Source organism: Diadema setosum, chromosome 16 (assembly GCF_964275005.1).
Source record: "Diadema setosum chromosome 16, eeDiaSeto1, whole genome shotgun sequence".
Classification (NCBI taxonomy): Eukaryota; Metazoa; Echinodermata; class Echinoidea; order Diadematoida; family Diadematidae; genus Diadema; species Diadema setosum.
Genome location: NC_092700.1, coordinates 4,291,921 through 4,364,009, shown reverse-complemented (window position 1 = coordinate 4,364,009; position 72,089 = coordinate 4,291,921). Strand labels below are relative to the sequence as shown.

The 72,089-nt window shown below is 36.8% G+C and overlaps 1 protein-coding gene and 1 long non-coding RNA gene across 2 annotated transcripts in view; both read right to left on the bottom strand.

Moving 5' to 3' along the window:
• LOC140240213 (scavenger receptor cysteine-rich domain-containing protein DMBT1-like) overlaps positions 1–8,582 on the bottom strand; it is a 21,251-nt gene extending 12,669 nt beyond the window's left edge. Inside the window, exons 1-4 of the mRNA XM_072320006.1 lie at positions 8,417–8,582; positions 6,328–6,636; positions 4,283–4,594; positions 2,673–2,981 (exon numbers count right to left, since the gene is read on the bottom strand). Coding sequence (XP_072176107.1) covers positions 2,673–2,981; positions 4,283–4,594; positions 6,328–6,636; positions 8,417–8,582 — 1,096 coding nt within the window. The remainder of the gene's footprint in view (positions 1–2,672; positions 2,982–4,282; positions 4,595–6,327; positions 6,637–8,416) is intronic.
• A 40,583-nt stretch (positions 8,583–49,165) lies between these two features.
• Positions 49,166–51,056, bottom strand: LOC140239971 (uncharacterized). The gene is made up of 3 exons (XR_011902007.1): positions 50,958–51,056; positions 50,104–50,223; positions 49,166–49,256 (listed from the first exon to the last, which is right to left on the bottom strand). It is a non-coding gene; the product is annotated as an uncharacterized lncRNA (long non-coding RNA).
• Positions 51,057–72,089: the final 21,033 nt, after the last annotated feature.

The window sequence follows — 72,089 nt, the reverse complement described above, 5'->3', positions numbered from 1 at the left end:
TTCTACCATAATTACATACACAGTTATCGAACAATCCACTATTATATGAATATTTAAAAAGTCGCCAGACATGATTTTTTTTTGTGTGTGTGTGTGTGTGTGTGCAGGGCAGATTCTGAAAGAACAGACTCTAATCGTTAAATGATTTGTAACTCAATTCAAATGGACTGTCCTAACCTATCAAAATACTGGAAATAAAGCACACACTCTGGAAACGTGTGAACTGAGAAAAGAGGCTCAGAAGTATATAAGCTGTGCGATGAATGGGACAAAACACATGATGTAAACCACCGGAGCAAGAACGATGAAGGGATTATCAAATTCAATTGAAATTGAGAATGTTCTGTCCATGATTACTATTAACTACAAAGTAATACCATTATCTCTTTCAAAAAATAGTAAAAATTTCAGATAGACTAGGTTGATTCACTTCACCTATATATTTTGAGTTTGTAAAATCAAGAAGTGCGACTATTTGTTTTGTGATGCACGGTCACATAATAGATTATGTACACGGCTTGACGTAAAGCAGTATAATAACCCGAGACCACCTGAAATGGATGTTATTTTTTTTTTCAAAGAAAAGAGACCATCACAAATGTGCGAGTGTGTACATTGTCCCTGTGTGTTTTTTATTTAGATTAAAAAAGTGGGAAAAGAAAAAAGCAAGAGGGGATCAGTGCTCATATATGCATGCACTTTTGTAATTACCGTGACCAGGGTTTTCACGACCAAATTCAGTCAAAGTTTTGTTTTTCTCCATTCTTCGTCAAATGTTATTTTTTCTTATTAAACCCTTTCTGTGACAATTTGTCAGATGTGCACAAATTAATGTCACACAAAAGTGCATGGGCAGGAAACTAAAGTGGCATGCAGAGGGTTAATGAAGTATTCATTCTTTATCTTTTACTAAAAATCATACAGAAATTAGGTGGATTCAGTTTACTCCCCAGGTTTTGATAATTTAGCTTGAAATTAGGCGCACGTGACTGTCATAGCACAAAGATGTGCAAACTTAATCCTGTGTTATTATCAAATAATGTGTCGTAATGGTGAAGGCATATTTTGTTTGAAATTTCTACAAGTATATTACGGATAAGGTTAACTCCTTTAGTTTTTGAGCATTCGGTTTTGAAATTTGGCACATGTGCTCGCTATAGTACTAAGATGTGCAAACTGTATTTGTCGCCATTGATGAACATTGTGTAGCCATGTCTGAATGAAAATGATACACAATTTTTGGTTTAACTCACTCTCTCAACTTTTTGCACACACCTTTTTTTTTTTTCCTCACGCAATGTTTGTTCCTGGGCCGCGGCCAGTGTGAAAGCTGTATCTTTACGCAATTCACCGTATAGAACGCCCGTCGCGCCCAAATTATTATGTCATACGTCGCAAAAATCCAGTGAAATGTGAAAATGACTGCATTTACAGAAATTGGCGTAGAATAAAAAGTATTGAACCAAATATAATGATTTTGACATGAAACTCTTCTGCGGAAAATATTTTCTTTTTTTTATAATGATGTCAAAAATATATCATTTTTCGAACTTAAGGTACTAAAAATCCACCGTTTCGCTTTTTTGGGGACACCATGTATAGTTGTGCAAACTGTTTTTTTTTTCTTCTGTTAACGCCAAACATTGGTTTGCTATGTGACAGCACACAAACTAAGTGTTGGCTGAGTTGGCTCCCTCAGCGTTTGATGGGGGTGTTGATTGCATTGACTAAAAGTTTAGGTTTTATTTGTATGCATGTGCTATATTTTGTATTCTTATTTGGCTACTGATGATGATTGTTATTTATGAGGTCAAAAGTTTAGGGCTAGGGGTCGAAAGGTAATCAAGGAATCTCTTGGATTTATGCTGAAGTTGTATTCCTTTTTTTAAGTTTTTGAAATAATTTCATGTAAAAACATAATACTTAATGTATTATTGTTCATTATATTTTACAAGTCGTCTATGTTTGGATGATTATATTGGAATTCTATCTTGTTTTTCATGTTTGAAGTTTGATGTGGGCAATGACGTTAAGGGTTGGGAAACATGGGTTGAGTGACATGCCTACGGGCAATTCCACTATAGTAAATTTTTTTACTTCTGCATGCCCTGATCCTAATGTGGTTTCCAAATAATTATTTCATTTTCATTTGTGTAACGTGTACGGTAATGTGTATTCCTTTGTTAAATTCTACTGTTTTTTTTTTTTTTTGTTTGTTTCATGTTTGTCATGTTTATGGTTCTATATTGTGTTTTTACCAGGTCGGATAAATACTAATAACAACGATATTGTACATTTCGACTAAAATATATGGTGTCATGGAAAATCGCATTTATACCTCACGTCAATGTCGAACATTACGACTTTATTACCATCCCTAGCGAACTCACTCACTGTGCATATACAATGCTTCCCAGTTTTTTATGTGTATAATCATAAAGGTTTTAAATTATTGTAACCTTTGTTTGAAATTAGATAATTGAAATAAATGTTTGCCCTATTTTTTCAGCCATCGAGAGAACCAGCAAGACAATTTTTAATTTACATGGAGAAAACCGTGCAAACACAGTGAATGCAAACTATTCGAGACATCGTAGTAACATGTCCGACGTTTGATATTGAAATGGAATAAGTCATGATTCATTACGAAGTAAAATTCAATCTGCACATACCACATCGAACGCCTGCATCTTTGGAGTGCGAACAGCCGTGGTTGTACCACCCTCTGTGACAGTGAGCTACATTCGACTCCGAGCCTTGGCAATGAACGTTGTTAAGGAGAATCAATCCCGATCCTCCTCCATAAGTTCCTCCAGCCAGGGCTTTCGAATTCATCACCGAATATCCGAGTTGCCTGCAGACGACCCGAGCATCTAAGTCATCCCAGCCGTTATCACACACCGTGCCCCAGGCTCCACCGTAATAAACCTCAACCCGACCCTCGTTCAATGAGATTCCTCCAACAAGGCGAATGTTGATCTCTGCAGCATTGCAATGCATGAATCCCAGAAAATAATACATATTATAAGTTACGAATACGTTTTGGTAATTCCATTCGATTACAAAAAAAAAAACAGAAAAAAAAAGCAGAAAATAAGCCTTTGAAATGGAAGTTCCATCTATAGAGTTCTTATGGAAATTTTCTCATTGTCTTGTACTTCGCAAAAGGTTCGACTAACATTGCCGTCTGAACGAGGTTACCACAGTCCCGTCTAGCAGTGCACATGCCAACTTTGCGAAAAGTCCAGGGTTATGTTTCACAAAGCTGCTCGTTAAGTTACTTAGGAATTTACGAGTGATTATGGTAAGCCAAGTTGGCTTCGTATCATTGTTAATTTCAGTAGCTTAAATTGAAAGTTGACGGTAATAACGTTTATTCTTACATTATACCACATGAGTTAGTTGAAAGAGTATTTTTTTTGCCCCAATGTGAGTGGAAATTTGGAATGCAGTATACTTTGTTAAGGCGTAAGGTTAAAAAAAAAAGAAACAAACTGAAAAAAGGAGCACAAAATATTGGCACTTCTTGATTAGAGTCGTTTTTAAAGTCAGGCGTAACTTTACGAGCAGCTTTATAAAACAGGGCCCTGCAATGTGATGTCCATTATTTCAAAGCAATGATGATAATTACATCTCAGCATGTTAACGACAAATATTCATAGAACTATCCTTCCTTCTCTTTTGTATTACGAAATTTATAAAAGGATTTTCATTTCCTGTTGATGGGAGTGGAGGGAGTTGCAGCTGATCTATCGGAGGGGCTAATAAATGTGAAAATGGAAACGGATGAGGACTATTAGTAAAACATTTGTTTGGTGATTCACACGGAATAAAATACACATACACATGCCTCGCTTCTCAGCAAAGTCCAGCAGTGGAATTTAAATAAGCTTTAATCAAGAACGATCCTTATGTGAGCACAATGAAGGAAGGTTAACTGGAAGTCTTTGTGAAAAAAGAAAATTTCCACATTAGAGATAATAATAATAATAATAATAATATTATTATTATTATTATCATTGTTATTATTATTATTATTATTATTATTATTATTATTATTATTAATAAAATGCAGGTTGTGAAACACTACCGTTCCTTCAAATCAAATATTACAAAAGCTGCTGAAAACATGTGGAAATACGAAGGGATATATTTTCATATTATGAAGAAGGTATTTATTCTTAATCCAAACCAGCATATATGTTGATTTTTTTTTTCGAGACATACATCTCTGCGGCTTCAACAAGAAATTCTTAAATAATAATACCCTCCCAAGTCTTACCACATCGCACACCAGCAACTTTATAATACCCGCAGGTATGGTTGTTCCACCCGATGAAAGAACAGTTAGTAAGACTCGGCTCCCAGCCATTGCAGCCAACGTTGCCAAGAAGAATGGGTCCCCGCCCTTGTCCATAAGACTCTCTAGACATAGTCTCCGCATTGGTGGTGGGATATCCGAGTTGCCTGCAAACGACCTGTGCATCGTTGGCATCCCAGCCATCATAGCACACCGTGCCCCAGGTCCCACCGTAATAAACCTTAACCCGACCCTCGTACAACGAGCTCCCTCCGACAAGCCGAATTTTAATTTCTGGCAAGGCAACGGCAGTGACAGTGACAATTCACACGATATGAAATAAATGGACAGAAACGCTCCGGAAACGAAAAGGATTAAGTGAATTCATCTAACATTTAACTCATATATAGGAAATGATTTCAATCAGAAGAAGGGGTGTTTTTTAAAACCAAACAAAAAATGTATTTTTCCAAGACAATCTGAATTAAATAGTCAACAATGATTTGTTCGCTTGTCAAATATGTACCACCATATAACATACAAAGGTATTGAACAATACACTATAATCATTTAGACATGACTTGACATAAAGCGGTATTATCACCCGAGACCACTTGAAAGAGATGTTGGACACACCGTTGCAGTTGTTGTTGTAGGATTTTTTCAAAGAAAAGAGACATCAAAAATTGCGGGTGTGTACATTGTTTCTGTGTCTTTTCCAATTCCAAGAAACACAATTAGAAGCTCAGTGCTCATAAATACAAGCACTACTGTTATAACCGTAACCAGGGTTTGCACGACCAAATTCAGTCAAACCCTTTTGTTTTCTCTATCCTTCCTCATATTTTATTTTACTTAACTCTTTTTGTGCAAATTTGTCAAATGTGCACGAATTATTGTCATACACAAATGTATGGGCAGGAAACTTTAGTGGCATGCAGAGGTTAAAAAAGATATATTATATTTGATTTGATTTGATTTGATTTATTGGTTTCTGTATCATCATTGTACATATACACATTCATGTACAAACATAAATATGATAAAATATATAAATATTTTCTTGTTCATTGCCTGTGTACAATGTACAGCAAAAGTACAACAAAACATACTACAATGAATAATACAGAGGGGCTACAGCATAAGCGTAGCTTGATTTGCGTGCAGCCCCGTAGCATAACATAGTATTATAATGTACATCGGAAGGAGAATAGGAGGGAGGGATGACTTATATATATATATATTGATTGAAATTATTTAATTCATATTATAATATAGTGTCACGGAAAATCGCATACTTTATTCTTCAATAATGTCGAACATTCTGAATTTAAGATCATACCTTTTGAACTCCCTTACTGTTTTACCTGCCAGTTATTACATGTATAATTATGAAGGTTTTAAGAGACTCTAACCTTTGCTTGAAATAATATTATTCAAATTAAGTTTCCCCTATTTTCTCAGCCATCAAGTCAACCGGTGAGAAAGATTTGAATCTACATGGAGAACTCCGTGCAAACACAGTGACTGCAAACTGATCGAAACATCATAACATGTTTGACGTTTGGAATTGCTATATAAATATATTAATGATTACATATGTAACCGTGCACCTCAAACGAACATAAAGTCGCACACACTGATTTTGCGTGAGGACTGAAAATAAGTGAACATGGGTCAACCTATGTTAATTTGATATTCCCTTCATTGTTGTTACTCTGGTGGTTTAATTCCTGTTTTTTGTCCCATTCATCGCACAGCCAGCACGGTTTGGTAAAGATTAAGCGCTTGAATAGACACTACTTCAGAGCCTCTTTTCTCAGTTCACACTTTTCCTGAGTTTGTGCTTTCTTTCCAATATTTAGATAGGTTAGGAGAGTCCATTTGATTTGAGTTATACATCATTCTAAAGCTTAAAGTCTGCTCTTTCAGAATATGATATTAACTAAAAATTCATATCTGGCGACTTTTTGTTTGTTTTGAGGTGCACATAAATTATCATGAAGTAAAATCCAATCTTCACATACCGCATCGGACGCCTGCATCTTTGAAGTGCGTACAGTTATGGTTATACCACCCTCTGTGAGAACAGAAAGCTATATTCCACTCCGAGCCTTTGCAGTTAACGTTGTCAAGGAGAATCGGTCCCGGTTGTCCTCCATAATTTCCTCCAGTCAGGGCCTCCGCATTGGTGTACGAATATCCGAGTTGCCTGCAGACGATCTGTGCATCTAAGTCATCCCAGCCATTATCGCACACCGTGCCCCAGACTCCACCGTAATAAACCTCAACCCGACCCTCATTCAATGAGCTTCCTCCAACAAGGCGAATGTGAACTATTAGAAAGGGAATAACGTTTGAAAGAGTGTACACGGAAGAAAAACAAAGAAAATAATCATCTGAAACAGAGTACATTATCTGTAAATATCAAACAGAGCTAATGACATTACGTTCAAAGAAAAATGTTGTGTTGCAGGTAACTAATTATATGCACGGTGCAAACCAACTGTACCCAACATTATTCTGAAACAGCAATGTAGTCCTGGTTTGAGAAAACAGTCTACTTTTTTAATCTATGCACTTTTATAGATTTTTTTTTTTGTTACACTTGATATGTATATGCTAAGCTCTCCTGTCATGAAAGTATAAATATGTTTCAAATCTTTGATTTTTTTAAACAAATGACCTTAGTAGGTTGATTATTTTAGAGGCACGACTTTTGCACACAAAACAGCGTCAGGAATGTATGAGTTTTAATACTCCCAAATTCAGTAGGAAACACAACTTGATAGTCAATTACCATATAAAAAGCAAGCTGCATGAGATAGGAATGGAATCGCGAGAAGTGCCTTCATTGCGCACTTGCATTTGGTGATTTGATTTTAAGTGGGTTTGTGCGGTTTGGGCTGAATATTCGAATTGACACGCCATTCGGCGTGCGAACGTGACACTTTTTTTAGTAAGGGGAGGAAAATAAGTCGAATATGTAACTTTCGCGATTGTTCATACATACACGTGCAATGTTTATAATTTTAAGAGATAAACACTGCGGTGAGATTTTTCCGGTTTCTTAATGAAGAATGGTTGTTGGGTGGTACGTGGTAGAAGGTTTGAACGGTGCACTACTTGTTCATTCTTGGGAATTCATATGTGTCCCTCGAAAGGGGTCTGCCTGCGGGTAGAGTCCGTACTAATACGTTGTGCAACGGCCTTCTACCACCCACTTTTATGAGGGGACTTGAAAGAGAAACAGATACTGCGAAACACCATGTCAACACAAAAAAGGGGGAGAAGGCTAAAAAGACAAACAAACAAAGAATGTCTGCTATTTTCTGATACGATTTTCAAAATTACCTAGTTTGATCTCATTTTTATAACATCATCGGCTGCAGACAAGCAAAGATAAACTCGAACCCTGTCTCCCCCCCCCCCCCGGAAAAAAAAAAAAAAAAAAGGAGGAGAGCATGGAGGGAATGCTAAAGTAGATGTATTTTGATGTGGTTCTCTCAATTTATGTTGGGCTTAAAGGGGTAGTACAGTGTTGGAGGAGATGAGAATTGGGCTTTCAACTTTTTTTTGCGAGATACCAAGGAAACATTTTACGATAATACATACCATTTCAAAAGGGAATACAAAGTTTATTTTATGAAAATCAGGTTTGAAATGATTAAAACATCTAAAAACAAAGTAAGACAAAGCGATCGTAATACAGTGTGAATCACTCTTTTTTTAGATATATCTATATATATGTTTATCATATAAATGATGATCCTCATAGAATTACATGCTTTTTCATATTTCATAAGAGGTTTCTCATTATGTCACCGGAAAATGTTACAAACCTGAAATTAGGTCTCAACGAAAACTATATTGTCCCTTTAAATTGTGATTCTGTTTACAAAGGTGGAGGAAATGATTGATTGAATGCAATCTTTTTTTGTGATGTATGGAATTGATTATTTCTTTTTGATGTAATTTGGATATTTATATACGAATACTAGTATATGAATTCAGAATGATAAATAGGAAATAAATTTCCTCAGAGAACTATATTTAAGTCTGCTGAGACAAAGACGCCATTTTGACGCCAGCTTCGCTTTCTATTTTCTCACGTACCCGTCTCGGTAATCGGTTTTTGAACCGTTGGCATCCCATTCGTCGTCGATCCGGAGTGAGTATGTGACTGGCTCTCTTCGAGGGTGCTGTCAGGCACCGCTCTCGTAGTTGACAAGCCATTAAGTTGCTCTGTTGCAGGATTTTGTGTTGAAGATGAGTTTCTCATCCTATCTATGACTCTAAGTGATCCAACGCTCGTAGAGTCTTTCAATTTGTTTGACGGTTTACCTACACATGCACAGACATTATTAACATAACTATACAGTATTTCCCTCCAAAAAAATTACAGCCGGACCCCCCGCAATGATATCTTTAAACATAGTGAATCAATCTGAATACAAATTCAGGGTATGAAACTATAACTCATTGCCCACATCTCACAGAAAACCCCATTCGATTTGCTTCAGTGGTCAAAGAAAAATGAGGAATTTTGCAGAGGATGTCGGGAATCCTTTTGTCCAAGTTCTGTCTATTATTCACGCACTAGAGCATTGAATTGCTAAAATTTGAAAAATTAGACTCATGACGTGCTTTACAACAATCTACATTTCTCTTACAGCTTAACCAAATTGAATGAGGTTTTCTCCAAAATAGAGCTAAGGTGTTAGATTTTAAGGCCCCGAAGTAGCACTTAGACAGGTCTATCATTTTGGATGTTATCAATTCGAAAATTTAATCAGATTTTCGCATTGATAACATTCAATATGATTATTTTTTTTTTCAATGCTACTTCAGGGTGTTAAACTATAGCATCTTAGCTCTATTTTGCAGAAATCCCCATTCGATTTGGTTGAGCGGTCACAGAGAAATGGGGATTGTAGTAAAGCATGTCATGAGTCTGATTCTTCCAAGTTTAGCACTTCGATGATTTTGTGTGTGAACAATATACAGAACTTGGAGGGAAGAGATTCCCGACATCCTCTACAAAATTCCTCATTACTCTTTGATCACTGAATCAAATGGAATTGGGTTTTCTGTAAGATGTGGGCAATGAGTTATAGATTCATACCCTGAATTTGTATTAAGATTGATGCAATATGTACAAAGATATAATTGCGTAGGGCCCCGTTGTAATTTTTGTAGGGACATAATATGTAATATATATATATATATATATATATATATATATATATATATATATATAATAGTTCTCATTCGTCATTATCTGTCGCTGTAAACTATTCAAATACTGCTTTATTTTCTCTTGTGAATTTGTTATAGGATTTTTATTAAAGTAGAGATTCCCATTCTTGCCTTAATTACTGAAAAAAAGAATCGGGGATTGGGCTCAATCCTAGAAATTAAAAAGACATCTAAATATAGAAAATATTCAAATTTCCGTGATAACAATTGAACTGCAGTTTTTCTCTAATTTCGTTTTGGCATATTTGCCAAAATTAAAAAGAAACAACGGCAAGAAGAGATAGATTTACACGCAATACTGACGTTACTGTAAACCATTTAATTGAGTGTTAGACCCCCCCCCCAAAAAAAAAAGGAAACGCAGAAAGAAGACAAAATAATAATAAGATAAGGGAGTCATCGAAACACATCTATGGCACTTAGCCCATCACATTATTTTACTCTTATCCTGTAAATACTGTTATGTTTCGGACTTAACTTCTGTGTAGGTCATTTTCCAGCCCATTGAAAATACAAGGAGTTGTGTGAATATGTGACCCGCAGCAGAAAAAAAAAATGCAAACATGTATATTAAACAGTGCACATTATCACCAATCAGAGTATTATCGAACCTACCTGAATAATGGAAAGAAGCACAAATTTTTGAAAATGATGTACTGAGTAAAGAGACCTTAAAGTATGGGGTCTATTCGAATGCTCAGATATGACCTGAAAACGTACGTAAGAATTTGAAATACGTGAAACAAGTCGACCTATATATTACTTTTTTTAACGTGTAGTTATACAATACAGTGAGGGTAAATCCCCTCCCCATCCGCGGTCTTTTTAACTTCTGAGGAGACTGTCTTCAATCTATTCAAACTGAATCTATTCAAACTGAATTGAACTTGGGATACGTTTCCTATCGAGAAGTAAAATGAGATGAAAAGATAGACAAAATACAATACAAAGGCGATCACTAGTTCAAGAAGGAAAGCGGGAGTTTCGTTTATTCTTACCAAATTCACAGACGTCCCCTGTAAACCCTTCAGTACAATGGCACTTGAAACCAGTCTTGGTTTCCTCACATATTCCATTTCTGCAAGGCTCTTCAAAGCAATCTTTTAGATGAAATAGCTTAGTTTGCCACATATCAACACAAAGTAAATGTATTCCTTCATACAATTATAGTAGAGCAGATAAGCCGAAGAATTGTGCAAAATTTGACTAAAGCATGAAACTTTCACCATTGTTAGTACATGCTATAAGATTAATTTTAAGATCGGGAGGTAAGTCTGAATTGACCTCTGATGACCTCTAGAGGTCAATGACCTCAAAATCTAAGAAAATTGATATTTTGCGTCATTGGTTAATGATAAACACAGTAATGATGTACTAAAACTTAATATTTGTCACAGTGAAATTGTCTTTATGTTCCACAGAGCCCTGACAGGTTTCTACCTTTGACCTCTGATGACCTCCCGAGGTCAATGACCTCAAAATGTCAGAAAATTGATATTTTGCATCATTGGTTAATGATAAAACACAGTAATGATGTACTAAAACTTAATTTTTGTCACTGTGAAATTGTCTTTATATTCCACAGAGCCCTGACAGGTTTCTATCTTTGACCTCTGATGACCTTCAGAGGTCAATGACCTTAAAATGTCAGAAAATTGATATTTTAATGCGTCACTCATAACTGAAACACGATAATTATGTACTAAAAACTAATTTTTGTAAGAGGAATTGCCTCAATGTTCCACTGAGCCTTTCGAGTCAGATTTCTACCTTTGACCTCTGATGATCTCAAATGACCTATGATGAGGCCAATGACCTCAAAATGTCAGAACATTGATATTTGGTGCAATTGGTTGATGACAAACATGATTTAGATGTTATATTCATTTGTATTATAATTGAATTGTTTTCCTATTCCACAGAGCAAGAGAAATTACTCACGTGTCTCTACCTTTGACCTCTGAGGAAGGTGACAGGTCAATGATCTCAAAATATCAGAATATTGATATTCTATGTATAGTCAATGGTCAACTTTGTAATACCCGATGTACAATCATTTATGCTATAATAGAAGAATCTTGTCATTCCATGGAACATTGGTCATTAGCCTGTGCATTATATCCAACTTTGACCTCTCAGGACAATGAGAGGTCACTGAGGTCACATGTGTAGGCTTACCTGTATTGATGTTTGGCTTCATTGGTGTAATCGTAAATGCTTAGTCATGTACAAATCACGCATTGATGTTTTGATCAAAGTATGTATGCATATTCCACAGAGCATTGGTTTATAGTAACAGGTCTCTGAAATGTGAGAGGTCAATTGCTTCAGAAATAAAGCTTAAGTTTCTTGAGTGATTCCAGTGACCTCAAATACAACTGTTATGTTTGGGTTAGTTATGTAGACTAGCAAATATGGCCATTATCTCGACACTCGAGGAAAACAAGGCCCACGAGACTGATATACAGAGTGTTTAATCTATTCAGTGTAAGTCTCATAGATCTTTTCCCGCATTTGTCGGACTCATTATGGGACTGGTTTGCCTAAGTGTCAAGCTCATGGGCAATATCTGCATAGTTTCCAGCTGGTGGGCCTGTATTGGCCAGTGTAAAGCTGGTGGGTTGTTACAGTATGACTGCGATGAATGACTCATGGTCCTGGAGTATACAGTCCACAGCTGCGACATCATGGACCATCTTGAAAACTTCGACATACTGTGAGGCCCAACATGCATTCCACATGAAGCAATCCTGTGTATTGCAACTAGCTATTGCCATCCGAGACCTACCCAGGGAATAGATAAGCATTCATGGCAAACCATGGAGAAAGCGGATTGTGCAAAATATTTTGGAGTTCCAATAGGAGGCTCAGCTGGAATCAAATCGCCACAGCAGCTTAAAAAGGTTATACTTCAACCAAAGACTCTCTCCAGACGAAGATACGAGTATCATAAAGTTCAGGTGTTTTGCTACTCCATGCCGCTCAGGACTGTCCTGGAATATGCATGCATCATCTGGGATCCATTCACCCAGGTGAAACATCATGAAGTTTGGAATGATCCAGAGAAGATATGCACTCTTTAGCTGCAATGACCATCATATGCAAAACAAGCAGTGTTACAGCCACACTTGAAAAACAAAACAAAGCAAAACAAAACAAAACTACAATGGCAATCCCTGTAAGAAAGTACAGCTCAGGCAAATTCAGCGATGATGTTCTGCATCAAGAACCCCACAATATCCACTCCGCAGGAAGTTGTGGCTCTATTGCTGCATTCTTCAAAAAGGGCAAATGACCAAAAATGTCAGGCATCATTTGCAAGAACACAAAGTAGGCCTACTCCCAAAAAAGTGGCGGCTACTCTCGGCCACTGTCTCTTGTATCTCTTTGAAACACTTCAGGAGAGAGATACTCAATATTCAGCTCTGTTATTAAAGATACATATGTCTCTCTTTTTGTTTTGCATTTGTTGGTTGTTTTTTGCTTCATATAGCTCTTTGGATACCTTCTTTAACCAATTAAGAAAAGGTTCCATGGCAGAATATTACAAGATTACACAGTATAATGAAGAAGAAGAAGAAGAAGAAGAAGAAGAAGAAGGAGAATAGGAAACGAGATCTGCTGTCAATGATGCAGAGCCAATACCAATCAGTTCCATGGCAGATCTTAGTCGGCACTGCAAAGGTTTGGATGTCTCTCTCTGTTGACAAAGGATATTCTAAAGCTCCAAGTAAGTCCATGGGGTGGTTTACATTGTCTGGGCATATAGGTTGGGTTGGGTATATGAGGATATGATGCTTTGTTATAACAATTAGGTCTGAGATATCTATTTTTTATGTTTGTTTTGACCATCCCGCATGGATCTCCAACGAAAAGGAATGATAATGTGTTAGACCCAGCCCCCACCGTGTTTTTTCAATAGATTTTGATATTACAGTGTAGTTGAGAAAAAAGTAACCGCTCATTGTCCTAGATGGAAGTCAAAATTGAACTGTGTGTGGAATACTCTGCATACAATTTTGGACACACACACACACACGCACACACACACACAAAATGCATTTTTTTTTAATATAATTATTATTTCATGAGCAGCAGGCCATTACAAACCAATGAGACCAGACATCAATATTCTTACATTTTGATGCATATCTTTCAATATCCTCCAGAGGTCAGAGGATCATCGCTAATGTTCATGTGAAATGAGTACACGCCTTTTGAATTGCTCACTTTTATTGCTATAGAAATACACAATATGTGCATCATGTCAATCATTAAATATTGTATCAGTTTCATTTTCAGTCTTGGATTATTTTTTCTATGTACAAATAAAATCGTGGCAAAGTAAACAACTTTCACATCAAAATATAAACGAGAATACTAAAAAAGATATAGATGTAATAACGTGCAAGGCAAATACCAGGCCTACATCATCTTAAGGTATACAGGTGAAGGAAATCACCTTATTGATAAACAATTTACTTGACTGGGATAGTGACCACTGAACAATATTGTTTCTTAAAACTCTCTCTTCTTTTCAACAAGTGGAATAAAACACATGCACATACCGGGGCATTAGTTTGGAGGAGGGGTGGTGGCAGGGATAGTTGACCCCCACCCCATTAAATTCTGAGATGTGGACTATGTTTTGTTGTTGTTAGTTTTTGTTGTTGTTTTTTGTTTTTTGCTTTTTAGACAGAAAACTGCCCAAGTTTTTCATTCTAAGTGTGCATCGGATTGTTAAAATTTAATTCTGAAATGCAAAATCTCCCTTCTGTGAGAGGGGATATCTCCTTTCGATAGACTCCTTCCCCCTGCTTGGTTCCTTCCACAGATATAACATACTTTGGGGAATGATAATTTCCCTTATTCTATGAAAAATGTTTTTAAGAGATATTTTTATTTGAATTCCAAAGATGAAAAGGCTTTCCTATATATGCACGATTGTTCATTTTGGAAGGCAAGAGGCATTTGCCCCGCCTCCCGAGAAAATATGGGAGGGGGAATGGTGGGGACATAAAACTTTGCCTCCAAGTATTTCCTGAGATTGAGATTTTTTTTCTTCACTTTTTTGACAGAAAATGAATTGTCACTGAACATTTTAGCTATAGTATGCACCAGATTAAAAGGCAGAATCTCCTTTGCATACTCCCTCCCCCACACTATCTTTCGTTATGTCCCCTTCCATATACGCTCAGTGCTTTTGTCCCATTTTTGTTCTATCATCACAAAGTATGTACTAGATCTTTAATTTCAGTTCCGACATATTAAAGAAAATCCCTCTTGTTGGAGGGGGTAGTGTATCTTTCAATTAACAATCCCTCCTCGGTTTCTACCCTTAGATTTGGTACACTCCTTTTACTGATAATTTCCCAAATATTCCATCATAAATGTGTATACTAGATTTTTTTTTTTTTTTTTACATTTCTATTCTTACTGCAAAGGCTCCCTCGCATGGGAAGGATTGGGGGACAGCCCCTTTCATACCCTCCTCTCGCTGTATCAACCTCTCCTCCATGCATTGATTATGGCTACACATTTGGGTATGGATTTTTTTTTCTTCAAAATGGTAGTTCAACCAAGAGTGGCACGAGATCATTGAATTGCAAACAAAAGAATGCAATTAAAGCTCCATAATGTGGGAGGGGGATACCTCCACCCACATCCTTCTGTCGATTGGTCTTCCTCCATAGATGGCTGACTTACTACACCTTTTTGATACAAATTTCGAGGTATTCCTTCAAAAGTGCCTGTGTGCCAGGTCGTTGAATCTCATTTCTCAAAATACAAGAGCTCTGTCGAATGGGAGTGGAATACCCTACCCTCGCCAACGCTACGCTTCCTGGGTTCCCATCCATATAGACTTGGTACACCTTGGTGATCCATAATTTTCCAAATATTCCCCAAAACGTATGCATCAGATTCTTAAAAACAAAACAAACAAACTTCGTCTTTGGGAGGAGGGTAGGTGAGATGCGCCCACACCCCATCAACTTCCGTATGATGACGCACACATTAAACAAGAGCTACACTGAATCACTGATTTCAGGTCTAAACCTGCAAAAATCCAATCCCCCACCCACATCCTCCCCCTCCCCCTCCGCTTCATTCCTTTGCACCATGAACTTATGCTTTTACATATTTTCCAAGTTCCCCCCCCCACGTGAAAACAGATCGACACCCCTTGCTCTGTGCACATACCCGACTTAGATAATTACCTGAAAAGTTCTGCGGAATGAGTAGCCACTTTTTTGGTAACAGAAATGCATGGTTTGTAAGCCCTGCATTATAAACAATTATTAACTATTAACTATCGCCATATCAATATTAATATCCTCACATTTCATTCGAGGTATTTGACCTTGTGTGATTTTCATAGGTGAACGGTAATGGCTCGTTAATAAACAGGGCCTACGAGTGCTCTCTAAAACATCATCATGTTTACCATTGATGATGCCAAACTATTCTGATACTTTGAGGTCATTGACCTCTCGAGATCATCAGAGGTCAAAGGCAGAAACTCGTCTGTGTGCCTTGAAATATGGAGACGATGTCATTGTACACAGATATGCTTGTTTTGTACATCCTTACCATGTTTGACCTTTCACCAATGATGTCATACTTCAATATTCTGATATTCTGAGGTCATTGACCTCTCAAGGTCATCAGAGGTCAAAGGTAGAAACCTGTTTGCTCTTTAGAATATGAAGACAATTTCATTGTTAGACAGATATGCTTGTTTTGTACATCTTAACAATGGTTACCATTAACCAATGACATCACAGATCAATATAATATTTTGAGGTCATTGACCTCCAAAGGTCATCAGAGGTCAAAGGTTAAAACCTGTCAATGCTCTGTGGAACCAGAAAATGGTTTCCCTGAAGTATAGATGCATGTTTAGTGAATCATAACCACATATATCATTTGCAAATGTCTAAAAACATCGATTTTCTGATATCTAAAGTACATTGACCTCTGGAGGTCATCAGAGGTCAAATCAGACTTACCTCCCGATCTTAAAATAAATCTTATGGTATGTACTAACACTGGTGAAAGTTTCATGCTTTAGTCAAATTTTGCACAATTCACGTGATTTTGAGGGCTTATCTGCTCTACTATAATGACAAAGAAACTTTCTTAATCATGACTTATGTAAATTTCAGTAATATTATGCTTTCTTTTGATAAACAGATGCAGAAGAAACTTTTTTGTTAGATTAAGAACATTAACTATAAGAATTGAATGTGACTTTGACAATTTGATGGGTTTCAACCAATTTTCTAAATATGACATAGATATTCAGCTTTTATACAGCGAACATAATTTCTAGTAGGCCTCCAAATGTCATGTCAAAAGGAAACAAGCAAGCAAGCAAGCAAGCAAACAAACAAACAAAGTAACCAAACCCTGCATAACATTTCAAACTAGATATTTGCTGAACGTTCACACGAAAAAAAAAATAGTATGATTACAAGCAGATTTATCAAATATCAGTATAGAAGCAACTTGTGATAAAAGAAAACCATTGTTTTTGAGTTTTGTGTATAATAAAACTTCATATCAGGGTTAATTTAACCAATAAATCCAGGGTGTATGCAACCTAGCATAAACAGAAACCATCTTCCACCAGTTTAAAAGCAAGCCGATATAATATTGTTTTGATAAAAAAATACTGGATGATAATTTGTCGGACAGTATGGGATACACTTATAGGACAAATTCACCTTTATAAACATTTGTTTTGAGTGCATGCAGCAATATAAGTAGAGCACATCAGTGAGATTTTGAGGAAAATTCAGTTCAAATTCAATTTAAAATGATCTTATTTCCATATAAACCAATACAAAGTAATATACATAACGCTTAAATGAATACAAAACATCAGAAGGAACTTTTGGACAATCAGTTCAAAAGCTTCGAATTTTTGAAGTTTCTGCTTACTCAAGGCTGCATGACAAGGTTACTACTGCTTGTGATGTCACATGTGAACAACGATAAAAAGAAAGAATAAAAAAGAAAATCAACATATTTTCACTTTTCTCGCATAACAAAAGAACACTTGACTTCTCTCTTCAAGAAGCCAGGGGTAGGGGGGGGATATTACCCATAACATTATGTTAGTAACAAGTCGAAGAAATGTGCATTTGATGTACGCATATGACATCCTACACTGTAGTAGTCTTCCCATCCAGCAGTGACTGCGCAGATGCTTTAAAAATTCATAACTTTTGAATGGATTTTCCGTTTTTCCCCAAACTTTCATTGATAAGTTCTACTATCATTAGTGCATTCACTCAATCCACATGTATATGAAGGCGGACGTGTCCTTTAACTACATTTTTGTTGAGTAAATACAAATTGTATTGATTTTGTAAGTCAAACATATCTATCCAAAAAAAAAAAAATATATATATATATATAGAGAGAGAGATTAAACCATGGTATTGGGTTCCCATGTTTTCACTGGCTGCGAATCGATTTCATTTCGCGTACTGTAGAGTCACCTTTTTATCACATCACTGCATGTAATTGGATGGAAAATTTTAACGGGGGGGGGGGTGGTCGCTACCATGGCAAGAGCAGAGTGTGCACGCGTAAAATTTGGTAGCAAGCAGATTCGTGCTCACTACACCAAAAGCAGGGCCGAGCGAAACAGAAAATGAAATTATCCTTAAAATAGTGATTATGTAGATAGGGAATGATCCTAATGTCCAGGAGAGAAAGAGAAAGAGATAGAACGAGTGAGGCATATCTAATGACGGACACCTTACCTGGAATGCGACAATCCCACTTCCCAGGCTGAGAGCGAGTCGCATAGCAACTCTTTGGGGTGAAAGCACTTGGCGTGAACTTCGGGATGAGTTGAACCCGAGCGCCTTGATTTGTTGTAATCTCACATTTTGCACGAACCGGGTAAATGTAACTGACGTTGTACTTGTTCCTGCACAGACCGTGGGCTGCAAATACAAAGACGGGGTTGATGTTTTCGCGTTAGAAAATGATTTATATTGAGCTGCCTCGTAGAATATGCATTTCATTTCAATTTGCATGTCATTAATAGTGATCAGATGACATTCGAAGCAGGAAGGCATTGATTTAGACGAGTCCAAAAATTTGATGAAGAGCTTTATGTTACTATACAATCCCTGATACTAAAATACCCTCAAAAGACAAGTTTTGTTTGCAGAAGGATTGCGCCTTCATAATCATGCCGAGGATCTTAGACCCCGTTTACAGTGAGGGAAAAGACCGGGCTCTGCTGCGGCAGAGCCCGGCCTTCATTTGAATTGATTAGATAACTGAAACTGCACTGGTCTTGCACTCGAGACACAGTGAACAGTTCCAGCACGTTTATTTTCATATTTCACTTGACATCAAAATACGTCCAAGAAAGGAATAGAAATCAAGCAAGATACAAAATATGGTAAAAGTCGGGTCATGAACAGAAAGTGTGTCAGCATATATAATGTACATAAGACAATTCTTTATAACTTGTGAAATATGATGGAATCGCAAAAGCAAAGCTTGTAAACGCACTGTAAACGCGCAAAAGGCCAAATGCGGTACCAAAATCGGCCGCGCATTTGGCCAAGCTCTGGGGCCCGTTGCATAAAAGTTACTATTATGGTAACTTTGCCATCCAATGGTAACTACCATGGCAACAATACTCAACAGCCAATCAAAATCAAGAATTCCATGAATGTTACCATTGGATGGCAAAGTTACCATAATTGTAACTTTTATGCAACGGGCCCCTGGAGGGAGTCTCGCCCCGCGGCCGAGCCCGGCCTTTTCTCACTGTAAACGCAAACTGGGCCAAGTGCGATACCAAATTGGGACCGGCTGCGCGCTCCCAATGCATTGTATTAGTCATTTGTTTGTAAGCAGAGCGCCACTCCGACAAAGTATTGAAAGGTTTGAATCAAAAGCCCGGGCCGAGCCCGGCACTGTAAACGGACAAAATTGGGGGAGGGGGCGAGTACCGCAATTAAATTAAATTAAAACACTAAATTTCTTTCCAGCAACAAACTCGTCTTCAACGTGCTATAAAGGCTGACGTTTTCTACAGGCACAGGTAATTGACTGTGCGGATTCGATGCACACTCTCATCTAATTTTGGAGTTCCTGTCCTTTCATTTTATAGTTCCTTATTGTTTACACGTCTAAAAATGTCTATGTTTATGTATCAAAATGTTCGCTCATTTTTGTTGTCTTGATTTTTATTTCTATTAAACATACACTTCAAAATGCGAGTATTTAGCATTTGTACGTTGCAGTCAATAAACTCATATTTCTATTTACAAAACATAAGAACATATTCCTCTTATATGGAAATAAATGTGGTCCAGACATGAGGTGTACTTTCAATGAATCTAGTTTGTATAATCTATATCATGAAATTGTATATGCAGGGTCTTTAAAGGCCCTGTTGGGTTCATGGAGTATAGGAAGGCTGACCCACTTCGGACATATTAGAGAATCCCTGTAGAGAATTGTACACAACTTTATCGCTGATCTCTATGTAAGTACTCGCAAACAAGTTAAGAATCTGAAGTGGATTCCAGCTGCAGTCAGCCGATTCCAATGAGAGTATGCTGCGATGCACAATAGCTGGTGCTATTCTTGGTTTTTCGTATGTACCTCGGTATTCAGCGAATGGATTTGATTACCTTTGAATTCTCTTGTACACTCAGTTCTCATCAGTCATGCTTAGTTTTGGAAGTATGGAGAAAAATCAACAGCATATCTAGCCATACTTACATGTCACTCCGTAGACAAAAAGAAGAAGAAATGTCACGATTGTCCCCTTGAAGGGAAAACAAACAAAGTCGGTACATTATGTAATGATATTATAATTGCAATATTATAATATTAAAATCATAATATTTATTACAATATCATTGTATAAACAGAAACTTAAAGAGTTTTCAGCGTATTCATAAGGGATCAGAACTATAATATTTATGAAGAGAGGGTATGACTGAAAGATTATAATATACCAAGTGCTATGTAATCAAATGAAATTTAACACAATGGTGTTGTTTCACCTAAAATCCACACTAGACATTGTAATAAGATGTTTTATTGGAAAGCATTATTCGAACACGTCCAATCTTTAGGTAAAAGAAGTTTATGACTAGGCCAGTTTCAAAAGCAGGATATTGAGGAAATAAGATTACTAAAATTAGATCTTTAAAGCTTACGGTTTGACTCTGATGTTGGTTTGACTTGATATGTGAAGGAGCTATTGAAATTGAAGGTGGTGACTTACCATTATTACTATTTTCTTAAAGCAAACTTTCAGCTAGACGTATTCGATGACTCGCCTCAATGCTTCAGAACTGCCGTGTTCCGCAAAAGTGCGACTGACAAAGGCTCAGGTGGGTTATGAAACATGATGGAACCGGAGTTTTGAAATAAATAATTTTATCGGTTGGCCTGGCAACGAGGAACATTTCATACATTTAAATTTCATTAGTCAGTGTTTTAATGAGCTGGAAACGCAGCATATATCTCACTCTAGGGCTTGATGAAGCGGTGCTCCTTTGGCCAATTACCTCCTCCTTCCTGAATGGTGCCTCAATGTACATTATCGATAAATGCAATAGAGTTTATGATGATGACACATTCAAAAAATAACACCCCTAAAACTGTATTACAACGGCACTAATAGGACGAAACCCACACTCCTTAGACTGTCATTATGGATATTATATAGACCTTAACACGAAGAGAGAGTGGGGCGTGTGCATGTGTGTGTGGGGGGGGGGGGTTGAAGGAGAGAGAGAGAGAGAGAGAGTGAGAATAGTCACTGTGTAATGTATACAGAGTTTAAAAACCCAGACATAATTCGCCATTAGAACAATAATATGCTGGCATTATATACTGTATAGTGCACTAAACCACTCCCGGAATGGCGGCAGTCAAACCGGGACGTCCATGCACAGTGCTACAATTTAACTTGCCATCCATTGCCCAATCACGTATTCGTTTTAAAGTGACTAAAGGAGGAATATGTCACCCATGGCTCACACTAAAGACAAAATCCACAGTCAACTCAAAGAGTAGCAAAATCGTCTTTTCGAAATATTTGCGTATCGCGGAGTTTAAAGTCATCTACAATAACATATCCGCGTCACTAACACAACGATTACACATGCCCGTTTGAGAAAACTCTAGAAATGTATTTAATTGGTAACTAACTATATCTGCGTATTATTATGTATGCGTAATATAATCATCTTATGTGAAAATTTTTTTTTGCGCCTTTTTTTTCAATTAGCAAATCACAACTGTTCCACCCGAACTGGGAGGAAATAGGTATATTGATTTGAGTAATGCATTTTTTTTTCGTTCTTCAAGATCAGATTCCGTTTTCACGTCGGATTTATCAGATCAATTTTGTGCTTCAGATCTATTCCCAATGTAAGCTTTTAGAAAAATGATCTAACAGTCTTATATATCAATTCTTGTCAGTCTTACATGGCTTTTCTTACTATTGATTACACACAGCGGGTGTGTGCAACAACATTTTACCTCTGAGATCAAATATCATACATTTCGTATTTCTGAAATTTAGAAACAATTATTCATAACATACCATTCACATAATATATTCTTTATTAGAGAGAAACACAACTGCATCATAGGCAAATAACGAAAATTGCAAAATCCTTGAAAAAGTTACAGTATGGATCACATAATATCGGACGGTCAAAAAAAACACACAGACACAAAATGTTGTAATAAAATAATGTGAAAAAAAAAACCGAATCAGACTAATCAATCCATAAGTTGTTAATATTTTTGAAAGAACAACTCTTCTTCTTCATTATTTTCAAGTTTGGGATCATGTGTGTGTGTGTGTGTGTGTGTGTGTGTTTTATATAACTTGTTATAAGTTAGATAATTAGGTTCTACTTTGTGTTAATTCCCCGAACTCAGATTTTCCTTCCAGCAGATTCATTTTATTTGAGTAGCCTATTATGATTGATTTCTATACCGAATTGTATCTAGTTCATTGCACTGATCTGGGTGATGTAATAACTTAAAAAGATACATTGAACATGTACCAAGTTCGTGAGCAAATGAAAGAACGTTAAGTCAATGACATGGGGAATTGTCGAAAGAAGATTTGAAAAAGTGACATATTGACGTTATTCATTCTATGAAGTGAAGATTTGCTCTGCACGTTCTTCAAAATATGCAAAGCAGAAAAACCGTTGTGACAAGTCTACATTATTAATTCAAATGTTGACGAAAATCAACATTTACGTCAAACGATAAACATTGTTACAGTCTGTGCAGTAGAACACCTTTGACAGCAAGAAATAATTAAGCAAAGGTGTGAAGATACGAAGCATGACCTTTCTTCAATTTGCCTGCCCTCTAATACTAATACTAATAACAATACCAATATCAATACCAATAACAATACCAATACCAATACCAATACCAATACCAATATCAGTATCAATACCAGTTTCAATCCCAATGCCAATACCAATACCAATACCAATACCAATACCAATACCAATACCAATACTAATACCAATACCAATACCAATACTAAGTAGTATTAGGAGTGTCACAGGGAATGCATATAATTGCATATAATTGTACTTATTTATCTATCTATTTTTACGAAGCACAGGTGAGACAAAAATTTTGTCTCACCTGTGCTTAGTATTTAATACTTTTAAAAAGTATTTAATACTTTTGAATTTATGGGCAAGACTTTACCACAGTACGTGATTTATAGGTCGTTGAGACGCATTTTCTTTTTACAATATTTTTAATAGAAGTCTTATGGTTCGTGACTCTGGTTAGAAACCGAAAAGCCTGGTGTATTGTTGCTCTTGCTTTACACACGTATGGTTTGGTTTCAATGCGAAGGTTTGTATCAACAATCTCTGCATTACCATCTACTCTGACCATACACCAGGCCCGTGTTACCATGTTCCTGACATGTATTGTCCTGTCTTTCCTTTCTTCTTGATTCCCGTTCATTGCATATACTGTTTTTCATTTCCTGCCTCTTTTTATAACTGATCTCGCTTTTAAACATGTATTTCCCCTTTAATTTTCTTCTGCAATGAAAATCGAAAGGAACAGCATACCATGCTCATACACTTTTTTATGGGCTTGTTGAAATGAGTAGAGGGATAAACAGAAACCCATCCTATTAATTGATTTCCAATTTGGCCCTGCGCACAAGCCCGTGTCCAATTTACAAAATGGGGAAGCAAAAAAAAAAATGTAATATAAAAATGAAATTTACCTTCTATATTGGTCTGAAGGTCAAAATAAATGTATAACAATAACAATAAAACAGTATGGCCTAATCTATTTAGGATATTTTCTTCAGTGTCGCCGCTGCTGAACAAGAGAGCCCTACCAATATCATTATTACCCTATAGCGTTGCCAGGTAACTACTCATACACTCGGGTCGAGAGGGACATGGTGGGCAAAAACATGTTGCCAAAGGACGTAAGCACTCCCATTTCGAGTAAGGTGTCACATCCACCACGAAATGCCACAGCGTCCCCAACACATTTCACATAATACATCTGACTGCAAATTAATTTCCCTTGTTCCCTGCTCGGCGTGTCAATCATTTTGTCCATTCCTTCGTAAACGACAATTTCATTCCATCCGTTCCTGCAAAGCAAACATTGCTTAATCTGTGCACTAGGTCATATCTCTAGCAGTTATCTTAGTTATTTAAGAAATTTCAAATAAGTCTCCTTGATAAGTGCGTCACAAGCCCAATAGAGCACTTTATTCAAATACATTGAAAAAGCCTCCTCCACTCCACGAAAATGTCTTCCAAATATTTGACCCACGTAGGTTATAATTTTCTGCTACTCTGAAAGAGTACATCCACATCCATTTTCAAACTGCCTTTAAAATAGTGAAATAGTAAATCAATAAGAATGATATTTTTTCAATGTTTTATCCTTTTTGTTTTACTTTCATTCTTGTCCAGTATAAAGACTAAACAAAGTCCCCCCCCCCCCCCAAAAAAAAAAAAGCTGTAATTTCTGAATCAGGAACCTCTGAGGAAATCTAAGCACAGGGACTAGTAACTGTACTTCCAAGCTACCTATCATGTGGAATTCAGCGTACATCGTCGGGCCATGCTTCATTGACCATGCCTTGAAGGTAAAATGGTCACTTTTTGAAGTTCACAAGCCGTATTTTGTAATTTTGATTCAATGATACTGGAACAAATTTCAATTTCCAGCATAAGAATTAGGCATGTAACGCACAATTTATTTGCTTCCTATCATACCATATGACTCGTGGGCAAAACTTCACGGTTGAGGGATCACGTGGTAGAAATTACCAAAATGGCAGTTTGGACATGTTTCCCATGGTACATTTGTTTCAACAGATAGAACTTATGTTTTGGAAAGCTAACAACGATTTCTGCACACAATGTGGTCAATTCACCGTTGATTGAGCACATTATAAAACAAACAAAATATCATACTGAAATTATGCAGTAGATAGTGCTTTAATTTTGTGCACTTGAACCAACTGAATGACATTTCTGTTTATTGTGCTTAAGCCTGATGTGTATGTAGAGTGGCATTTCCTTCAAGGTGTCCCGCGTCAATGAGCAGGTGGGAATGGCAAACCCCTTTACTCTATAAATGGACTAAATTCAGTTCATGCGTTGTGTAGACTTCAAAATTGTTCATGGGGAATTAGTCTAATTTCATTTTGATAAATGTTTTGCTGTGTTATGCTTCAGCGAGCACAAGAAATTTACCTATATAAAAACAAATTGTAATAATTTGAAACTGCCACTGTAAACGGGTTTGGAGGAAAATTCTTGCCTCTTGGTGGCCTCAATTTATGTAGACTTATCCAGTAACTCACTGTGGCATGGACACAGGCTGTCAATACAAAGTTTCACATTTCAGCATCAGTTTTCACCACTATTAAGAATAATAATGTTCCTACAGTTCATGTGGTGGATGTGAAGGTGATGGTGGTGATGCCGATGACTATGGTGATGGTGGTGGTGGTGGTGGTGGTGGTGGTAATGGTGGTGGTGATATTGAAAATAGGGGGGAAAGGGGATAATGTATTTGAGTCAACGAGGAAGCAGCGGCAACAGTAGATCGCCAGCATAATACAAGGTGTATCGTTTCACTGAGCTCACTGTTGCGTGTTTCTTGCTTTTTTCTTTGTCTTCTTCATGCCATTTCATGAAACTGCCACAAATCGGACGCGACGTATGTGTTTTTGCTTTTAATCCTGTTTTCTGCCTAACCTTTTCCCGAATCGTCACTGGCAATGTATGTATTGTGTCACTGTATTTGGATTTGTTCTGTATTCTGTTGATTTGTTTTATTTTGTTGGTTTTTTTTTTCTGTGCTGTTTGTTAGGGGGTGCGTTTGTTGTTCCTGCTGTTGCTTTTTATTTGGCTGCATTTCCCTTTCTTGCATCTTGGCCACTCGCGAAATTCACTCCAGGTCCATGCGAGCGGAAATTCCAAGTTTTACAGAAAGTCAGCGTCGATGCTCTTTTAACTACTATTGCCTATGAATACGATGATGAGCAGACTCTGATGATATATTCTGAGAACTTGTTAAAACTGAACATGGCTCAGTGGATCAGAATTGAGGAAATGAGATTACTAAAATTCGATTTTTAAAGCTTGCGGTTTGACTCTGATGTTGGTTTGACTTGATATGTGAAGGAGCTATTGGAATTAAAGGTGGTGACTTACCATTATTACTATTTTCTTAAAGCAAACTTTCAGCTAGACGTATTCGATGACTCGCCTCAATGCTTCAGAACTGCCGTGTTCCGCAAAAGTGCGACTGACAAACGCTCAGGTGGCGTATGAAACATGGTGGAACCGGAGTTTTGAAATAGATAATTATATCGGTTGGCCTGGTAACGAGGAACATTTCATACATTTTGATGCCATTAGTCAGTGTTTTAATGAGCTGGAAACGCAGTATAAATCTAACTCTAGGGCTTGATGAAGCGGTGCTCCTTTGGCCAATCACCTCCTCCTTCCTGAATGGTGCCTCAATGAACATTATCGATAAATGCAATAGAGGTTATGATGATGACACATTCAAAAAATAACACCCCTAAAACTGTATTACAACGGCACTAATAGGACGAAGTCCACACTCCTTAGACTCCTCAGTTTTCACCACTATTAAGAATAATAATTGTTCCTACAGTTCATATATAGGGGAAAAAAGGGACAATGTATTTGAGTCAACGAGGAAGCAGCGGCAACAGTAGATCGCCAGCATAATATGGTTTCACTGAGCTCACTGTTGCATGTTTCTTGCCTTTTTCTTTGTCTTTTTCATGTCATTTCATGAATCTGCCAAAAATCTGACGCGATGTATGTGTTTTTGCTTTTAATCCTGTTTTCTGCCTAACCTTTTCCCGAATCGTCACTGGCAATGTGTGTACTGTGTCACTGTATTTGGATTTGTTCTGTATTCTGTTGATTTTTTTTTATTTTGTTGTTTTTCTGTTCTGTTTGTTAGGGGGTGCGTTTGTTGTTCTTGTTGTTGCTTTTTATTTGGCTGCATTTCCCTTTCTTGCATCTTGGCCACTCGCGAAATTCACTCCAGTTCCATGCGAGCGGAAAATTCAATTTCTACAAAAAGTCAGCGTCGATGATTTTTTGTTTCAATAAAGATCAGATTGTAGTGGTTAATTCACCTATCAGAAGGATGGTGTGTTTGTTATAATGAGAAAGATATTGCGAACAATTATTTTTGTCAATCTGCGCTGAAAAACAAAAAATCCAGTAAGAAAAACCAGTGTCCACAATGTTTTTCACATAGTTCAGCTGTAGTTGGCTCGGTGAAAAAGCTCAAATTCAATAGTGTGAAATTGATTGCACAGCGTGGTGCTTTTTTTCACCAACAATAAACATATTAATCTTCTGTTCCACACAGTGAATTGATAAATAAATGTTTTTTAAATGCTCTTAATGCATGAATTACGACCTCTCAGAAATTGGAACGACAATAATATGTTGGTGTCACTGCTCTTACTAGTATTGCCTATGAATACGATGATGAGCAGACTCTGCGCAGATATTCTGAGAACTTGTTAAAACCGAACATGGCTCAGTGGATCAAAATTCTCCCGATGTTGATATTGTCATTATATAAAAACGCATATTTTGGTGACAACATAGGAAACGACATCCATGATACATAATTGTTCTCACTGATTTATTGGAATATTCTCCATTCTATCTATCAATCTTAGATAGCACACACAAACACACATAAACAAAATTTGCTTCAATAAACTGTCTTCTCTTCCACTGAATTCAATTTGTATTGGCTAAATTCATCCATCCAATTCAAGATATATCTCATCTAGCAATGAAGATGAAGCATACCAAAAAAAAAAAAAAAGAACGACAACAATGTTTCTGTCGTATTCATATGTTTTAAAGAACTCGTGAGAGTCACATCTACTTGAAGATGAATCAATTTTACATAATATGTCACAGTGCATCATAAAACCAACAAAAAGTCGCACGGCCACATCTTATGCGAGGATTCAGTATAGGTGAACGGGTCAAAGTGTAGTCTATCTTGAATTTTCATACTTTCTGAGTGAACAATTTTGCTACATTATTCTAAAGTGAAGGATTATAAAACAATTAGGGCGAAAAGTGTTTAAAAGTTGTTTTTTTTTTTAACTTGTTTTTTTTTTTTGTTTGTTTGGTTTGGCTATTTATTTAGCTAGTTATTTTGGTTGCTTGTGTTTAACCCTATAAAGCCCAAAAAGGGGGGGGGGGGGGGGGCTTTTGCCACTCCTACACCTTTACCCGATTTCAACCAAATTTGGTGACTTTTCCTAAAATCTTATTGGAAACATTTTGGTATATAATTTAACTATGTTTGATATTGCTGGTTACCATGGCAACCGTAAACTGACAAACATGTTCGTCAGATTTGTCATGTTTTTCTGTTCCAATTTCAATCAACAATATAATAATGGACGAAATGTGGGTTTTCTTGGGTGTGATTTGCTGAAGAACCAAAGTGGGAAGTAATTATGGTTGTGAATTACCCTGAAATGGTTTTCTTATTATTTTCTTTATTTTTATATGACGTAGGCATCAACCAATAGATATAATAGAAATAATCGTCAATGCAGCATTTTCCAAAGACTATCTAATTATTGTGTATCATTTTCACACAAGCTTTGCCTGTAATATCATTTCTTGATCATATCATCAATCTGCAAACTCAAAATTCCAATATTACGGAAATATTAAATGTGATATCAATATATGTACCTATCCAAAGCAATACATCATAGGTTTAATATATTTCTATATATTGTTATGAATAGCGCCCCACATGTTGACCTTGGGAAATTCCAGCCATAACAAATAATCAAGGTTGACTTGCTTTTCCTTTGTGGCAAAATATGAAAATGATTGATCCAAAATAAAAGCATATACACTGGGGATAAAGAAATATAAAGAAAAAATAAGATTTTAGCATATATCCTATGTATTTCTTTATATTTTGGTATAAAGCGCCCTCAATAGGTAACCTTGAGAAATTTCAAATGTTGGGTCATGTTGAGTATGAGTTGCTCTATCCATGGGCCAAATATGACGGTGATACATCATATTATAAAAAAAAAAATATATATATATATATATAGGGGCCACAATATTGTGTCCCACCCCCCCCCCCCCCCCCCTTGGGACAGGAAGGGGTCAAAATAGCTTGGGCTTTATAGGGTTAATGTTTAAGACAGGGTGATAAGGTATGCATCCGGTTCCCCGTCGCATTTCTGGTTACTAGTAATCCATTACACACCCTTCGATATTAACCCATTCCATACTGAATTCTGAAATACCATAGACGTAATACGCAGGTCACCAAGTTTCCGTACGGAACAGGTTAACTCTAATAACGTTGGAATAGATGATTCCACTGATTTAAAAGTTGGCTTTAGTAATACATAAAATGTGTTAATAAAGCATGCCTAATTTTATCTTAATTTCAAGATGTCTTCTTGTCAAAGTGTTTAACACTTTTTTCTTTGTCCCATTTATTGCACAGCTAGCACTGGTTTCAACTATTAAGCGATTAATGACTTCAGAGTCTGTTTTCTCAATACACACTTTTCCAGAGCTTGTGCTTTCTTTCCAAATTTTTGATTTTTAAAATCTTAATTGAGTAAACATCATTCTAAACCTTCACGTCTGCTCTTTCAAACTCAGCACCCAGCTTACCCATACCAAGCGACATGTTTTTTTTTTTGTTTTTTTTTTTTGTTGGTTATGTGATCCACGGTCACATAACATGTGCATTATGTGACCGTGCACCTCAAAACGAACATAAAGTCGCACACGCTGATTTGCGTGAGGACTGAAAATAAGTGAAATGGGTCAACCTATATAGCCGAACTTGACTGTTTCATATTTTCTGAAAGAGCACGTCTTCTTTTACATTATGCTATAATTTGGTATCATAAATCGGGCAGGAAAGTGTGCTTTTCTAGCAGTTTATCTCGAACATTTTTGGTAGAATAGTGCGGTTAGGTGTGCCTTTAGAATCCCTTTTTCATTTCTGAAAAAACCTTGTCCACACTCTTCATTTTCAACTCTAATAACTTTTGAAAGGATAGTGATACTGCTTTGAAAGTTGGCATTGATTATGGACAGAATGTGTTAATGAGGCATGCCTAATTTCAGTTTAAACTGACAATCCCTTCATTGTTGTTACTCTGGTGGTTTACTTCCTTTTTTTGTCCCATTCATTGCACAGCCAGCACGGTTTGGTAAAAATTAAGGGCTTGAATAGACACTGTACTTCAGAGCCTCTTTTCTCAGTTCACACTTTTCCTGAGTTTGTGCTTTCTTTTCAATATTTAGATAGGTTAGGAGAGTCCATTTGATTTGAGTTATACATCATTTTAAAGCTTAAAGGCTGCTTTTTCAGAATATGGTCTTAACTAAAAATTCATGTCTGGCGACTTTTTGTTTGTTTTGAGGTGCAGGGTCACATATAAATCTGACGATACAAGCGGTAACAACGGTTCGAACTTTTTTTCTTAATATAGATAGGCATATTTCTTTCCGCTATGATGTGCTGTTCTTTATACTCAAAACACATAAAAGAACAATTACATTACTCTCTCGGAGTCTATCATTTTTCATTCTGTATAATGTATTAAAATATATCAAAATAACGTAGCAAGTGCATGATTATTGAGAAAGGGTGTGATATCTATATAAAGTTCGAGATTTATAATGTATTTCACAAGAACTGTGCACTACGAATTCATGCAAAATGCATACTTTGAAAGGAAATATACTTTCATACAAAATGACTGAGCTCTACCGCAGACATTTAGGAGAGAATTCTCTCTGATTCTCATTTTCTGCGAATTTCTTCGAGTACAATTAAAACAAACATAGCCTGTCTTTACATTAATTCGTAAAAAAAAAAAAAAAAAAAAAAAAAACCGCGGGGCCGAGTTTTCTTGAAAGGCATCAAAGAATGATAAGTATTGACATAAGAGAAACTTTACCATTGTTGTTATCAGCAAAATGAAAAGTAAACAGTCTACATCTGCGCAGAATCTTCTATCCAGCCGGAGCTTCTTCGTCAATAACGTTGTTGTATCCAACTTTTGAACTGCATTTTCTTTATTGCTCGCGATGCTTCGAATTTAAAGCTTATTTGATAATTGGGTTTCAAATGACTGAGATATCAAAAAAAGTAAATCAAATCGTTCCTAATAAAAATTGGGTTCGACCTTTGATTTGGATCATTTTTTTTTCAATATATCAGACAATTTAAAACCAATTGTAATCAAATCAACTTTTAATTTCTTTAAGTATTGCATGCTTTTTTTCATATTTCATAAGAGGTTTCCCATTTTCTCACAAAAATGGAAACTTGAAACCTCATCTCAAGCAGACATCTCTTTGAGTGGATTTAGACCCTTTAAAACGAAACTGATACTGTTTTATCGCTTTGATTATGATGTTGTTGGATACATACAACACAGTATACTGTATATTGCAAGCAAAATCTCTTCTCCAGGCAATATGTAGAGCATTGCAGATCACACGCACCAAGATCACATGCAGACCTTGCGAGCTGATTGGGAAGTATAGTCTGGGTCGTAACAGGTGAGAGCAGAAAACTGTAGGGCGCCACCATCTTTCTTTACGGCCAGACATCTTCGGCTACTCTGACTGTCGTAATGCAGGCCTGTAGGTTGCAGTAGGAGGACAATAAAAGGACGAACTTCCGGTCACATCAAAATCAGGTATATGAGAACACACAATTTCTTCACAGTAGGTGCAAAATAGAGAAATATCATAACTGACTTTATCCTGGCAAACTTCTATAACAGAATATTGATTTTAATGTGTTAAACGATGGGGGGGAAAGACAGAACTAGAAAATTGGTGTTTGCTATTGCAAGTAATACAATTCAAACAACAACCACAATAACAACCAAGCAAACACACACGAATAAATCCACTTACAACAGCAGCAGCGATTATCAAGGGCATAAACATGATAAATATGAATATTTTGATGTTTTCTACCATGAAACCTCAGTGCAATATTTTCTGCACACATGGCACTGAATAGCCACTGCTGCTGCTCTTTCAGTATGCACTTTCAGGGTTCAGCTTTGCAGATCTAAAAAATGACACCTCCACTACCGCTCTACGCCTGGATTCACTGTTAGCTGGCACAGTACATCTGCCAATCAAACACGTTGTTAATATTTTATGCTCTTCACCGAATTTTGGATGGAATTGCGGAAAAAGTAAAATATTGGTTACGTACTCGAAATAAACTTAGATAATAAAAAGAAAAACATTTTCAAGAAAATCTAGGAGTTTACAATAAGAGCTTTGTGTAAACACTGGTAAACTTTGAAAATGTGTTAATGCCATATTCCTCTTTGGCCCCCCCCCCCCCTAAGAAAAAACACAAAAAACAAACATGAAATAAAAACTGACGACTCCATTTTACTAAAGAGGGCATTCATCACAAGTTTTTCCTTTATTAACTCTTTATGTGCCACGTTCGCACGTCCGACTCAGTCGACGGCGTGCCAACTTCGCATATTCTGCTCAACAAACAAAGCCGCCAAGACCGATCGATAAACCGTTAATTACTGCTAATCCCGCGGCACAATGAAAGCGTTTCTCGTGCTTTTGTTCCTCTCATATACGGCTTGTAATCTATGTGGTGATCGACTATCAAGCGATGTTCCCAACTAGATTTGCTCGTACATTCTAAGTTTCTGTCATGGTTTTATGTGCAAAAGTCATGCCTTTACAGTAATGTAGCAACTGGTCATTCAAATTAAAAATTGAAAATAGAGTCGTCATACAATTAAATATCGAAACAAAGCTTAGCATACCTCTTTACCTTTGCCTACTATTATGCCCATCTTAACAGAAACTTGTAGAAGTTATACAAATTGGAAAAACATAATTCTTTCTCAAAGCATGACTACCACCGTGTCTCAGAATAACGTGGCACACAGGGGGTTTCCACCATGGCACATAAAGAGTTAAAAACTTTTAAAAGGGGGTGGTAGATCAACTGCCAGTTTTATAATTTGCCTCTTACGCTGTCGGGGAAGGGGCAAAATATCTGTAAATGTATGACAATTTGAGGGTGAACTTTTTTAACGATATCATTAAGTAATCAGTTTCAAATCTACCTCCCAGATCAACTCAATTCTGCCCAGAAAAAAAAAAAGGGGGGGGGGTCCTACATTGCAACTTCACTTACTCAGAGGCTGGTCCGTAAAGAGGCTGAGACTGCTCAACAGAACACTGTCGCCGTCAAGAGGATTCCCGCATCGCCAGTCACCTTGTATGCCAAAGTCAGAACCGGTCCATGTTGTCTGAGCCGACGGCCAGCAACATGAGCAGTACAACCAGATGAGTTCATGATCACCGCACTGGTCTTTCACTCTATTCACGACGTCGAGGACGAATGACTGCTGGACAGGGAGTTGCAAACTTTTCCCGCTTCCCCCACACATCTCAACTGATCGTACCTCATTTTCGCATGTGACTTCAATGTTGTCTCCTGAAAGAGTTGGGTAGAGAATCTTAGATTTACGATAAAGTAAATTAAACAGAAAAGATAATTAACAAACAGCCAGTCGAAATATGGTACCTTTTTTTCAATGAATACGCGTACGTTTTAATTTCATCGTGAATATTACCTTCACGTCAAGTATGCGTGTTATGCTTGTGCAATGTAAAGAAATATCATACGTAAGAGATCATTATAAAATGGGTTCAAGAATGTAGCCAATTGGAAGCGCTGAAATGAGTCACGTGTGCGTGCATTAAGTTCTTCAGGTATGCACTAAGAAGAGTCTCTCTTCCACCTCCCTGGCCTGACGTACGTCACAATGTTTACACTAGCAGTGCGCAATCAATCAGTTGTTACAAGTGCGTCACGCGCTACTATACGCGCTGTCAATCCTGTAAACAACTTCTAGTTCGGGCCGCGGGCTGCCACAACAGCCGGCGGCCTTTCTTGTGCATAACAGTACGTGGCGTACGTATACTCTTATACGTACGTACAGTACTTATGTGCGGGATTTCCGAGTGCGACGTGCGTAAATGTTTGGGACGAACATCTTCGGACATCTTGACTTTTGAGCGAGTGCTACATGTAGCTGACTGGTATTGACCCACAAAGGTACGTGAATAATGCTGTTAGTTTTCGACCCATTTTATAAAACAAATGATGCACAGGATTCTTTCGTGGCGTTAGTGAAGGTGCGGCGCACTCTCGAGTATTGACAACGGTTGCAAACATGCACTCGGCTGCGCCTCGTGCATGTCGCACCATTGTCAATACTCTCGAGCGCGCCGCACCTTCACTAACACACTCTATCCTGTGCATCATTGTATATTATAAATCATATGTGGTGGAGTAGGTGTAGCAATATATTCCCATTAATGCTTCATCTTATTTTCTTCTTTTTTTTTTTTCTGCAGGTCCCTGTCCCCAAAATGCTGCCGTCAAAATGCAGTAAATATTTTCCGAGAAAACATAATAAACGTTCTCGGGTGTGCACTTAGTCCACATTGTCTGCGCTTTAAATGTGATTTCAAAATACCTTAACATCTCGAATTCTGACAAAAAAAAAACACCTACAGAAAACCAAGAATCCTGAAACTATCGAGCTTCAATATTGCAGTTCTAGATATTGTTGTTTTGTTTTCCTGTTAGCCAGTTTTATTCATTTCTTTTTTTCATTCCCTGGGGTCCCTGCGATTTTATGTTGGCATGCTGAAATGCAGAGTTTGTCGTCTTACCACATCGCACACCAGCATCTTCATGATGCCCACAGTTATGTGCATTCCACCCGCTGGAAGAGCAGCTAGGTAGGTTCGACTCCGTGCCATGGCATGCAACATCGTCAAGTAGAATTGGTCCCGATCCTGCACCGTATGTTGCTCCAACCACAGCCAGCACATTGGTGGCGGGATATCCGAGTTGCCTGCAGACGACCTGAGCATCTTTGCTATCCCATTGGTCATGGCACACCGTGCCCCAGACTCCACCGTAATAGAGCTCCACCCGACCCTCGTACAACGAGCTTCCTCCGACAAGGCGGATGCTGACTATTGGAGGACAAAACGCACAATGTCGTTAACACGAAAATGAACATAGTTTAACTCTAGAAAAGCATCAGTAAAGAGAGTTTATTCTCTACTTACCTTAAAAAAGAAAGAAAAAAAAAGCAAACGTGGTGGAAAGATTTGTATTTAGAAAGAAAGGCCCTGTATTTAGATTGTTTCAACAGATTAAGGATAATCCTCATGTCTCACCATTTGAACAAAAACACTTCTCTTGGTGTCTACATTTTTTCAATCACCCCCAGTTTAATCATGGATTAATGATCCCACCAAAAATTCACTTCCCACAAAGGGTATACACGTGCCATTATACAACGAGCGATGTCGGACACCGATATAGGAACAGCCTGCAATTGAAAGAGTAAAAACCGCCGAGGTGCTTTGTTTTATCAAAATTACTGACTTTAAATAAAAACCAACGATGGGGAACAAAATTGGTTATTATTGAAAGGGACACATGCGGACACGTACGTAACCTCGTTCAATGTTATATTGTTTACCCTTATTGGCCATGTTTGCTCTGAAAAAAAAAAAGAAGACAATGCGACAATGGGAAAAATGATTGCAATTTACAACCACACTGCGAAATTTGCTTTCTCTAGTCAAATAATTTTGCATTTTGCAAAGAACGTGGTCGAGAAGTCATATTCACACTGCAAATGCACGTGATTTTATATTCTTTTTCATATCACAGAACTGTTAAAGCCATGTATTTTCTTTTCTTAAATTTCTCAAAACATTTCCTTATCTATATTCACGCTGGCTTTCAGCGATGATAAGATCAAAGCAGGAAAACATTGCTGTACTACTTTTCACGGTAACAGATGAATGACTCAATTGAAAATGATAAATGTTCATGTGCCGTAGGCCCACGGAATAGTTCAGCAGTTTCTTTTGCAAGTACATACAGAGAGGGTGACAATTTAATTGACAAAAAAAAAACAATCACTGAAATACTAATCATGGACGCAATGTACCTTAACGGTCAAAAATTTACATTTTAGCCTAACACGTCAGCCAGACTTCAAATACTTTCATTAGTATCCAAAGGTAATATATTCATCAAACGTATAACGATCTTCAAATCCATCACCATAACAAAAACAATAATGTTGAAGATAAAAATGCCCTATTAGAAGCAAATACCATTGTTAATGCCTTATTAGCCTTGATTACTATGTTATTGTGCATAGGATGACAAAGTGATTGCCTGAAAACATGGTGTTATGTTATTGTGCCACAATGAAATATTCTCTGTTGTGTAATTTACGGAAAGAGAGAGAGAGAGAGAGAGAGAGAGAAATAAAAAGAAAAATCATTCGCTGAAGGGCATTCAAAACTGCTGAGCCAAAGATCGGCGGTAGCTGCGCTGTACCTGTTTCACACTTACCAGTCTCTGTCGTCGTTTGGTGAACCGTTGTCATCCAATTCGTCGTCGACCCAGAGAGAGTATTGCGTTGACTCCAATCTTGGGTGGTTTCAGACTCAACTCTTGTAGTGGACGATACAAGAAGAAGCTCTGCTGTTGAAACCTGTGTTGAAGAGGAGTCGGTCCTCTCATTTATGCCTCCAAGTGGATCAAAGCTTGTAGAGTCATTCAGGTTGTTTGGCAGTTTACCTTAAAAAATAAAAAAATAAAAAAATGTGACGATGCTGCTAATCAGCAGCTGCCAGTGGTTTTATACAAACTTAATCGAAATCCGCGTTTAAGTATTAAACGTAATCTTTGATGGAACATTGTAGGATTGTTATATGTGTATACATGTATATAATCGTATATTTACAATTATCAGTACAAAACATTAAAAGCAACTCACTCTCTAAAATACCATGCGAAATTGTTTGCCGGAATCAACAGAAGCAACAGCAAAAGAAAATCCACACCCATTACACACATATGACATAATGATTGTATACGCGTTATTCCGCTCTTAACCCATAAGCGTACAAACACAAAAGTTCAAATGTGACGGTGCATCACAAAATCAACAAAAAGTCGCACACACTGATTTTGTGTTAGGACTGAAAATAGGTGAAATGGATCAACCCAGCCAATCTTGAGTTGTTCATATTTTCTGAAAGAGCAAGTCTTCTTCTGCATTAAATGAAACTATAATAAAAATATAAACTACAATTTGGGATCATATTGTGTTTTTAGCAGTTTTTCCCAAACACTTTCTGGTAGAATAGTGTGATTAGGTGTTTCTCATAGAGTCCTCTTTTCATTTCGTAAAAACCTTGTCCATGCTCTTCACTTTCAATTCCAATAACTTTAGAGCGTATAATGCTACTGCTTTGAAAGTCGGCATTGATCATTTACATAATATGTAAATGAATCATGCTAAATTCCACCTAAATCTGACAATCCCTTCATTGTTGTTGCTCCGGCGGTTAACATCTTGTTTTTTGTTCCATTCATCGCACAGCTAGCAGGGCTACATAGGTTAAGATTAAAGCGCTTGAATAGACCCTGTTCTTCAGAGACTTTTTTCTCAGTTCACACTTTCCAGTGTGTGCTTTCTTTCCAATATTAGGATAGGTTAGGAGAGTCCATTTGAATTGAGTTTTACATCCTTTTAAAGCTTGAAGTCTGCTTTTTTAGGATATGCTCTTACCTAAAAATCCAGTTCATGTCTGTTGTCTTTTTGTTGGTTTTGTGATGCAGGGTCACAAATAATTATTATTCTGATAGGTTAATGTCCCTCCCATGCTAAGTCACAAGGAGAGCTGTGAACATTTGGACCATCTCTATTCGTGGCGAAAGAGGAATTTTGATATGAATACAGACCGATTATATTTCTTCTAGTAATGAAACACAGTGACGGTGAATGTTTCTGGGGAGGTTGCATGCAATCAATTCAAACTAAAATGACGCTAACCTCAGATTGAGAATGATTTTCCTATCGGAATTTCTTATCAGAAAGCAAGGTCTTTCAGTAATAAAACAAAAACAAATACAATGCTAGAATAAAAAAAAAAATAAACAGACACTTCTACCGATTCAAGAAGGAGAAAGTTCAATTTATTCTTATCAGACTCACATAAGTCACCTGTAAACCCCTCAGTACAGTGGCACTTGAACCTAGTTTGGGTTTCAACACATTTTCCATTTCTGCACGGCTCTTGCAAACAATCTGTTTAATTAAAATTTCACGCATACACAAAGGAACAATGGATTTACACAAACATTGGCATTGGAACGGTTGACATTGCGAATTATCTAAAATAAAAACAGTAATCCTATGATTAACTGATTAATTAACGCAAATGAAGCATCTTTTATTCAATTTAGTAATGTGAATTTGAAAAAAAATGAATGTGGATCAATAAAAATTCTACAGAACATAATTTTGAGTACGAATTCAGTATCAAGGAGGGGACGGGGTGGGATATCATTCTAAACAAAATATTTCCTGGACGATTACACGTTTAAAAAGTGCATTATGTATGCAAATTCGTGAGTAAAGAAACAATATTCATGACAAAGGAAAGCCATTTTTCCTCAGCTTTCGTGCATTACAGAAAGAATCACCATTTATTTGACATTAAACGGATGGCTTAACTATATATGCTATACTGAAAAATAATTCTTTCAAAGGGATGGACTACATGTAACTAAGGTTTTAGCACATAGGGCCTGCATTTTGTATGGATTTTGTAAGGCAAGCTAACGTAAAAGATTAACTGATTTTAATTGAAATGGTAACAAGCATTTAATATAGCTTATCATAATTTCCATCGAGTTTTAATACTATATAAATGGAGACAGGTTTTCTTTTTTTCTTTAGGTGGGGACGGGGGGGGGGGGGGGATTAATTACCGAACACGGCGTGTTTTAGAATTGATGACAAACCTACCCGTGTTCATCATCCGCAGAGGATTGACATTGCCCAACAGATAATCAATTTTAGGACGAGGATCCGCGTGTTATTTCGTTATGAAATTCAAAATTGTGCTTAATTGGCTACCTTAAAGCGGAGAGAAACAGTGCAAATCTCTACAATTAAAAAAAATAGACAGAACTTTACACTAATGTTAAAAGAAAAGGGGAAAGAAGACGAAAGAGTCGAAGTATTCCAATGATGGGCGCAGTACCTGGAATGCGACAATTCCACTCTCCAGGCTGATTGCGCATCGCATCGCAAATTTTGGAGGGGAAAGCACGTTGCGTGAACTTTGGGATGAGTTGTACCCGACTGCCTTTAACTGTCATTATCTCGCATCTTGTACGTATTGGGAAAGTGTAACCGACGTTGTACTTGTTCTTGCACAGACCATGGGCTGCAAAGACAAAGCAGGCTTGGATGTCTTCGTGATACAAATGAATTGATAAATATATTGGGATGTCTGATGCAGATCATGCCAATTCGCATATCATAAGGACGTTCGTTACTCGAAGTCCACTCAGATTTGGGAAGAGTCACAAACTATGCACAAAGTCCTCTGAATCATATCATGACATCATAATACATTATTAAACAAAATACCCAAAACATGCATTTTTTTTTTTTGCGGAAGACGCGCAGCTTTGCATGTTTGAAGGATATTACTCATTGCATTCTTTTTCTTTTAACGTTTAGCTAAAGGTCATTATCATTATTAAACAACGATATGTTTGGAGGTGCAGCTATGAAAACCTGGATACATTTACAAATCGTTCAATACGACATTCATTGAAACATTAATTTTTAAATACCTTTTGACGAAAAACAAAGGAAGGTGCATAAGGGGACAAAAAAGATAAAGCCTCTAATGCGACATCCAAGGCACCGTTGGATTTGCGTTTCGTGTGTATTTCAAACAATGAAAAAAATTAAAAAACGGAGGAAAGGCTGGTGGTACAACAATTGAAAGAATATGATCAGAATAAAAGAATCATTCGAACAAGCATTTTTGATTAACTTGAAGCCGATTAGTTCACTATCTAGCCTATAAACGGCTTCACGTAATTCACATCATTTGATGCACATGCTTTACGTTTACGTGTCTGAGATTTATGTGTATGTAACATAACGTTTAGTTTATTCTTGAATGTAATTGTTGTTGTTGTTGTTTTTTTTTTTTGGGGGGGGGGGGAGCGGCCATAAATACGCTTTTTGCATAATCAATACTTGAATTGTAACATTTCCATCGAGAAGAAATAGGAATATACGGCTAATATCAACAATCAATGTACATCGAGTCGACACATTCCAATCTACTATTTTTCTCCTTTTCCATGATTTCACTGAATAATTTGTGATCGTGCATCACAAAATCAACAAAAGTCTCACGCACTGATTTTGTGCAAGGAGTCAAAGAGAAGGTGTGATGGGTCAACCTTGTCAATTATAAGTGGTTTTTTTTTCATATTTTCTGAAAGAACAAGACGTCTTTCACTATTGTGGTAAGGTTGAGGATCATGAAACGAAGGGAAAATTCTATTTGAAACAGTTTTTTTTTTCTGCAAATGTACTGGGGGAAAATAGTGTGATTAATTGTTTTAGAGTCTCGTTTCAATGTCTTTAAAGAAAAAAAAAGACAATCATTAAGACTCTTTACTTCCACTCTAATAACCTATGAAAGGATAATTTTACTGCTATAAAAATGTTGGAATTAATCATGAATAGAATGGGTGTGATAGAGCACTATCAATTTCATTGTGTTTCCTGTTATATAAATAGAGTATGTGCCACTTGTATTGAGTTGTACATCATTTTAAAGCTTCATTCTGCAATTCAGAATTTGTCCTTAATGAAAAATTCACGTGTGGAGACAATTTGCTGATTACAAGGTTCAAATAAAAAAAAAAGTCTATATGACTTCAATTTTTACGCAGTGGATTTATTTTGTGAGCGGAACCCAGACAACAGATGAGACAAGGGGAAGACGTAATCTCGGCTATTTTGATATCTTCATGGCGTGTCATTATAACCTCTGTCGATGATGGAGAAGACTATAGTAGCATGGGATGGTCCGATTCCTTTGCTGCCCGCATGAGTACATAAAAAAAAAAAAACAACAACACACGAATGGTACTGGTCAGTAAATACGTGTATGGGAGTGTACTATTATCTGTGACGGTCGACTGCAGTCGAGATTCTAATGCTGCTTTCGTACTTACACAAAGTTCAGTGGTAAAGGTACACACCATTGGTTACCTTAACGGGAATCGCCCAGTGTTTAATAGCCAAACCAGCCTTCACAGTGAATGGTATCCCTATACTACAACAGGGTCTTTAAAGATATCATCAAATGTTGATATCCGGTAGTTTTATTACACACATATATACATATGGAGAGTTTATTTGCAAAAGGGGCTAGATCCACTTTTAGTACTTTAAAGAAAAATCGGTTTATTCGTGAGAATTTGTACACACAAGTGTATGGAAAATCAAAATCTAATTTTGCGATAATTTCTATTCAAATGGATGTCTGAAGCTGAAAATTTTACTGCAACTAACTCAAATGGAATTCTGTGCAGTGATGGTAATAACTCAATTTTCATGAAAAATGGATCTAGCCCTTTTTGCAAATAAGCTCTTCATAATATATATGTATATATATATATATATATATATATATATATATATATATATACAATATCAAGTGTATGCAACAATGTGTCTTGACATACTTACATGCCATTACGCGGGCAAACAGAAGGCCAATTGCAAGGATGGTTACCTTGAAGTACAAAAAACAAATCAAATTGTTTGCATACGTCACATCTGTTTAGAGCAGATGCCTATTAAGTGTACGGAACAAATGGAGATGACAATAAGTCACAAAGAGTGTTAATGAAGTACTACTCATTCTATTCGTGCAATTTGACTAATAATTCAAGTTAACATATTGACAAAAAAATTCTGAATTCAAAAACAAACAAACGAAGTATGTATCAAAATTTTCGACACACATATATTACATGCTGAAAGTAAGATCTGTGATGATAATTGTTATTTCAACATTTACCTACTAGGTAAAACATGTTTTGATCAGGCCCTTTTTGAAAGCAGGATCAATACGAGACTAAAAAAAAAAAAAACAAAGTAAAGCAAAAAACAAACTTGGGAAGTAAGGTTGGGCCCAAGATTTACAGTTGAAATTCTGATTATACGGTTGCTTTGATGATATTATGTTAATGCGCTAAATCAAAGGTATCAACTTACCATGGTTGTTGGTTTTTCAATAAAGTGTTCAATTTACACTCGACGATTTGCTTCAACCACACAAACGCCCGGGTGGCATACCTGGAACCATGCACTGGCCTAGTAACACAATGACATTTCAGAAAAGATTATATTATTCAGTGAGCCTGACAACGAAAGCTATTTCATAATTTTTAGGTCTACTAATGAGCAACGCAATCATCTGAGAACGTAGCATAACTATTCCTCAGGGGTTGAGAAAGCATTAATCTTTCATCCAGTCACGGCTACCAACCATACCGTCCTCCTCTCCACGGGTGTACATCTCATTCTGACATAATTATTAAGAATGCAATGGTGATTATACTACAACGAGGTGAGGTGCCCGGTGAGGTGGCATTGTCGGAACCGTGCTTCATCTAAGTAAAAAAAAAAAAAATAATAATAATAATAAAATAAATAATAACGTTTCCAGATAGACACTTTTATTCTGTTGACCTTGCAACGAAGGCAATTTCACTAATTCATCGATAGATGAGTATAAATGCAATCGACTGATAACGTGCTATAACTCTTACTCAAGGTAGTGAGAAGTATTGATCTATACTATCCAATCACGAGTACCTCCTCGTCCCTGTTGTGCACCCCGTAGTGTCTTATTAATAATGTAATGGTGGTTATGATAATTACACGTTTTACAAATACTACCTCATAGGCTCTATTACGAATATATATAATTATATATATATATATATATATATATATATATATATACAACACTGGTGTATAATATATATATATATATATATATATATATATATATATATATGTATATATATATATATATATATATATATATATATGAAGGGTTTGTTTGCAAAAACCGATAAGTCCATTTTTGAAGATTTTGAAGTACGATCTCTGTCATAAAGTATAAAATAATACCTTTTAAATGATATATTGGTCACTACATATAAAGGTATATTTTTGAAGTTATGGTCAAAATAAGCAAAAATTTTCTTATTATTCTCTTTATTTTTCTTGACCTTTCATCTCAAATATCTCCATTTGGCAAATATGGACTTATCGGTTTTTGCAAACAAACTCTTCATATATATAGCATAATCCCGAGGACAGAGAGAAAGAGAGAGAGAGAGAGAGAGAGAGAGATTGGGAGATACGCGATAGGAATAATGACCGCCTGTTGAAGATTACTTTGACCAGTTGTATGCAAAATATTTTGAACTGTTAGTATCTTTTTATATCAAAGATGTGTCTCCTGAAACTCATGAAATTCTTCCGCCGAGATGTTTTCATTGCAACTGATTGACAAATAATTGTCCTATATCGACGTAAATAATTGTTATTTACGTCAATATATCATTTACGTCGATGTAGGACAATTTGTCAATCAGTTGCAATGAACATTGATGAAAACATCTAGACGGAAGAATTTCATGAATTTGAATAATATATTACGCAGTATGCATAAGGATTAGAACCACCACTTGCTTTCGGGCAAAGCTCGTTGGTCTAGTGGAGATGACGCCTGTCCGGACATCAGGTGGTCATAAGTTCGAATCCTGCTCGAGGATGTACGCCCATGATTTTTTTTTTTTTTTAAACCATGGCTGCTACTATAACACTGACCATTTCAGTGCTTATGTAGGGCAATTAATTTGTCAATCAGTTGCAAGATGTGTCTCGTTACCATGTGACCGTGCATCACAAAACTATAACAAAAAAGTCCCACTCACTGAGATTTTGTGTGAAGACTGAAAACAGTTTAAAGGGACTGTACAGTACTGGATGAGATGGGTATTCGGGTTTATAACATCCCTAAGTGAGATAATGAGAAACCTCTTATGAAATATGAAAGAACATGTAATTTTAAGAAGGATTCAACGACAGGCCACGCCTTTTATTAGGATCTCTTTGTTTCACCTTGTTTTTGGATATCTTAGCCATTTCAAAAACGATTTTCATTATACTAAGTTTTTGATCAGAAAACGAACAGCGGATTGTGTTTTTAGCAGTTTTTCTTGAACACTATTTGGGAGAATAGTGTGATTAGGTGTGTCTTATAGCATTTGTATAGTGTTAAATTTTCATTTCTCAAAAACAATGTCCACATCTTCACTTTCATCGCAAATAACTTTTGACAGAGTCATGCTACTGCTTTGAAAGTTGTCATTAATCATTTTCAGAATGTGGTAAATCATGCTCACTTTCAGCTTAATCTGGTAATCCCTTCATTATTGTTTCCCCGGTGGTTTACAGCATGTTTTTTGTTCCATTCATCGCGCAGCAACCACGCTTGGGAAAAATTCAGCGCTTGAATAGGCCCTGTACTTCAGAGCCCATTTTCTAAGTTCATACTTTCCAAAGTGTGTGTTTTCTTTCCAATATTAAGATAGGTTAAGGGAATACAATTGAATTGATTTAAACATCATTAATTTTAAAATTCAAAGTCTGCTCTTTTACAATGTAAATTTATGTTAAAAAAAAAAACTATCTATTTTTGTTACCCCGGACACTTAACGAGCAAAGGTGAAGAAAACGATAAATTGTACGATAAATCTGTCATTACTTTTCTTTGAAATGACAAAGCTATATTATTAAGAGTCATGACGTTTGCTCACAAAAACAGTGGCAGGAATTTAGAATTTACTCGCAAGTCCAGTAGGGACATCCCGTCATGCTCAATCACTACATAAATTGCAAGCTTCATGAAACAGGAATGGAATCGCGAGAACGCTTTCATTGTACTTCAGCATTTAGTGATACATCCATTGGCTTGGGCAGGTTTGTGTGATTGAGCAGAATATGAGAAGTTGGCACGCCATCGACTGAGTCGGGCGTGCGAACGTGGCACATAAAGAGTTAGCTAAAAATCCATGTCTGGCGACATTTTGTTGGTTTTGTGATGCAGGGTCATATATGGATTTGATTGTGACTGTCGGTGATAGAGTATGCTATCATCTGATATTTTGATTAAAAAAAATATCTAGATCTAAGTGAAAAAGAAAAGTATTATCGCTGAAATATCATGAGCATTGTAAAGAAGATGCAGAAAATAGTTGCTTTATTCGTAATACTGACTTGAGATCTCATAGTAAGCCTTTTGTGGTGCCTTCCGGTATACTGTCCGTGATTTTAAATTCAAAGAAAATAATGGGTTTGGTATAACATGAAGATTGAAATCGTCTGCAGGTTATTGTAATACAAGTAAATAAGAATTAATATTACGAGTATCATGAACACACACACACACACACACACACACACACACACATACATACACATATAAGATATATCAACTAAACATTTTGGGGCTGGACTTTCACTGAATGCGTGGATTTGATATGCATGTTTGAGGCATACTTTCCTGCATATCTCGTCGAATTTAAGTGAAGTCTTGTGGTCAGCTAATTCGTATTAGAAACCAAATACCTTACATACTCACTCTTGCTTTTACCATTCTAAAAACGGTGGTTTCCAAAAGCGAAAGTTTGCATAGTCATCAATCTTCGAACATTATCTTAACTGAGCATACAACTGGTCTCTGTAAAAGTAACCCGACAAGGTATACAATGATATTTGTTTAATGCTCCATATTCTCAATTCGTTCTTCTTTATGTGTGCCGATGGCAAACTTCCATTTATCCTTTTTTAATCCCTATCATTTACAAGTAATTCCATTAATTATGTCCTTCTCACCTTCACAAAGCTGGGAAAAGGTGTACTAGGAAAGAGGGTAAATGCATATCACGTTCACCTTTTCATACTGTTAAAGGACTGTATTTCTGGATAAAGATATTTTCATTATGTTGATGGATTAACGATATTATTTTTCCTGCTCAACGGCCTGTGCTCAATCTTCAAAGTGACAGCGCGTCGTTTGACAAATATTGCTTCTGGCAACGTTGATCGTATATCGAAATTAATTTGATTGGCACGACAACGACCGAATTGATCCATTGTCATTGACTGCTTTAAAGGCTTGTCATCCTCTTCCAATATTCCAACATATTCATAACAGGGAGGTATTGTGCATCTTTTCCTTTTTTTGCTTAGGCCATTTCTTTGTATACATGCCGGGATCATTTCAATGTCGTTAGCATTTTTATTGAAAATGAACAGGATATAAAGATTTCTAGCATCCCATTTATGTTTCTAACAAGATATTCTTCAATATTCTTCTTCCATTGAGATACTTTAATAATAACGAAATACGTGTTCTTGTCCAAAATAATATATATATATATATATATATATATATATATATATATATATTATATAAGTAACAAAGCTGCAACAAAGTTCATGCTGTATTCACCAACGGTTTGTTTCTTCACACAAATTTTCGAGCGTCTCGCCGCCCTTTCTTAAGTGTTATTAACATGTTTTCATAGGAAACACATATCAACCAACAATCAATTTTATGAACCAGCCAAGGAGTCAATAATTCAATTTCCGATAACATATAGGTAGATGCAATGCGCGATTTACAATAAGATATGCTAATCAAACTGACATTGTGCACCATAATATATAGCAACAAGCATAGTTAGATGCAGTTCTATTCGAAAAATAATCAAATATTTCATTAATAATCAAATCTAGTAATTCTCGTTAAAGCGTTCACCGTCTATTGCTTTCATGTTTCAATGCATTTTTTTTTCTGCCAAGATAGGCAACAGCGTAGAAAAAAAGTGTAAAGATGTGGTAAATTGTGTCTGAAGCTATCGTGTACTAAAAGACCTGCCTCTCTGCTGTTTTTACGTCCAGAAAGATACATGCTTTGAAAACTATGTTAACATTCCCTCCCTTTGATAGTTGAGTTCTTTCATTCATAAGAAATTTAATATTATATGTAATAAGTAAGTTAAACCTGTAACCACTAAATTTTTTGACAAGTAAGTATCTGCGATGTAATATTTCCCACCGCTTTTTACATGGTGGTGGTGACGTACAGATATTATAGAACCTCCTTTCCTTCACTGAATGTCAAATCTTTTGCTGTGAAAACTAAGTGCTTGGTAACATGACATTTTCTCCTACGACAATTGCTCTGTTCTTATTTTGTCTGAGGACTTAGGGTTAGGGTAAGGGTTGTGATATTGTTTAAGGTTCAGTTTAATGTGATGATTAGGATTAGAGTTTGGGTTATATTTGAAGGTAGAGTTTATGTTTGCCTAATAGCGTGCAAGTATTTCATGGGAGCGGTTGTCGGAGGAGCAACTTTAAAGACATAATTAACCATTTGCAGATGAAACAAAAACCCAGCGTTAGCGCTTTAATATAGTTCTAGAATGTGAGTCAGGGATAGAAACAACCACTGCAAAAATTTGAATCCGTATAATCGATGTTAAGTGTTGTTAAATACACAAAACGTGAACAATAGTTACAATAAAAATGTCTCCAGACTAAACATTCTACAGTTATGGTTTATTGAGAAAAAAACACTGATATCTCCTTACATTTTAGGCTTTATGGCGCAAATTTTAGGGTGCTGTTCGTTATTCCGAAGGTTCGATATTCCGAAGGTTCGTTATTCCGAAGGTTCGTTAATCCGAAACATGCAAATTCCCTATACCTAGAGGTTCGTTAATCCGAAAATGAAAAAGCGTTCGTTAATCCGAACATTTGTGGCGTTATTCCGAAGGTTCGTTATTCCGAAGATTTGTTCATTCGAAAATGAAATTTGGAAAAACGAACCTTCGGAATAACGAACCTTCGGAATAACGAGCTGTAACCAAATTTTATATAGTAGGATGTTTTGTGATATAACAGACCTATACATGCATCAAATGTAATATTTTGAACATTTTTTTTTTAAATCACTGCTACCAAAGGTAAACTTGGCCCCCTTTTATCAAAAGATAAAATCGATTTTAACTTTCCTTCCCACACAGGCTGCCATATACTTACAGTTGAAATCAACTATATAATCAATTTTAACTCGTCATAAAACAGGGCCCTGGACCTTTATGTCATGGGACAGAAAATGGAGGTCGTCTCAAGCAAACTTTGCGAGCCATTTCATCTTGAACGCCAGTGCGACATGTAAGAGCAGAGAACTGTAGGGCGCCATCAACCATCTTTACGGCCAGACATCTCTTGTCACCTTGACTGTCGTAGTGAAAGCCTGTGAAATGAGATAGAGAAAGGAAATTGCTTTAGATTGCTAACAGAGATTAGAGTCTCCATTTCATCTTCATATGAAGCAAAAGAAATCAGCACACGACTCAAGTTGGAATTGAAGCTTTATTGCAATTATGTATTATACAAGCATTTACACAAAAGAATAATAAACGTCCCCTATTCATGTCGGACACACACTCTCACAGACACACGCACATACATACACAACAGGAACGGCGCAGTGTTTTCAAAAGTGTGGGGGCCCACTTCCGGGTTTCATGAGCTAACAAAGTGATGACACCTTATGTATTCCTTTGTATGGTGCACAAAAAGTGTGGGGGCCCGAGCCCCCACGGCCCCCACGGCTGCGCCGGCCCTGCACAAACATATTAAGACATTCGCCCTGAGCTTGAAAATGTAAAATGCACTTACTAAGAGTCTGGTTTGCAAAGAGGCTGAGGCTGCTTAACAGAACACTGTTGCCGTTAGGAGGGTACCTGCATCGCCAGTCACCTTGGCTGCCAAAGTCCTGCCAGATCCATGATGTCTGATTCGACGGCCAGCAACACGTGCACCTCAACCAGATGAGGTCATGATCACCACACTGGTCTCTCACTACATTCACTAAGGCGAGGAGGAAAGACTGGTTGACAGGGATCGGCAAGTTTTTCTGGTAGAAATCACTGCACATTTGAGGTTGCCGTTCCTCCTTGATGCAGGTAATAACCAACGATTCTACAGCGAAAGATCCCCACGCCCAGATAAAGGATTTGGAAGAAAAAAAAATGCAATACTTCAACCAGTACACTCTTCCTAAACTGTTGCATCAGTTAATTCGTTATACACACGCTATGCTTACGCCTTTGTGGAATATTCATGAAAAAAGTAAGCAATAACATATCGCATTCTATTGGGAATAGACAAGATGTCCGTGTCAAATGTGCATGACCATGTCTAAAGTTTTGCATCTTTATTTTCATCCGCAACACCTCACCCCTTCCCCATGGTGTAGACGTTACAGAGATGACGTGATTCATAATGTCACGTAGATAAGCAAAGGGAGCCATTCAAAGTAGAATAGTAAAATGTGAAGAGAACGTATCGATTTACAAAAAAAAATAGCGATGACATTACATCTCCAATGTTTGGTAAAGGTTTCCTTTTGAGGGGGAGGGGAGTTAAGTATTATTCTGAAATAAACAAATAACGACATATCAAGTAAGCATTGTCGACCAACGTCTACATGTACTGGAGACAAAGTTCAAGATGCTAGCAAAGATACAAATATAACTTTATGTCTTACGTTTCATCTGAAAATTCACGTTCACTTGCCTATCACATACATATATACAGTATGAAATTGAAGTGTATCGCCTATAAAAAAAAAAAAATAATAACTGACTGGCATAATAACTTAAGTATGTGTACGTGGGTCGTTCTTATCGATGAGAAATTCATTTGAATTTTGACTGTCAGAATAATGGCGTCCAAGCTATGGGCACTACATCAATCCATTATTTTTTAAAGTCACTTCTAAAGAAGGTATCAGTCATGGTTACAATCGAGGTTTCCTAATAGCTACCTGGCTGAACCGTGGATATTCTCACCGTCGTTGACCCGGATGGAGTCCTTGGCTTGCTTCCGTCTGGAGTAGTTTCAGACACCATCCTCGGAGTGGATGATGTGTGGAGACTACCTGTCTCTGGTGTAGAATTGATTGGATATGATTTGATTTGATTTATTGGTTCCTGCATTATATCATTGCACATGCAGTCCTTCTTCCGCATTATTTCTCCGGTAATTATTTGGAAATTTGGTAATACCAGTTATATTTTGGTAACGGAATTGATTTACACAATAATTTGCCTTCTTTGAATCATGTACATTGTAATCTGCTTACTGATATCTTATGTGATATTACTTGCAGGGCAGATTTCGAAAGAGCAGAAAGGATAATACTTTTATTTTCAACAACACGATTCCAAATCAGAATGGGAAAAAAATACATGCTGGATAAGTGTTCATCGACAAAAGAGGCTTTGAAGTTTAAAGGCTATTAAAATTAATGATTTATCCTCACCGAGCTGTACTTTGTGCAATAAAAAGAAGAAAAAGAAGAAAAGAAAGTCCTAACAATCGTATGGGTATTATTGTGTACATGGGGCATATGATAATTCCTTACAGCAAACCGATTTGAAATCTCCTTCCGAAAGAAGTAGATAATTGTTCAGTGCGTTCGAAAAATCATTGTTAAAATGACATTACTTTAAAATAAAAAAAAAAGAATCGTTGCCTGCTACTAGGTCAAATCCATAAGAATGGTGATTCCCTCACATGGGTCCCACCATTCACTGGTATCAGTTGCAGAACGAAGCCTAGATACAAGGCAATCCATATACTCTGTATCGTTTCTGGTGGACCTAATCAATGACTTACGGTAATTCTTGCAATGGGGGCCTCCTACATGTATATAACTAGAAAAGCACTCCCAGAGCGCAGAGTACTCCTCCGCCAAGCAGTGTACTGTCTTTCCACCGTGATCTTGCTCTTCCATAGAGATCAGTGATTTCCCAATATAGAAGCCTTTGTTACGTCATAAACCCTCAGCTGCGCGGCGCGCCCCGCCCCAGCAGAAACTAGAGCACGCACTTTAGTGCGCGCATGCAAAGCTCACTGGCAGCCTGTACTCCCAAGTTCATTGACCCTTCCTGTCAAAATATCAAAAATAATTCATAAATTCCCCCAAAACTATCGGATCACCACCAAAATTTAATCATCTGTTACTTGTATCATTATAAACCTTTCCTGCAAGTTTCATCCAAATCCGTTGACTACTTTTTGAATTATTTTGCACACTGACAAACTAACAAACAAACAAACAAACAAACGGTAACGAAAACAGTCCTCCTCCCTTGGCGGAGGTAATAATATGTGAGAAAAAATAGTTATCATGCCAACAGCCAAAGTCCGTAGGTATAGATGAGGCGACAAGCAGGTATACTCAAGATAGGCGGATAGCGCAATAGAAAAGTCAAATCGTCCTCGGAATCATGCAGAGGACCCGTACATCACACCGACTTGCACTTATTACCTCCGCCAAGGGAGGAGGTTATGTTTTCGTTACCGTTGGTTTGTGAGTTCGTTAGTTAGTTAGTTAGTTAGTATAGTTAGTTAGTATATACTATGTACATAATCATGAACTTCATAAGGCAAACAACGACAGTTAACAAAGAAAAACGATCGAATAAGTGAAACAATCGGTACTTAATGGCAAACAGTGGCAGTAGTATCTTACAATATATACAATGTAAAAGGAAAGTAATGACGAGACATAAAATCTGGCCATTATGATCTGAAAGAAACGTGACAATTTCTTTAAAACTCTTATGTTCTTAGAATAATAGCTAGGGCGCGGCGCGCCGTGCAGCTGAGGGTTTATGACGTAACAAAGGCTTCTATTTGGGAAATCGGGCGACTTTCAGAACACTATAAACTCTTTCAGCATGCTATAAGGTACGTATGGGTGGAAATCATTGATATCTCTATGGAATAACAAGATCAGTGATAGAAATGAGCTGCATGCTTGGCGGAGGTCTGCGCTCTCAGAACGCTTCTCTAGTTATTATTATTTCGTTTTAACATTAGTTTACTGTCTTGAAGCTCCTGGAAACTGCAAACTTTACATGACAGATAGATAGATAGAAGAGCCAGAAAAAGCAATGCATATTTAACACCAGTCCTGATATACCTTACCGGGAATACTGCAATTCCACTTCCCAGGCTGATGGCGAGTGGCATAGCAACTCTTTCGGGTAAGAGACATTGGCATGAATTTTGGGATGAGTTGAATATGCGAGCCTTGGACTGTCATGATCTCGCATCGCGTACGTATGGGTAAAATATAGCTGACGTTGTACTTGTTCCTGCACAAGCAATGGGCTGCAAAATACAAATGAGGAGATGATGTTTTCGCGTCTGGGATACAAAGAAATAGACTGATATGGATATGATCTGTTTATTCTCCTCCATGGCATATAAATTATATATAGAGTGTATATATATTCTTTTCAGCAAAAACCATTAAACATAGTATTTATATAATAATACTATGTTATGAAAGCCCGTTAACGACACTCTGCCATGCGCATTACACATACATCTGTGATATAGTACATGCGTTATGAATCATCATGCAGAACAATAATTTATTTCAAATAATAAGCTAAATGCCCGACTCTTCGGCCAGCGATGATACATAACATTACAATGAAAGAAGGGGTCCAACATGATGCTCACGGAGTAGAGGAATAAAGAAAGGAACATGGAAAGAATAAGAATGAGTGCTGCCTGGCATAGCGAGCAATTAATTTCTATTCGCATAAATATCACTATAAAAAATGACAAGAAACTTACTTAATATTTTGGAGAGACCAAATTTTGCAAATCATAATGCGAAATTCCATTATAATTGCTTCTATTTTGTAACGATTAAACAGTGGATCATTTTCTTTTTTTTTCAATGTTTCACGTAATGATAGATCTCAGAAATATCGGGTACAGCAGGGTTTAAAATATGATGGTATCAACAATGATTAAAAAACGTTAAGGTTACAAGTAATAGAGACCTGCTGAATGAATCAATACATTAATTGATCACACAATAAAAAAAAAATAAAAAAACAGGCTGCAAGGCGGGGGGAGGGGGGACAAAGTAAGTTTAGGAATTAAATAAAAAACACATGATGTATGTGTTCTATCATGAAACACGAAATGCAGAAGTTACACCAGCACTAGCAGTAACCTGAATCTGATGATCACTTCAAACAATGACACTTGAGGTGAGAAATATGAAACATGACCAGAGCAACACAAAATGTGATATTCATGTAATTATAAACAGGCCAGTCAATTCAGCATTGTATTGATCAACAGTCTCACTTGCAGTGACAAGTAAAACTAGACTCGGAATTTGTCAAGACTGACAAATTAGGTGATCCGATCTTTTTGGAAATCAATGATTAGAGTCCTGATCCCAAAAGGCATGACCATACAGTTTTCATCTGAGATTAGGAACATTGGTCGTGTTATGTTTGGATTCTCATTTAGAAAAGGGAGTCAGACCTGCCATCTTTGGTACCGAATTCCGTATACACTAACGAAGATACAGAATGAAGTATATTTGACCTTTGACCCCACTTTGGACACCGAAGATGGCATCTGAGCAAAACGTAGTTATTTTGTGAAATGATTCTTGTAACATGGTCTTTGCGTGTGCAAAATATGGGAAAGATAGGACATGTATTCACCAAGATACAGAATGAAACATTTATGACCTTTGACCCTAATTTACATACCCAAGATGGTGTCCGATCAAGTAGTTGTTATATTATGAAATAATGTACGTGACATGAACTAAACATGTGCAAAATATGGGGGTGATAGAGGTTGTTTTTCTTGAGTTATTGCAAAGAAAGTTGCAAAAAGAAAGAAATATCTCAATACATCGAAGATAAGCTTTAATTTTAACCAAGTTTTTAGCATGATCTCGACATCGTATGAATTAACAAAAGGCAAACTGCGATAGCGCAAAGTCTCAGCTACAACATATTAAAATCTGGGAGAAATTCACCAAAGGGTAAGTGAGCTAGTGCTCAATAAGGACTATCATGTCAACTTTCACATCTAGAAAAATTCCCTCCCATAGAGATAACACGTCATAACGAAGGTACAGAAAAAAGTACATATGACCTTTGACCCCACTTTGCACAGACAAGATGGCATCTGAGCAAAAAGTGGTTATTTTGTGAAATGATTCTTGTAACATGGTCTTTACGTGTGCAAAATATGGGAAAGATAGGACATGTATTTACTAAGATACAGGATGAAATATTTATGACCTTTGACCCTAATTTACATACCCAAGATGGTGTCCGATCAAGTAGTTGTAATCTTATGAAATAATGTACGTAACATGGACTAAACATGTGCAAAACATGGAGGTGATAGGGGCTGTCTTTCTTGAGTTATTGCAAAGAAAGTTGCAGAAAGAAAGAAATATCTCAATACATCGAAAATAAGCTTTAATTTCAACCAAATTTTTTGACGTGATGCCGACGTCGTATGAAAAAACAAAGGGCACACGAACGATAGCGTAAAGTCTCAGCTACAACATATTAAAATTTGGGAGAAATTCACCGAAGTATGAGTGAGCTAGTGCTCGAGAAAGATAGTCATGCCAATTTTCATTTCCAGAAAAACTGCACTCCCATAGAGATAACACGTAAACTGGTCAAATTTGACAAGATTACTTTCAATCCATTTTTACGAGGTGATACCGTCATCCAATCAAAATGTTGTTATTATATTAATGAAAGAACAGTTAATAAGCTACAACATACTGAAATTTGTGTGAAAATCGGCGAAGGATAAGTGAAATACGCTCGAGTGAACTTGAATTTTGATGACGTCATTTTGAAAATTTACTTTTTTTATTTTATTAAGAAATTTGATATCTTTTAATCATTTTTTCAGCATCGCCAAGCCATAAAATGACATGTACAACTCATCAGCTTCCAGAATATGTAAAGAAAATGGGAGGTCACCGTCCATCCTGACGAGTAAAATCGGATTTAAAATTGGCGGTTTTTTGGCATAGTTGCACTGTATATCGCCATTGACGCGCGCGCGGAATTTCAACTTTGACGGGCCCGTATGACGTCATATTGAATCGGATTGACTTGAAACTTGGTAGAAATTTTCCTTGACTTTTCAGGCATCCGATCAAAGTGAAAAAACGGGAAATTGCTATTGCATATGAGCTGTGCGCGCGTATATCCGCGCGCGCGTACGCGCCCGTCCAATTTTTTCAATTTTTTCAAAAAATGCTGCAAATGGTCTGAAACGTGTGCAAAATAAATTTGAGCTCGATTGGAGCATACAAATATTTCAACGCGAGCGTACGCGCGCTTCTTAATAATAAATATGAATTTTGATAATATGAGTAGAATGCACTTGACTTGAAATATATGTGATGTAAATTTCATTGAAAAATTCCTTTCCATTAATGAGATATGAATGAAAATGTGTTTTCATATAATGACGTCATAGTGACGTCACGGTTGACTGATCACTATGATTTTATAAAATTTGTCGACTTTGGGACACGATACATATATGGTATAATTTTGAAATTGATACTATGAGAACTTTCTGAGTTAATAGATGCACAAATTTTGTCCAGAAATAAAGAAGAAGAAGAAGAAGAACAAAGAATCAGTACAGATACAGAAGGTGATCCGAGAGGATACTCGGATCACCTAATCATTTGTGAACCTGCATCACAAAAACGTCGCCAGAAATGGATTTTTTGTTACTAAAGGGCAGTTTCTGAAAGAGCAGACTCTATATAAATATTGGTAAGAAAGCCCACACTCTGGAAAAAAAAAATGAACCGAGAAAAGAGGCTCTGAAGTACAGCGTCTATTCAAGCGCTTAATCCTTACTACAGTCGTGCTACCTGCGTCATGAATGGGAAGAAAAACAAGATACAAATCACTGTAGCAAGAACAATGAAGGGGTTTTCATATTAAGCTTAAATAAACCATGCTCTTTTAACATATTCTTTCCATTATTATATGTCAACTTCCAAAGCAGTAGCATCATCCTTTCAAAAGTTATTAGAGTTGAAAGTGAAGAGTGTGCAAAGGATCCCAAATGATCCCAAACTCAAGAGTAATGTAGAAGAATAGCTCTTACAGAAAATTGGAAAACTCAAAATTAACTTAGTTGACCTGTTTCACCTTGTTTGAATCCTCACGTAAAATTGAGGGGTGCGAGGTTTTCTTTGTTTTGTGATACATGGTCACTTAAGATTATTGACCACATTCGAAGCAATACTCTTGCCTCTCATTTTCTTGAAGGTTCCATAATATTCCTGAAATAACATCTATGCATCGTGATGATGTTTTATTTATTATATGTTCCTTTTCTTTTGATTTTGTATACATAGCATTCTATGAAGGTATTCTTTTCCATTTTTTAACACGTTTGAAAAGCTATTCTGGTCATCTTGCTTTTGTTTAGGATTATCATCAAACTGTTATATTTACATTGAAATGACCCATAACATTCAAGTTATATCCAATTACATAATATCGAATAATATATTTTACATTTCAACTGGATTAAGCAGATATGCAATGATTAAAGCAAAACGTTGCAATGTCATTGAATCTGTCAAGCAGGTCGAGAAATAGAATTTGAAGACATACAATCACAATTTCCGTCAAAATGCAAAGCAACAACAACAACAACAACAACCAAGAGCCATGACTGAGAAAATATTAATGAATACAATGTCATTACAGCATTATTGTCCAGTATTTAAAGTATTTGAAGTCAAGAAATCATAGCAACACGTCTTGCCATAGTTACCTGTCATTCCGAAGACAAACAGAAAACTGAATGCTAGAATGGTCCTCTTGAAGTAGTTAAAAAAAAAAAAGAAGAAGGAGGTAGGAACAAATATGAAACACACGACATATCTACTAAAATTTAAGCAAGTGAATCTAAACAACACGCTTTTCCTGCTATTTAATCAAGCATGATTCGAAAGCATACAAACGTGAGCTAAGATATAACAGGCTGATATTAATGCCATTTTCCGTTAATTTGATTTCTTTAAAAAAAAATAAAGTTTCATTCAGATGTTGCTTTGATGAATAACATAGAGGGGTTTAAATTAAAACAGTGGAATACTTACCATTACTCTTGCTTTTTTTTTTTTTTTTTTGATAAAACGTTTCACTAAACACCCTCGATGGATTGCTTCCCTCAGGGAAAAGGTGTGATGAACTACTTGTTCTGACAATGCGGCTGACAAACAACGTACGGCTGAAGTGACTGATGAAATCCAACGAAACAGCTATACATAGAAGGTAGGTCAGGTGACGACATTTTTTCTTTTTCCTTTTTTTTTTTTTTTTTTTAATCACCAGTATATTATCGTTCAGCTGGCCTGGCATCGAATCTCATTAACTTGCGCTCCGTTTAGTTGGGTGAAGCAATTCTCTGCAACCCTTATATGAATGATTTACCCATGCTCATGCATTTCTATTAATAGGGTTGAGGAAGCTTCCCCCCCCCCCCCCACCCCCCCACCCATCTCCTCGTGTCAAGAGTTGGACGTGCCATGTCAATGATACAATGATGATTAGGATTACATTTATGATTACATTTATTACAGGAATACGATTGGACCTGTATTACAACAGTGACACCGTACTGACACACAACACACACACACATACACACACACACACTTTCTCTCTCACACACACACACACACACACACACAAAGTGTGAACCGAGATAAGAGGCTCTGAAGTACAGAGTGTATTCAAGCGCTCTTTACCTTGCGGTGCGATTAATGGGACAAAAACAAACAAACAAACAAACAAACCACCAAGACAACAACAATGAAGGGATTATAAAATCAAGTTGAAATTAAGCATGCTTAATAAATACATTCTTTCCATGATTAATGCCAGTTTTCAAGGCAGTAGCATAATCTCTTCAAAATTTTTTAGAGTTGAACGTGTGGAGTGTGCAAAGGATTTTCAAGAAATGAAAAGGGGCCTCTAAGATATACCTCGTCACACTGCTGTACAAAAAAGGGTTGTAATTTTTGTTGTTGAAAACATTCCAGTTCATTTTGATGATCTTAAACTTAGGAATGGTGTAGAGGAAGAATAATTCTTTCAGAATTGGTTGAGTCCTCACATAAGATCAAGGCGTGCAATTTTTTGTTGGTTTTGTGATGCACGGTCACATATTATATGGGACCATGCATTAAAAAAACCAACAACAACAACAACAACAATAATAATAGCAACAAGTAGCCCGACATGGAGCAGATTAAGAGCAGATGCTGAAAGCAAACACTTTAAGCTCTAGAATGAGTGATGTATAACTTTAGAATTTGAATGGACTCTCTTAATATTGGAAAGAAAGCAACCACTTCGGAAAAGTGTGAACTGAGAAAAGAGGCTCTGAAGTACAGGGTCTATTCAAGCGCTTAATCCTTACGAAATTGTGCTATCTGTGCGATGAATGGGACACAAAAGGATGTAAACCACCGCAGCATGAACAATAAAGGGATTATTAGATTAAGCTGACATTAAGCATGCTCTATCAACGCACTCTGTCCAAGATTAATGCCGACTTTCAATGCAGTAGCCTAACCCTGTTAAAAGTTATTAGAGTTAAAAGTGAAGAGTGTGCATATGGTTTTTAAGCAATGAAAAGGGGACTCAAAAAGGGAACTATTCCACACACAAAAAAAGTTTGTTTCATGATCCCAAATTTTAGCATAATATAGAAGACGACTTGTTCTTTCAGAAAATATTAAAAACTCGAGATTGGCTAGGTTAACCCAGTTCAGCTATTTTCATCCCTTACAAAAAATCAGTGCGTGGGACTTTTTTTTTTTTTTTCGGGGGGGGGGGGGGGTTGGTGCACGGTCACATACATATATTATATGATATATATATATATATATATATATACATATATATATATATATATATATATATATATATATATATATATATCATACATATATATATGTATATATTATACATATATATATATATATATATATATATATATATATACACATATTATATATACAGCTTTGCTTCGTGAACGAACATTTAGGGGCATTGACGTCCACGTCTGGCGCAGTCTCGCTGGTGGCTTACGAGACCAATTCGTGATAGGCACATTCGGCCACAGCGGCTACAGGGGAATGACGAATCCGGGTTACTGTGGCAACACGGTTCTTCCTCCTACGTTGCTTTTGTATATATATATATATATATATGTATATATATATATATATATATATATATATATATATATATATATATACATGTGACTGTGCATCACAAAAGGAATAAAAAGTCGCAGCCCTTGATTTTGAGTGAGGACCTAAAAAATTGAAATAGGTCAACCAAGTCAATCATGAATTTTTTATACTTTCTGAAAGAGCTATTTTTCTTCTACATTATTTTTACGTTTAGGGTCATAGAACGAATTGGAAAGTGTGTTTTCAGACGTTTTTCTATAACCACTTTTTTGTAGAGTAGTGCGATTAGGTACGTCTTCAGATGTCCCTTTTCATTTCTTTCAAATCCTTTGCATACCCTCCAGTTTCAACTCTAATAACTTTTGAATAGATTGTGCTCCCACCTTGAAAGTTGGCATTTGTTATGGACATAATGTGTTGATTGAGCATGCTAAATTTCAGCTTAATCTGATAATTCCTTCATTGTTGTTGCTACGGTGGTTTACATCCTTTTTTTTTTTTTTTGTCCCATTCATCGCAAAGCCAGCACGGTTTGGAAATTTTAGGCGCTTGAATAAACCCTTTATTTCAGAGTCTCTTTTCTCAGCTCACACCTTTCTAGACTGTGTGCTTTCCTTCTAATATTTAGATAGGTAAGGAGAGTCAGTCTGAACTGAGTTGTACATCATATTAAAGCTTAGAATTTGCTCTTTCAATATCCGCCCTTTTGATAACTAAAAATCCATGTCTGGCGACGTTTTGTTGGTTTGTGATGCGGTATCCATAGCGTCACGATATAGAATATAATGTGAAGAATAATAAGGAGAAATAGTGTCACTTGGAGAAGTTTTTTTTTTTTTCATCTTCTGCAAAGATGCATGGCATTAGACATTTCGTAACCCATTGCGTGGTTTTGAATTAAAATGAAAAGTCGGGATGCATCAATAATCACATTATGCAATTTACATTGTTACAGTCTCTGAGGGAGAATATCTTAGCTAGAACTTTTTAGATAAAGGTAAATAATAAATGTAATTAGTGTCAGTAGATATCTCACAATAATAAAAGTTTTATTCGGAATATTATACTTACATGAACATAATTATTTCATTATTTCATTAGGACAAAATCATCTTCGATGTGATGGCAAGTAGATTCCGTGAATATAATTGTTTTTGTTCGTTTGTTTTTGCCTGCCGGTGTGGTCAAATTTGAGTTGAGTCTTATGTTCAACTGACTGGCACTGAGATGATATTAATGTTTTTCATATTCTTCATTTTACACAAGTACTGAGAATATCAAAAGCAAGAATTTTGTATCGTTATCATTTTATTCCCAACCATTCCCAACCGACTTCACCAATCAGTTTTTCTTTCATACAAGTGCAATTAATCATACACTGATCTTTTCGGTATAATGGAATGCGATAAGGGATGAATCAATTTTCATTATGTAAATGGATTCAAATTCGTTCCAGCGCACTGGCTTGTGCCCAATCAACAAAGTGGCAGTAAGACAGCGTCCTATGATATAAAATTGCCTCTAGTAAAATGGTCGAAGCCCCAAATAATCATAAATGCATTTCATTCCACAAATTAGTTGACGGCCTTCTCTGACCGGCTTTTTACTCACTTATTTCTCTCCTTCCTATAACTAAAACAGTCATCTTTTTTTCTTTCGATTCTCCAAGAATGAACTACTTTGTGTGCATATACATGCATTGGCTGCATGGTATTGTTACCATTATCACCAGTCCTGCAGGGCAGAATCTCCACCTGGTCCTGCCTACTTTAAATGGACACTCTATCCGAATATAGCAGGGTGTCTGTGTTTTTGTTTCCTCCACTGAAATGCGCTAAGAAATACTTCCAAAATATTTAACTGGCATATACGCTATCTCTGAGCTTATCATGAAATATGCAATCATCTTCTTTTTCAAAGTGTTTTTCATAACAAAATAAAACAAATCATTGGACGCATAATGTTTGCAATACTCATTTGTGACCGTGCACCTCAAAACGAACATAAAGTCGCACACACTGATTTTGCGTGAGGACTGAAAATAAGTGAAATGGGTCAACCTAGCCGAACTTGACTTTTTCATATTTTCTGAAAGAGCGGGTCTTCTTTTACATTATGCTAAAATTTGGTATCCTAAAACGGGCAGGAAGGTGAGTTTTTTTTAGCAGTTTATCTCGAACATTTTTGGTAGAATAGTGTGATTAGGTGTGTCTTTAGAATCCCTTTTTCATTTCTGAAAAACCTTGTCCACACTCTTCATTTTCAACTCTAATAACTTTTGAAAGGATAGTGCTACTGCTTTGAAAGTTGGCATTTATTATGGACAGAATGTGTTAATGAGGCATGATTAATTTCAGTTTAATCTGATAATCCCTTCATTGTTGCTACTCTGGTGGTTTACTTCTGTTTGTTGTCCCATTCATCGCACAGCCAGCATGGTTTGGTAAAGATTAAGCGCTTGAATAGACACTGTACTTCAGAGCCTCTTTTCTCAGTTCACACTTTTCCCGAGTTTGTGCCTTTTTTCCAATATTAAGATAGGTTAGGAGAGTCCATTTGATTTGAGTTATATATCATTTTAAAGCTTAAAGTCTGCTCTTTCAGAATATGGTCTTCAATAAGAATTCATGTCTTGCGACTTTTTGTTTATTTTGAGGTGCAGGGTCACATTTGCATCAAAGTGTCATAAATTTGTCTATAACCTAACATCGATGAACTTTTAATCGGAAGTCAATAAGCAGTTTGTAACTGAATATTGCAAATATTTAAATGACGAATTTTGCATCTCGTGCCGTTGTGACTTACGGTTCGACATGTGGGCTTGTAGTAGTTAAATAATGAGACTATAATTTTACTTCATTATCTTCACCTCAATCTTATTTGCGTATTGATTTTGACCAATTTTGACCAATTCGCTAAATGTTCCAAATCAGTCCTATCCTATAGCAGATATTGATAAAATCCTGCCACAACTGCTCTTTTTTTAATTATTTTTACATTGTTTATCACTACTGACTTAAACATTTTTGGAGCGCACGTTAGATAAAAGAAAAAATTGTCCTTTACTGAATTGTCATACCACTGTTTCTGACGGCAGTAATGTTTGAACTTACCAATGGAAATATGTGTATTCCCATAGTGTCGTGCTCTTGCACTTAGAGCGTGCGACTTTCTATCATTCTATTTTGTGATGCGCATTCGAATTTTTACCCTGCGATGAAACTGTAATAGATGAGAAGGTGCACTCTGCGAACAAATCATCATTTAGAGTGCTTTCTGGAATGAACAGATTATTCCTGCTGAATAGCCTGTGTCAAGTGAATGAGGTGAAAATTCGATGCGAGGGAACTATTAATTGCTTATCGTATAAGCGTCGTGTGAATGTCAAACTGATTATTACTGGCACGTCATTCAACAAATTGATTCACTTGTTGTCTCTGCTGGGCGTATATCCTCCCCCCCCCCCCCCTCCATCCTATTCCGACATATTAATCTCAGGGACGTCATCTCCTGTATTTCTCCGAGCTTGACATAATGATCATGTCGAGGCTTATGTCGTTAGTATTTTTAGATGAGTAACATGGTCAGGACCGCCATTACCTACATACGCCTCTTATCCATGTACCGTACGAATTTCCCACTTGCATGCACTATAAAGAGAAACAACAGCTTCATGAAATATATGTATAATCTCACAGATTCTGGTGTACACGATCTGTCCGCTTGTTTTGAGTTATGCAATCATCCGTTGCCATCTCTGATTGTGACTTTAGCCACCCCCTCCCCCCATAAATAAATAACATTAATAGAAAAGCAACGTATTATTTCTATTATTTTCGTAAAGAACCTAGTATCAACTAAAACGACGAAGGAGGTAGCAAAAACTTGCCTTAAACTACGAGGACATAAATAACATGTACCACTGATTTTCAGAGCAATGATATCTTCTCAATTATTATATACTTATTGTAATTGTGACTACTCTAACAGTATTGTAAAGTGGCACTAAGCTGTAACGACTTTATACAACATTCCTAAGCTCATTAATTTCACTTAGATATTTGAATGACATTGCTGATTGTTTATTGCATTTGATAGATTTCTTACGTCATAAACTGTTAAAGCAAACATGATGATATAACATAAACACTTCATGCTTACTAGTAATTTTACATAAATAAGTACATATTGGTCAGGAAATATTAAAAAGAAATGTCCATAATTTCTAGGTCTTCCTTTTTGTTTTCCTTTTTTTCGACCGTTGTAGCCACAACGACAGTCCAATATCGTCTTTGATTTCACTTCAAATAATTTAGCTGCTTGTCTGCTCTCTTATAGGCTAGACAGTATTACTCAATCCAGTTCCATTCGAATAATCAAATCTATTTTCATTCAGAAAAAAAAAGGACGAAACATCATTCAAAGCATGAATTGTACACAACATTTGTTTAAGGTGATTCATAATCGCAACTGGTATACAAATGAATCTAAATGATATCCATTTATCCGTATATTGATTATTCTTATTATCTTATTTTAAAGGTTTACAGAAAAAAGAGTAATGATGATAGAAAAGGGTTATAAACTATTAAATATTCATCACTCAATACATGGGCAAATATCATAATCATTATACTGATAATGATAAACCTTTATGTGTACAGCTGGAGTATGACTGTTTCATGTTAAGGCCTATTTCACAGTGTAATATAACTTTAGTACACACAATAGGAAATTCCACTTGAGAATAAAGATAATTATGTTACGGCCTCAGTAGACACTATTCACAGGGCCGCGGGTACAAGGATAATAGTCCAGGCTAGAAGGCACCCAACCTTGTTTTTTGATATATACAATGTTTTTTGATGGTTTCTTGTCAATTCGAGGGTGCTGATTCCAAATCCGATTGATGCCACTCGTGCAACCTTGAGCATTTTCGGCAAAATGCAAAAATTCAATATGGCCGCCTGATATGCTAAATCGGCCGTGATAAACACAATAATGTGCATTATATGATAAATTATTCCACCAAACTTTGTACATTTCTGTTTCTAGAGTTACGCCATCTGCATTCGCAAGAGAATTTTCATTTCATATAGGTTCATTTAGTATTTAAAGCTCTTTTTTTATTATTCAAAATGGCCGCCATTCCTATGCTTATGTACTATATGAATGGCAAAACATATCCATGAAAATATAGAACAAATTACTGTATTTCCAGTCCCGTACGTATGCTGTCATGAAGTGTTGCATGTGTAATACAAATACAAATGTATGTTGGGTGTCACTTACAATATAGAGGGCCTACATGTATATTTGAGCATTTAATATTCATAAATCTTACGATGTTTAACACAATTTCTTATATATTTCATTTTGTCTCAACAACAACTATAAGTTCACTAAACGTCTCGCAAGAAATCAATATACCATCATATTCTACATGGAGGTTGAATATAAAAATGTTATACTAACACAATATATTAAGAAGCCTATAGATGCATGGTATTTATCAAATAATGTTGAAAATGGAGGGGAAGCTAGAAAGCAAAGCTTCTAATATGCATTCACATAAAACCATATCAACAAAGTACAGAAAAATCTTACACAGTAAGTGCAGAGATACATGGTTGCACACAAAAACACATCGGGCATTCAAGACGTAACTGAAAACCCTTTCAATGTATTTTTTTTTTTCCAGCAAGGAGTTGGGGGGGGGGATGGGAGGGAGGAGTCCTGAGGCGAGTTTGAAATGGATCATAACCTCCATCACTTTGATATGATATAATTTAGAAGTACCGCCTTCATATTATCGAGCAAACTTGATTTTCTTCTTGAATTAAAACAACAAAAAGTGGTGAAGGCATAAACGAAACTGTCCAAACGCAATACCGTACAAACTGTTCATTAAACATCAACCAAGGAGCAATGTGAGATACCTCTTTCAGTTCTCTCACAGTTCCCAGGTGTTGATAATATACACTTTGACATCATAATCTCATTCAGTCTTGTCTTAAAACTAAAACTGTTATTTTTATTGTCTTTAAAGAACCCTTTAATTGGATGTTTGGCAGCAGGCGACATCAGCCCCAAATTTGCAGAATTCTCAGGCTACAGATGCATACATTGGTCCTGCAATTGCTTTAATTGCAACCACATCTGGTGATGTTCAGCACTTCCTCAGGGGTCAGAGGACGATTATTTGCCATAGAAACAGAATGAAGACATGAAGACTTGCTTGATCACCACCCGTTGAAGACCTATGGCTTTGTTGCCAGGCCAGAGACAGTTGTAGGTAACTTGGGTGGTATCAGAGATGACATCCGACCAGCATCTGCACCAACATGTTTTGGGGTCAAAGCTTTCAAGTTACGGGAGGGAAATCTAGGCTTGTGGGATTTCAGACGCATTGATGGCAGGTTGTTCAAGGGGGTATTTCATGGAGCGTTTGGTCAGATCTTTTCTTTTTGACAAACTGTTATAAGCTACTAAAATTCTTGCATCTGATTGGCTGAGAGCAACTTCGTCAGACAAATTTGTCAGACAAAACTCTTCATGAAATGCTCCCATGCTGTCGTGTGTAGAAGGTCAGGGTATGCGTTGACGGCACTGGTGACACTTGCCATCCTTTCCTTCCAGCGTGAGGGAGAGTGATCGAGTGCCAGTGAAGGAGGGTAGACTTCCTTAGCCTCTGCTTAGAAGGCTTGCCACAGAGGGCTACCTTGAACATGGCATTGGTAAGATGGAAGGCATGGGTCTGATGATAATCTTATGAAGGTTGGGGCAAAGTCTCCAGAAGGTGAAGTACTCCTCTATTGTCTTCAGATGGGTCAGTACTCGGCTGATGTCATCCAAGGACTTTCTATGAGACGTAAAGTCAAGATCATCTGCAAACTTCCTACGTGAAGTGAATGTTATGTCACCATGTAAAAAGAGCTCTAGTGGAGTTAGTTTACAGCCACCATTAAGGAGGCCATCATTCAGAGTCCTAACACAGCTGGTCTAGTTACCTACTGTAGAGCAATCCTGAATCTGCAAGTGCGGAAGATTAAAGACAAGCAGTGTGAAGTTGTTATATCACTGCTTTCAGAATGAGGCAGCACTGTACAGATCTCAGAGTCTCCCTTGACATCATATACGCAAACACATTCACTCCGAAAAAAAAGGTGGTGGTAAAATTCATCTACCATATATAATTCATCTGGGTTAACATGAAAAACATTTGGGCATTGTTTTCATTTCAAAGATTTGACGACAGGAAGTGAGGTGGTTCCTTTTTTCCACTTTCCCCTGCCTCATGTTTCTTCTTGGATGAGGGGACTGAAAAGTTTGTATAATATCGCTTTTAGATAATGTAGAACAGGACAGGTAATTGGAAATTTCATTTGTGTTATCATTTAGGATTCAGCCTTTTAATGCAGTAAATCAGAGTGAATATTATGATGTTGAACATCTCAAGGCAAGTACACCTTGTAGGTATCAAATGTTCATAATATGTAATGATTCCTGATAAGCAATTTTGATGTTGGCGTCAATTCAAGCTTTGGTGGACTTTTCCAAATTCCTAGGGGAAAATTCAGATTTAGGTAGCAAATTTGGATGTTTGCATCAAAAAATAAAACAGTTTTTGTTGCTAACAACCTTCTGATTTATAATCAGCACACACATTGATAAACAGTGTACCTGAGTGACAGAAAGAAAATTTGTTTATTTCCATGTACACTTTGCCGTTCATATTGTGCAAGGGTATATGAGTGGGATCCATTTTGAAGTTTTGTATAAAGAAGAATACAATAAGCCTAAAAACAATAAATTTTCTGTTTGTTTGCTTGTTTTGCTAGTGGCACTCATCAGATTTGCATTGCACATGCAACACTTGATAAAAGCGTAGGTATGTGACTGAAAATTTGTCTTATATTTCTATGCATATTTTTTGCCATTCATATAGTACATGAGTATAGGAGTGGCGGCCATTTTGAACTGAAAATAAGCTTGAAATAGTAAATGTACCTCTTCAAATGAAAAATTTCGTGCATGTGCGAGTAGAATTACTCAAGGAACAAAAATTTTGAAAACTTTGATGGAATAATTGGTCATAAAATTGACATAACTGGGATTATAATGGCCAAATTAGCATATCTGGCGGCCATTTTGGATTTTTGCATTTTGCCGAAAATGCTCAAGGTTACGCGAGTGGCATCAATCGGATTTGGAATCAGCACCCTCGAATTGACAAGAAACCATCAAAAAACATTGTATATATTAAAAAACAAGGTTAGGTGCACTTTCTATGGAGCCTAGCCTGGACTATAAATGTCCGCAACAATAATACGTGCACACACAATTTTCTCCAAAATCAATTCACTGACGATCAACGAGTTACAGAATTTTCGGCTGTGCTGGGAAAACGAATGATTCGTCTAGCGATATACACATATATCTATATATATACACATATATATCTAACTTTGTCTCACTACGATGCAAAATAACCTCGTTTCAGTTTTTTTTTTCTTTTAAGCGTTAAGTATATCCAACTATGGTTTAGTGTTTATACTCTTGATAGCTAGGACACACCCTGACACCCTCTCATTCCACGACCTTTACACCCCACTACCCCCACCCCCACCGCACACACACGCAGCGTACGTCCATGGTGACGTCATGTTTTACTACAGACAAGCTTTGCGAGCTGTTTCATCTGAGCTACTAATAAAGCTGTAGCAGGTGAGAGCTGAGAACTGAAGGGAGCCAGCATCCTTCTTGACGGCAAGACATCGCTTGTTACTTCCACTGTCATATTGTAGGTCTGGGAACGTGGATGAAACGAAGAATTAGTTTTTAAATGCGGAAACAATAATGACAAAATTAACTGCATACAAATAATATATATACCGTAGTAGCAGTTGCAGCAGCAAGAGGGATTACATTATCAAAATATCAAATATCAGTTATCGTTATCATTCTTTTCCCCACTGCCTCTGAAAAATTAGAAAGTAGCAATGAATGTATTTTGAAAGCAGGCCACTGCCCTGTTCCGATTAAGATCGTCCCATTTTTACAGGATAGATAAACACACTTACCAAGAGACTGGTCCCCAAAGAGACTGAGACTGCTTAAGGAGACACTGTAGCCGCCAGGAGGATCCCCGCATCGCCAGTCACCTTGACGTCCGAAGTTGAAAATTGTCCACGATGTCCGATCCGTTGGCCAGCAGCATGAACAGTACAGCCAGATGAGCTGATGATCGCCGCACTCGACTTCAACCGCGTTTACCATGTCGAGGACGAAAGACTGGTTGAAGGGAAGCGGCAAGCTTTTGCCCCCTCCATCACACATGTTCGAAGAACGCTTTTCGTTGTCACAGCCGATGTCGAAGTCATACCATCTTGAAGCTGGAAACAGAGAACGATCATGTGTATGATTCGGTGAAGTACGTACAGCGAATGATTAATAGTGGTAGTTATGTTCAGATTATTTTGATGATAATTAATTTTGTTATAACACATTTTGCAACTACATGTAATGTCTCCTTCCAAACATCTGTCTGTATTTACAAGTAATTAAGAATAATTATTCGGGTCTCTCTTGTGATTACATCGAAATTACAAAGGAAAGAAAAATACTCGCAGCAAGATTTTAACATAATCCATGAAAAGAGTGCGTTAGACTTTTGAAGTTCTAGAAATGTAAAGATGAAAAATGCTTGCTCCTTTGAATGATATGTGTTCAATTCAAGTAAATCCAATTGTTCCCTATGCATTAGATTTGTTGGCGATAAGTGCACTTTGAGTTCTCTGTATTGAGTGTTTTGCTGCTGATTTTAAAATCAAAGTTTCACGTATTAACATGTTATCACCTCCATCGCTGAGAGAAAAGTTGAATATTGAATTTTAGATAACATAGCTAAGAGTAAGTCAAAATTTTGAATATGATTTTGATGATAAGCATTGTAAATAATGTATTTTTATTGTTATTAATGTTACTGGTATTGCTGCTACTAATGGTAGTGATTATTAATTTTGTTTTAACACTACTGTCACTATCTATTAGCGCGTAATACGGACGTTTCTAAGCTCTTCGATACAGGTGTGAGAAGTTAAATGAAAATACACAAATACACAAAAAGTTGCCGAGCACAGCGACCCACATTGAAGATTCTCCACTATAGGATACAGAACGGGACTTTTAAAGATCGGGTAGTGCCAGGATACCATAGAGTTGGAAGGCTGTCCTGAGTCCTCATAACAAATTGCATACAGCCTTATTACTGATCTCTATGTAAAGTTTACACATTGAGCTGGTGAAGACTCTCGACTGGCGTCGATCGTTACGGATAGACGCTGAGATGGTAAAACGGTCTAACTCGAAAATTTGACTTTTTGAGGTAATTCACTTTCCGGGACATGTGAGGGTGCTCTTTCCAATGGTGCTATCGAGAAAATCCCATCATGTCTTGATTTAGAGTTTCCGCTATCTTGGTACTTTTTTTTTGTATTTTTCCTTCAGATTTGATGATAAAACAGTCTATCTTTGAGTTAGCCCAATGTCGGTAATATCGTTTGGAGGTAAAACGAGCTATCTTTTACATAAACCATATAACCTTCTTAACTGAGATTTTTAAATCATCGCTGTCAGATGGTAAAATGGTCTACTTCGAGTTAGACCAGTTTACATAGTGTTTGTGTTCTATCTAGAAGATAGACCATTTTACCATCTTATGATGTGTAGCGGGAGTGTATACATGTGCTCTGGTTAAACAGTCTCTCTGTACAAAAATCTCATTTATTTTATGATTAAAACCCCAAATAAGCACAAAATTCTTCAGTTATCAGTGTTTAATATGCTTCTTCTTGTCCCATTGCTAAAAATGCATTATGCCCATCTCCTAAAAAAGCTCAAACCTCTAAACTTTAAAGTCATTTTTCTCAGAACAGCTATTTTTGAGATACAGGTGTAGACCGTTTTACCATCTGACGGCTGCACGGACGTATTCGCTGACACGTGGCTAACGGGCGTTATTTTAGTGGTTTTCGAAGGTATGCCTACCCCCGGTGGGCAGCGCTTTGAGTGAATTCCATACCCAGTAGCGGATATCCAGTGGGAGCACACCGGGCCCGCCCCCCCCCCCCTTATTTTTTTTTCTTCATTTTTTGGGTTAAAACTAACGAAATAAAAAAAAAATGGGCGGAGGGGTGCGTGCACCTCCTTTTGATTTGGTATAAAAAGGAATCTGTACGGAATTCCTGGATCCGCCCTCAATACTGATATAACATCGGACCAGATTATGTTACCGAAAGCTAACAACAAATTGTATTTCTCTGTGCTTACATCCTGTACTCTCTCGTCCGGACACTGTTGTCATGGTGTCCGTTGATCCAGCATGTGTTGTCTCTCCATAAGCAATTTCAGATTCAGTCGACACTCTGCCATCAGAGGGCGTGCTCCCCATGTTGTCTGGCCAGAAAATACGAAAAGAAGACACCAATTACATAGGTTAAAGGGACTGTACAGTACTGCTTGAGGTGGGGATTCATGTTTTGAACATTCCTAAGTGAGATAATGAAAAGCCTCTTATGAAATATGAAAAGCTGTAATTTTAAGAAGGATTCAACGTTTATTTGATGAAAATTGGTTTTCAAATAGCCGAGATATCCAAAAAAGAGCTAATAATAGAAGGCGACATGCCACAACTTTATTGGATCTATTTGTTTCACCTTGTTTTTGGATATCTCAGCCATTTCAAAACCGATTTTCATCGAATAAACTTTTGACACCCATTAGAACTGCATGCTCTTTGACATCTCGTAGAGTGGTTTCTGAATACCTCGCAAAACTTTAAAAGCTAAATCCTCACCTTGACCAGAACTGTACACACCCTTTAATGTTAAATGCGATCCAAATTTGAATTCAGTATTCTGCCATCAATAATGGGCATGAATTATGACTACGTCTTCTTTGAGCGAGTGTTCAAACCGTGCTTCATGTGCCCTTTCGTCGACTGTATAACATGTCAAACGATTATGATAATCTAGAAAGTACTATCACGGCCGTGCTTGGAAATGAGAAAATTGTAGGTATCGATATAATGATGTATTCAAAGATGGAGATTGGATTTTGGCGTGCGGATGTCGTAATATTATTATATTGATCCAGATCCCCCTCTAAAAAATAATCAATGATAATGTAGAACAAGACAACGACACTAGTCGTAATTTTGTCTTTATACTTACTTCCGAGACTCTCTCCAGGTGAAACTGTTTCTAAGGTGTCCGTTGTGCTAGTCCGTGTTGTCGCTTCCTGATCATCTAAACAAAGCGTCGGGGAAGCTGCCATAAGGTTTACATCATACAGATGACATTCTACCCGCCGCCCCCTTTAACATAGGCTTTCCCGGCCAATTTCGCACTTTTGTCAGTCTATTTGATAAAAGGTTCATTCAATTTAGCGAAAATCCTCGTCACTGCACATTCTGTCATTCAAAATTGCAACTTGTTCATTCAATTTAGCATTTTGATCAATGAAATTCGCACATGTGCCTTTCAAATTCGTAAAACGGGCATTCAAATTGGCACGTGCTCTTCATTCATTCAAATCCGCCAGCACTGGCGGAAAATGATATTTCAGTAATTCAATTTCGCGTATGGGCAGTCAAATTCCAAACATGTTCATTCAAATTGGCGTAATGTTAATTCTATTTT